The sequence below is a fragment of the Opisthocomus hoazin genome, chromosome Z (assembly GCF_030867145.1).
Source record: "Opisthocomus hoazin isolate bOpiHoa1 chromosome Z, bOpiHoa1.hap1, whole genome shotgun sequence".
Taxonomy (NCBI): Eukaryota; Metazoa; Chordata; class Aves; order Opisthocomiformes; family Opisthocomidae; genus Opisthocomus; species Opisthocomus hoazin.
In genome coordinates this window covers 59,038,523-59,110,611 of record NC_134454.1, presented here as the reverse complement: position 1 = coordinate 59,110,611, position 72,089 = coordinate 59,038,523, and the positions used below count along the sequence as shown (strand labels likewise).

The 72,089-nt window shown below is 44.7% G+C and overlaps 1 protein-coding gene across 1 annotated transcript; it reads right to left on the bottom strand.

Annotated features, from left to right (window-relative positions):
• Nucleotides 1–29,772: 29,772 nt before the first annotated feature.
• Nucleotides 29,773–70,042, bottom strand: RAD23B (RAD23 nucleotide excision repair protein B). Its single transcript, XM_075410547.1, has 10 exons — nt 69,783–70,042; nt 62,109–62,190; nt 59,392–59,471; nt 55,183–55,430; nt 51,675–51,730; nt 47,561–47,688; nt 35,079–35,202; nt 33,803–33,930; nt 33,232–33,408; nt 29,773–31,410 (listed from the first exon to the last, which is right to left on the bottom strand). The coding sequence occupies exons 1-10, from the start codon at nt 69,846–69,848 to the stop codon at nt 31,297–31,299; spliced, it is 1,203 nt and encodes a 400-aa protein (XP_075266662.1). The 5' UTR covers nt 69,849–70,042; the 3' UTR covers nt 29,773–31,296.
• Nucleotides 70,043–72,089: the final 2,047 nt, after the last annotated feature.

Here is a 72,089-nt window from a genome sequence, read left to right as displayed (position 1 = left end):
CCTTTTCTGCACCACTTCTTCAAACAACAAAATAAGGCAGTGACCACAGTGTCCTGTGCGTATCTTTGTGTCCCTCCCTCACTTTGCTCCAAGAAGGGACAAACAAGTTAACACCCTGGGAGAAGGAGCCCTGACCACTGCACAGTGGAGATACTTCTTCACTGAGATGAACAGGACAGTTTTCAGCTCACCAGGGCAGTGCAGATTAACTTCTGCAAGGGCTTCCCTCTGCTGAATCTCTTTCCTCCCACGCTCTTGGCTCTTCTTCCCTCCCTACAGCAGACAGGCATTTAATTTACTCATTTTGAGTAAGAGCTGCGAGTTTGGAGAAGGGAACACTACCACCTTCAGAGAGTTGGTGGTAGAGCATCTGGAAACGCACATGAGCTGTCTCCAAGCCCGACTGCAAGAGCTGAAATCAGAACACCCTAGGCTGCTGCTAGTTCTCCTTCTGAAACAGGGTGTCTTTCTTTAGCTAGCCCCATACCAACAGTAGCAGATCTCTCCTGACCATTCTATTCTAACTTCGGGATTTTTTTTTTAAAAAAAACAACTTTTTTTTTTTTTTTCCCCTGTTTACTTGTCTGTAGATCCGTTAATTCAGTTTGAAGGGTCTGGGATTTCCACAGGATATTTAGAGCCAGTCATAACAAAACCCAAGCTAAAGTAGCCCAGTAGAAGTCTCACCTCAGCAAAATCAGATTTCTCTCTGCGAACTCAATTTTCAAAGTGAACTTTCCTATTCTGCACAGCTATTTGTTACTTGTTTACAGCGGTAAACTCTTGCCTGCACGGTGGTGCTTTTGCACCAGGAGGTGCTGGTCCTTCGTGTTCCCTGTGAGAAAGGCAGTCCGGCTTGGTGAAGTATCATTTTACATGCTTTTTATTCAAGCTAACACTATAAAGAAAGAGCGGGAACTGTAGCTAATGTTACATCCCTTCAGGTGCCGGCAACCCCAAGCTGCCCAGCACCTAACGATCCAACCCACATGCAGCGTGCTGCGCAGATCCCGTCCACAGAAGGGTTATCCCAATTCTGTCATTTGAGACACGACAGGATTTTCTTACAAGAAAGCCACTCTATTCATCATTCCTACTGCCAAACGAAGGTGATGTTCAAACCAGAGCTTCTTGCTACCCTTTCAGATAAGGGCAAGGCCATGCAAGTGGTGCAACTGCCGGTACTGAGCGGGGGGAGCTCCCGCAGGGTCCCCCATCTCGGTGGACAGGGCTGAGGGACGCCAGCAGCACAGCAGAGCCTGGAGCCCACGCTGGACCTGCAGCCCCTCACAGCCCGGCGCAGGCTGTGGCTCCTCCAGTTAGCTGTTGTGTGGATCTCCAACGCCTCGGTGAACACCGGTCTCCTGGTCAGTGGCACAGGAGGTGCCACTAAAATCTTTTTTTGCACTGGGGCAGCAACTGCGGAGAAGCCTCAGCCTCAGCCACCAACTGTCACAATTACGCGGGGGGATTAATGAGGAGAAAGCATCCACATTTTGCTTTCTCTTGCTGGCTTAGCTAAAACACAGCCTTAGTGACAAGAGAGCTGCTGAGCTGGCACATCTGCTTCGGAGGCAACCAGAGTCACAGGTGGGTTACCTTACCTCCTGCTGGGGGAACCTCCACCCGGTTTGAAGGCAAAATGCACCTTATCACCAGAGCGTGATAACCTGCTGATGGGGTACCAAGGGGTCCGGGAGGGCAGGGAAGGCTCGGGCACCCCGCAGCTGGCGTTGAAGCAGCAGGCCAGCTAGAAACATGGCTGTTTCAGAGCATGGCTTGCTATTCCAGAAACATGGACCTGCCGGCCAAGAAAGGACGTACTGTAAGTATCGCCCAGTGATCCAAAAGCACTTCTAGAAAAGAGCTGTTAGGCTAATGCATAATATGCCCTAGAGCAGAGGTCTGGCACCAAATCATCACATCATGCCTGCTGCTGCAGAGATCTCCATCAGAAAACCACAGGAGGGCTGTGAATCAACGTAAATCAGTGCTCGTCCGCTGGCTGCAGTGGAGCGGCTCCAAGTCCTTTCGGTGCTGCGGGGCCGCACGCCAGAAGGGATGGCCTATTTTGGATGCTGCTGCGTATGTATAATTGGACACGCCTGATGCAGGCAGGCTCGCCAGGACCGTGGTGAGATTTGCAAATGCATTTGGTGAAAAGCATGCCAGGAAGAGCTGCTGAGCCTAAACGTCCTGGAATTTTCACCCCTTCTGGGAAACCCTTCTCTGGCGTGTGAAGCTGCCATCCAGCCAGCCACAGCCAGAGCACGGTGGGTGGCAAGCATCAGCACATCTCACACTCACTTCTTGAGAGAAGCTTCAAGAAGATCAAGCAAACAAAATTCCCAAATTTCATGCCACTCGAATAAACAGCTTTTATATTTTGGTGCAAGGAACAAATGCCCATCAACCTAGGGATAATTTTAGGTGCAGAAAGACAACTTCAGTTTCTCAGCTCCTGGACAAGACAGTCTGATACTTTTCACTACTGGCATGACTAGCTGAGAGTTGGGCTAGCAATCCAGGAGAGAGACATCTAGTAACCCATTGCCTTCCAGCTTCCTCCTCCTGCTTGTTCTAAGCAGGCAAAAAGCAACTATGCAGCACTGACTTATCCTTGTCATTTCCCCCTTGAGGGTGAGCCGGTTGTTCTTACTGCTTTCCTTTGAATGACGAGAAGAAGATTCACACCTTCTAAGAACAAAAAATGGCATTACAGACTCCTGTTCCGAACAGAGTCTCTGCTTTTGTGCAGTTTTCTTTCTATTTATACCAGCTGGAGTAGACTGCAAACACAAACGCTCTTGCCCCCTCTTAAAACAACAGAAACACTTTATACTCCTCTCTTGGAAATGTACAGGACACACCAGAGGTGAAATTTTTCTCTCCAGACCAGAGCCAAACTGAAACCAAAGCATCAGTGTGGAAGCCCTGCTTAGGATATTTGGGTTTGTATTGCCACACTTAGGAGGAGGATTGTGCTTCACACTGCATGTGATGTTTTTAATGCACGTTGTAAACCTTTGTTTTCACACAAACCTTCCCCTCCCTGAAGCAGTAACGAGCGCTGAGGCTGTAGCACATCCTGGTCTAGAGAACAAGCCTAAATGAAGAGTGGGTGAGGGAGCTGGGGCTGTTCAGTCTGGAGAAGAGGAGGCTGAGGGGGGACCTTATCGCTCTCTACAGCCACCTGAAAGGAGGTTGCAGTGAGGCAGGGGTTGGTCTCTCCTCCCAAGTAACTAGCGACAGGACGAGAGGCAATGGCCTCAAGTTGAACTAGAGAAGGTTTAGATTAGACATTAGGAAAAAGTTCTTTACTGAAAGAGTGGTCAGACATCGGAAAAGGCTGCCCAGGGATGTGGAGGAGTCCTCTTCCCTGGAGGTGTTCAAAAAACCTGTACATGTGGCACTTCGGGTTGTGGTTTAGTAGGAATGGTGGTGTTGGGTGGATGGTTGGACTTGATGACCTTAGAGGTCTTTTCCAACCTTCTATTCTATGATTCTATGGAAGCAAGTTGATGTGCTTCATAAGGCATCCACTGCAGCACGTGTCCGATACAGCAACAAATTTGGTGCTTTGAAAGAGACAAACCCAACCAAGCACCAAATGGACAGCCAGCCACCAGCTGCGAACCACCCGAAACGCTGCTGCGCTTCGTATCAGAAGCGGCAATGTGGCTCAAAGCCCCAGGAGAGCGGCTTTGGCATTAGCCTGGCACACACACTCACCTGCCTCCGTTGCACCCTGTGTAGGAGCACAGAGTCTGTGCTCACCCTGGCGCTTCCCATTTCTGTATAAATTAAGGTCTCCACCTTGCAGCATTGCTGCACTTCAGCCGCCGATGCCCAACTAAGCTTTGTTTGGCAGGATGCTCATGCCGCCGCCGCGGCAGCATATTCTGTTCCAAGTGCAAAATGGCTATGCGTGACAAGGACGGGAAAGATGGGACCCACTGCTCTAAGTTAGGCTGACTTTGTTCTGCTCTACAACCCTCCCCTGAAATTTTGAAGGATTACTCCTCAATGATCATGGTGAATGGCTGCAGCTGTTTGCTTTCCATGTACCTTACAAAAGCTTGGAATTCAACTTTTGGATCTGGATTTGATCCCGAATGTCTGCATTCTGGAATTTGATTCAACCAAGGTCCATATTTGGCTGTGAAACTAACCTCCCAGATGGCTCCTTTTTAGTAGGTGTTTGAGCGTGTTTCAGTGTGGTATTTAGCACATGGGAAAAGCACAACAAAACGAAACAGACCCACCATTTCATCATACTTATCTGAAATTTGTATCTGGGATCTATAAACAAAAAAGCTGAGTGTTTCACAATAAAACACGGTGTATGACCATGTGAGCTTGGGCTGCTAGTGCTGCCCGCATGGAAGAGCTGGCAGTCGGGTGCTAAACCGTCAGGAGCAGCAAAAATAACATATGTTGAGACTCAGTGATACACAGTGTGTGGGTACAGATAAACACGGGCAGATAACCATTAAGTGGTGAGCAGAGAGCCCTGCTGACTTACTCTTCTTCAGCTCTGTTCTGTTATTATTCACACACCGATTAAGTCCGCACACATACTAATCTCTGCTCAAGGAAGCCCAAGCAGACACCCTGTATTGAAAGGACGTTCCCTGTTTTAAGTCTTCATAGTGGTGGCACACCATGCTTTGCTTCTGATCCATCTTCTAAAAGCTGGGTGGAAGAGAAGAAGGACTCGTTTCCTATTTGCTTTTTAAAAACAACATTTTTTATTTATATAGAGTCAACTTTTAAATTGTCCAAGCTTGGATCACCTACCATTCCAGCTTGCTGGTGGACTGAAATGTCTCTGTAGAGGGAGCTTAGAGCACGTGCTGCACCAGGCTCATCACCTCTGTCCCCTGGACGTCAAGACCGTGCCGCAAGCCCCAGGGAAGGTTGCTTGGCCAGCAGGGCTGATAATACACGCTATTCCTCTTCCAGCTCAGCAGAGGTGCAGCATCTGGCTTATATGTTGTTTACCTTCAAACTTGCCTCTCTCAGTGGATTTGGAGAATGGTTGTGGCCTAATGCAAAGCTACTGTGAAGCCATCAGCCCTTGACATAGCCACAGTTAACACAGAGGTGGTGCCTACATCCTCTCTGAGGCCAAGGTGCAGGGATGAGCTTGTTCGTGACACCTGACTGTAGCAGAAGAAAATGGCCCAAGCTGATGTTTCCAAGTCTCAGCCCACTTTGAGTGTGCATTTCTGTGTAGAACCCTGTTTATTGGAAGAGACAATTTCACAGAGACTCGCATGAGCTTCCTACAAATACGGGACCCACCCATTGCCTGGAAAGCATGGGAAATCTTCAAGCAGGCATAATCACCAAAATACTCGGTATGGATGAGACAGGAAGCCATCAAGAGGCTGCAGAGCACAGAACAACACAAATGTGACAGTCAGATGAGCCTAAGCGTTCTTAGGAGAAGTCTAGGCTCTTTTTGCCAGTGCAGAACACAAAGCTGGAGAGACTCTCACAGACAGCACCTCACTAGTGGGCCAGACAGAAACTAAGCTCGTTTTCCCAGTGTATAACATCTGCTCCATGGTAGTGATGGAGTCATAGTGGAGCCACAGCAGCTCAGAATTGGCACAGGGTGTGGAAACTGGGGCCATGTGAACCTGAGGAAAGCCAAGTATGTCAGATTGCATAATGACAATTTGAAGGAAAGGCAACATAGCACTTCAGGGTTCTCACTGCCGTGATGGCAAGCTACAGCTATTTTATGTTACGTTTTTGGAAATACAAAACAAAAGGTGTTAAGGATGTCACTGAAATCTCCCAGCACTCCCATGTTTTGAGGCCAAATCACTGAATCTAGTTCTACAGACGGGACACCGAGGCAGAGAAAAGTAGTAATTAATTGCATAGAAAGGCAGTGATTGGAAAAGACAGCCCAGTGCACAAGAATAAATCAGCCCAAAAGCACATGTCATTCCCCGTGTGCTTTCCTCCACTGTGACCAACACCATCTGCTTCAAAAAAAAAAAAAAGGCATATGTTGCTATATTGAGACTTCTTTGAAACCCAACTTTGCTCATTTAGAGTCTTTGTGTATCTCTGCACTACAGCACCATGCAGAAATAATCCATTTTAAAATGAAGGGCATGCCACATCCTACCGTATTTAACATCTACCAGAGAAAGGCCTAAGAGGAACTAACAGGAGCTGAAAGCTGGAAGTGGACACATTCTAGGAACAAGGGCTACCCTTTTCACAGGAAGGATGGATGACACTGTAAACAGCAGCGGGGCAGCTGCAGAGCCACTGGCTCTCGGCGCTCTCACATTAGCTCAGGCTAGGAAGATGTGTACAAGTTAAAACTAGTTATTGATCTCAACATATTGGTAGCTGCGTAATAGCTGGTGAAAGCTATGATGAAAATCAGGGCCAGAAGACCTGCTGGTCCTCTGCTTCAAATTCAATGAAAATGTTATCCGCATTCAAAGCATATCCTCTCTCTTTCCTTACTTTTTCTGTTTACCTTTCAGTTGGATCCCTAATCTATGTAATGTTTTTTGTTTTTTGTTTTTTTTTTTTTGCAGCACATGTGCTCCAAGAAAAGGAAGCAGGCATGCCTTCAGATGGTCTGAGACTGGTGCACATGGTATACCACTGGTTGGAGCTGTGCGTGACATTGTTCCCTCAGGGGAAGCTCAGGGTAAGTTCTGCCCTCAGGAGTGCCAAGGTCCATTCCCATCAGAATTGCATGATTCTCATTACAGACTTTCTGAGATTTATCCCCCTCTTGGACTAAGCATGAAGAGTGTTCAGTGCCAGCACATCAGTGCACATCAGTGCAGAAGGTACAGAGAACCTCCACGGCAGCCCGTGGTGAGGATTCCCATGCCTGTCCCCAGAGCTACAGAGACGGCATGCGGCAACTTGGGCTAGCGTGGTAAGAGCCACATAGCAGAAAGCTAGAATGTCCAACACGGCTGTCCTGTGATCTGATTTGTGAAGTGGACAGTGAGAATGTGTTGCCTAACCGTGTGCTGCTTCATCACTGCTTTTAGCAGCGCGGCTGAGGAAAGCAGATTCTTCTGAGATTCCCACGAGCTCAGAGGCACAAGCATTGTCACTGGGTGGGCCGGGCTTACTGGTCTGGAGGAGGCAGGTGGGACTTCTGCATGCAGGGTAGCCATTTTAGAACCCCCTGAAGCACCTGTATTACCCATGGCACAGGGAAAACTCACTGATGTTTAGTTCACCTCCAACCCCAAGCACCGTAAAGTAAGATGTCCCCCCCAACCATCCCCATTTGTCAGTCTCTATTGGAGCGTGCATACTTAAAGTGATCCTGGTATATGAAGCTTAAGTGAAGTAGAATAGTCTATTGGCATTCAAACAACAGAATTATTTTTCCATTCTTTCTCATGGGGGACATCCTTTTGCCTCTCATGCACTTATGAAAAAACCTAATCCAGATCCTTCACACATCAGTAACGGCAGCTGCCACAAGGACCAACCTCTTGGATCATGCTCCCAGCTGTTAGGACCATGCAAAGGCACAGCTGGCTGCTGTGGTATTTCATTTTTATTTATTTTTGTCCTAAACAGGAATTTAGTCCTTTGGCTTTGTCCTTTAGCTCTGTTAACTCCTCAGTGTGAAAGCCCCTGGTGAACCCACAAAAAAAGACTTTTGCCAGTCAGGCATTGTCAGGGAAGTTGACTTTTCTCCACCACCCAAATAAACAGCAAACCAAGCTGACATGCCAACAGCAAATCAGTACAGAGAAAGACAACATTTTTGCTACTGCAGACTTTCCCATAAGATTTGTAAACAGAATCTGCCTTAGGTGACTGCTTAGGTGATGCATGAGACCATGAATGACAGGACATCCACTGAGGAAGCAACGAACCATGAGTGCGGCCGGCAACCTGTTCTGTAGATTTTGACACAGCAGCTTTGAAGACCTCTCTTTTTCCCTTCTGTTGCTTTTTCAGAAAGGTGCATGACACAGTTGAATGCCACAAGGAACAATTCCATGAGATGATGTCCATCCCAGAGACGCTGTTGATCAGCTGTGAGATGCACCACCGCTGAGAAAGATGCCATTAACCATACAACTTCGGCTGAAATTGAGGCAAGCGAAGAATGGTGGGGCTCTACTTCTGACTCAGCTGCAGACCTGCTGGAGGCATGGCAGGGGTGAGGTAACAACTCCTCTACAGAAGCCGCAATTAAGGATGTGAGCTGACTTGTGCAAACCCCATCGCCCTGTTCCCCTTGTAGCGCTGTGATTCACGGCTCGCAGCTGTGCACACTGGGGCCTGCCTTTCACCACCACTACGCACAGCTGCTGGCGTAAGGTCACCCAGCTTGAAATAAAACTTGGTCAGTCCAGTTGTTTGAGTGGGTGAAGAACCTGAGAGACGTAAACTTTGTCCCTTTCCCACAAGCTTCCTCCTGTACTGTTTTTTTTTTAAATCTTCCTGTTACATTAAAGCCTCAGCATAATTATAGACTCCAAAAAGCAGCGGCTTTATTCCCCGTTACCCCACCAGAGCAGTAGGGTCAGTAGTACAGTAACATTGCTGGGTACATCCTGGAAGGGCTGCTCCAGGAAAAATAGGAAGACGGGTACATATGTATTTGTAGTGACTCTTCATGCACGTGGAGCCCAGTGTCAGAGGTTGGACTACAGACCTCTAGAGGTCCCAACCCGTTTGCAGTGTTCTGAGATTTTTGTCAGGGACGCCAAGCAAGGCAACCTTTATATTACCATTGATCACACATGCCACAACTCCAAAGAAAGTCAGTGACAGAGTACTCAAGCTGGTGTGGGGGCAGAGGGACAGTATCTGTGATAGCACATAGAAAATAAAAGGTCAAGAAATGCACTTTTATGGCAAAATATGTAAAGCAATGCTCTTTGTTCAGCTGGTACAGCAAACCGGCTGTCCACTTGGTAACAGTCTCAACCCCAGTACACAAGAAGCCTGCCCCTCAGGAAACATTAAAAATGCCCTTGAATTTACACACAGGATGCGTGCCCCCCCCAAACACATGGCGTTAATGAGATTTATGCTGGCCTTTTCAACGGCCAGCATGTACAGACAGGCACATACAATTTGGAAATAAGCAGGCTGACAGCAGGCCATCAGTTCTGGACAAGCTCTGTCCCCACAGAGTCAAAGGCTGAAGAAGCTGCGCCTGTGGGGGAGAGCTTGGCCTAGCCTTAGCTTTAGCATGATCTAGCTAAACGCTGGAGCTTGCTGGAAGCACCGGGCTGTGGGGAGCACCGATGAGGAGATGCAGACAGGCCTTCCGGGAGGTGAGTTGGATGCTCTGGCACAGATTCAAGCAGAGGCTACACAGCCACCAAACGTCGCGTGCTGTGACTCTCTCCAAGCCAACATACCCACCTGCCTGGACAGTTTTCCTTCAACACTCCCTTTGGCCCCGCCATTAGCTGGCTTTCCTTTGTGTGACCATATTTGGTCTCCTGCATGCTCCTGTGATCACACAGGGGGCAGATGCTTTGGAAAGGCACAGAGGGAATGCAAGGGTAGTGAAATAAGTAGAGACTGAGATGGTAGACTTGCGTATGAGGACTGGAGTAAAGCTACCTCACTATGCTAAGCCTGGGTTGTAGTAAGACATTTCTTGAGCATTACCAGACATATGACCACTAAATACACCAAACACCACATCAGCACCAGTTATGGTACCAGAACTCAGATCTCCATTTCCTCAGTTTCATCTTTTGGATATTCAAAAAAAGGGTTCATTTATATTTGTACAGCTTTGACCAAATTCTTGGCTTTCTGTAACAAAGATACAGATGGGATAAAGTTTATTCAACTTCAAAGACATACTTCAATCACATATGTGCTCAGTGAAGCTCAAGGTCTTTGTACAGCAGTAATCTCAGTTAAGTGAGGAGGACTTCACAGCAGCTTTGACCCATGCCATACAGTTTCCTCACGTTCCTTCCAGTGCAGATCATGCTGCAGTGTCACAGCACACATACCTACACACATTGTTACATGGGAAGATACAAGCGTCCCAGAGCCATCCCTTTACCATTCTGGGCTACTGTCTCTAGGTTCTCCTCACTGCTGAGGGTGTTAAAGAGTCCCTACCAGCAAGTTAGCCTTGGACCAAAGATCAGACCGAGGAGGTGGGCTGAGCTGACATAAATGATTTTGCCTTCCTAAACCATATGCTGGACAAAGCTCACTCCTGCCCTGGCTGGTGAACAAGAAGCAAGTCAGGGACCTAAGGACACACTTCCTCAACACAGCTTGTGCTAGGGCAGCTGCCACCACTGTCCTCGCTGCATTACCCCGGTGTCCTGCCACCTCCTTGCTGCGGGTAGCAACGTGGATGGTGCAGAATCCTGAGCAGCACAGCGACCCACCCAGCACATGACACGGCAGAGAGAGGCAGAGCTGGTCTTCGTGGCAGGCTTCTGACCACGGGGACTTGCTCTGCTGGTAGACATGACGAGGGTGCCTGTTGAGAAAAAGATGTCCACCCCTCTTAGTCCATTTTCTGACACCTTTCATTACCTAGACCCCAAAGGAGTATGAGAGATTACTGTCACATCCCTCTCAGCTCAGCTGTTTCTGACACTCAGGTCCATGTTTCATGGAGCCATCCCAGGAGTAGAAACCCAAAGATGGCACCATGGGAATACCCACATTGAAGTGGTTTCCTACAACTTTTTACCCAATATTCTCATGTCCCTTTCTTTTTTGAGCGCCCAAGCACCCCTGGATGCTTTCCCTGTCTCCAGTCCCCTTTTGCCACGAAATCACCTACTTTTTTACACCCCTTTACCCCTCAGGTTAAGCAAACAGAAGCTGATTCACAACAAGCATGTTGATTCACTTGCCAGTGGGATAAAAGGCTGTTTCACTGGACTTTCCACCTCCTCATGTGAAAAATCAGTTATGATATGGAGTTCACATGCTCTGAGGCTGTTTGCTGCTGGGTCATCTGTGGTTAGCAAATGGGTTCACAAGTTATTCAGGGCTAATCCCTCAAAGACAGAGATGATCAGAGAGGGGCAAGCAGGGGGAATGCCTAACCCCTGATTTCCTTAGGAAACCAGTTTTAAAATAACTTTGCATCTAAGTAAGTACTTTGGTCTTCCAAAGCCCTAACCTCCTGGGAGAATTTGGCCCAAGGTGCTGCAAAATGCTGATCTCTGCAATCAGCCAGAAAGAAGATACCGGAAGTCCTGGGGTTTCACCACCTACCTTTGCCCTTAATTGTGTTTTTTACATCACCTATTCCTGAATACAGGGTCATTACAAGCAAAGGAAGTCAGCAGAAGGTGTTCAGTTACATTACTGAGACTAGTCCCTCCGCAGTTTAGCTAAGTGATGTGTGCCATGTTCAGCTACTTCACAGGACTCCAAAAGACACTCAGCATCTCAAATTTTTTCCCCCACAGTGGTGCTGGCAAGAGAAAATTACAGTTGGAGGAAACTGGGACACAAAGCAGCACAAAAGCAACCCAACGCACGCAGCAGCAGAGCCTTCAGTCTGTTTGCTCTGTGAATTTTAAATGTGGCAACACCAGCAGCATTAAGCAGGGTTTAACCCCTCTTGTGACCTCGCGCACACACATGCAGGCAGAGCCTACCGTGAGAGCCTGCAGGCTGCAGTCACCCAGTCAACCCCTTCAGCCACCCTCAGGACACACAGGGGAGCGCTTCACAACCACAGAGCCTCTCACAGATAATCCCACCCATTCCATACGTGCTACATGCACACATGCATGCCAATTCCCTTCCCACTGAAGCCAGCACAGCGCTTGAGCCATAAGGACTCTGAGCGAGCTGATGCAGTGCTGGCATGAGTGACCTCCAGCCAAACAGGCTGCGAGGGGGCGAGGGGGTGTGGATTAGCAACGGGATGCCCTTCTCCCCAGCTCAACTGTAGCTGATCCAAGGACATCTGCAGCAGAAGGGAGTGCCTGGTGCGGGAACGTCTGTGCTTGCAAGGAATTACAAACATTTTCTAATTCTGGAAGAATCTGCGAACAGCTGGCAAATACAGGGCCACCTTATTCCTGGTATTCTAGCTGCAGATGAACGCCTCCTTCAGGAAGCAAAATGACAATTGCTTCTGGGATATACTGACAGTCTAACTGGTGTAATTAATACCAGCCAGCACACCTTACGAAATAAGCATTTTATTTCAGTGAGATTACTGTGTTGACTTGATATACTTGAATTTTCCAAGGTGTTTTACCTTACGGTCTGTTGTAAGATCTTGCATTACGGAAGGTTAAGAGGAGAGACATGATACGAATAAACACTCTCTTCAGCTACAGGTCTTCCAGGTTCTGTGGTTGCTAATGAGATCATGAGAAATGTGTGGGTCTGTTTTACCAACACCCCCAGATGCAATCCTTGCTGCAATATTGTTTTGTTTGACTACCCGCTATCTAGACAATGATGCCAAGTCTTTGCATGCAAACTCAGTGGATGACTCAGATGCTACAGGCTAGCACAACCTAAGGAGGATGGGTCACCCTTACAGAATGATCTGAAATGACCGGTTACTGGTCACAAGACAACAAAAAACATATAGGTACCACCTCTGGGCACAGAGCATAAGTCATACCAACAAGGTGAGATGCTGTCCTCTGCTTCCTTATAGCTAATCCACATCTGTCCCCACTCCTAAGAGCTCAAAAGACAAAGATAAGCAAAGAGGGCTCGTGAGTAACAGGAGGGCTACTGAAAAAAGGTGCAGAGCGAGAATGGGAGCCACTATGACCGAGACACAGCTCAGCCCAGATGCTGGCACACGGAAAAGGCATGAGATGCTAGAGAGCAGCTCATGCTTGCCAACAAGGATAGCTGCTGAAGCAGCTAGCTGTTGAAACCAGGCAATTCTTAAGATATGGGCTGTAAGTCTGCATGTTGCCAGCTATCCATACTGGCCTATTTTACTCTGGAATTCTGAAAAACACCACAAATTTTCTTTCTCCCCTATACATCTCCCAATGTTTAAACACGTGGTTATTGCTTGAGCTCAGGTAGAGCAAGCACAGAGGACATTAACACCAGCCAGGACCCGGTGTTGAAAAGAAACATGCCCTCATTACACTTTGAGAAGTCAAAAAAAAACCCCTCTCTCTTTACAGATGTGAAGAAGAAATTACTTCCATACAGCAGGTCAGGCTGGCATGGACACAGCAAGCAGGCTGTTTGACCGCTACAATAAATTATGTGGCTGAGTCTTAGAAATCACAGCAAGGATCATGTGGCTGAGTCTCCGAAATCGAGTCCCTGAGACTCCACCTTCTGTGTTTGGCATAATTTAATCTCCCAAAAAGGGTAATACCTTTGTTCAGGCCAAAACTCTTGGCAGGAGAGCAGGAGGTATTTTATTGTAATGCTGACCAGTTTCCCTGGCTTCCAGCTCTGAAGATCTTTGTGACAGAGCCCGAGTGACAGGACAGTTGGGCATACCTGGGAATTCAGAAGAGCCCAGCAGCCCTAAGGATGTGCGTTTTCAAAAGCAATGCATGATTTCTAGGAAATTAAATACACAAGACCTCAGATTTTCTAGAAGTGTCCCTGGTACCTCCTGGTAAAGTCCATCCAAACAACTTTTTAAATGCACTGCTCCTTCCTGAAAATGTGGCCCTCTATGTTACTTACTGACTTCACTCCATGTCATGCAAAAGGCTGTCCCCTTTCCCTTTGTATGTTTTAAACTGTAGCCCCCAGCTATGGATTGCAAACTAATGTATCTAGGATGGCTCTTTTTTTGAAAACAGCTTTCAGACTTTCATAGGAAGCCGAATCCCCCCAAAAACCTCTATCCAGAAAACAGGTCACGGATGCTTAGATTTTTGTGGTCAGTGTAATTCATTATGCCATTTAGTCTGACCCCCTACACTGCACAGGCTACTGGGAATAAATCTCAGGCTGCCTGGAAATGTTTCACCAGTTCAGCTCTGCAACTCAAACAACTCACAGATTTCATTCTCTATTACAGTACTACATGGTTTTGTAACTATTTTGAGACCTTTATGGCCATTGGGCAATAAGCACCAAAGTTCATTCTTTTGAGGATTATACCTCACCCACACAACAAAATCAAAATAACACAGCTTTCCCCTTAAAAAGGATTCATCCCAGGCTCGGAAATAGCCTCTGTGCTAAAAAGGCGAAGGACTTACCCTGAAACGCACAGCCAATCAGCGGTGAAGGTAAGCATTGACATTTCCCAGCACTGAACCAACACCGTACCTTCTAAACTCAACAGTTCCTTGAATGCTGTGTGTTCACCAGTACGCTCGGATTAGCTTCAAACTCCAGTGATGCTGTAAAGGAGCCTTGCTCGTGACCTGGCAAAGGCTACAGCTGAGGGCCGCGAGTCCAGCAGCGCACGGAGATGTCTCATTTCACAAACCACAACAGCTCTGAGTGGGTGAGGATGGCCAGACCTGCCTCGCTAGGGAGAACCACGCAAGGAGTGAACCCTACCTCCCAGCTCCAGGGAGCAGACCCCGTGCTCTGCTCTTGCACTCGACATCCGACTTCAGCACCTGAAGCATGGGTGAATCCTGCCCTCCTCTGTGCACACGGCACAGGAGAGAGCAATTAAGACTATATTCACATGCATGCTTTGTTCTCTCAGCTTCTCAGCTCTCATGGCAGGGGGACAGGAACCTTTCAGATCAAAACTCTTTTCTGATCTTTCCTACTGAAAAGACTTGGTTATCTAGCATTAAGGCTCTGTTCTCCCTTCCCTCCCCTCTATTCCCTTGTCCATCAAACCCAAATGAGAAGCACGTGGAAAGGAAATCTTGTCACTGCTGTTTCCCACAGGTTTAGTATCATTTTGGTCTCAGCTCTGTAGAACAGCAATACTGCCCTCATCTTGCAGGGCTATTAAAACAGTAAACTGGTCAGCTAGCAGTCCTTGTGGGTGTCCGACTGGTAGTTTCCAAGGGTTTCCTTTGGGAACACTCAACTTTCCTCTTTCCGTGCAGTGCCACAACGGTATCACTTGAAAAAGGGCATAACAGCTTTTGCAGATGGCTTTACTAAGGCTCAGGAAGAACTAGTTGTCTACTATCAACTGAAAAAGGTCCTTTGAACTGCAGCGCTCCCACCATGTATGCTCTTTGTTGGCTCAAAACATTCCTGAGCTCATGGGCCACGAACTTTCCTTAACCAACAATGGCAGTTGCTATTTTTTAAATCTCCAATGCCTTCCCTAAGTTTCTGGAGCAAAGCTTGGTCATTGCCACACTTCAGAGATTATTCTAATGATCTCCTCCTACCTGTCAGCCCAGGTTTGAAGGATATACTTCCATGAACCTTTCAAGCAATTATTCAGCAACACTCTCACACAATAGCAATCATTAGCTGACCAGTCACATACTCACCTCAGAAAACACCAGTCCTTCTCTCTGTAATCTTAATGACTCAGTGCTACAAAGTGCCCTGACCACGTACTGGTGTAAAGGGACACATTTTCTATTAAAATAGTGCTGTTTACTATGAAGATGTGCAGTATCTTCGAACTTTTGCTCTGCTGCTTCTTGCATTCTTACCAACATGCTTTAGTCTGTCCTTCCTGTGGTTGTGACACACTCGGGAAGTGTTTATGTGTTTATATATAATTATTATTAGACTTTCAACACTGAGAGACTTCAAAGTTTCCAGGTGAAATGCTAGGTCTTCACATCTTGGGCCAGGCTTTAATGAGAGACTTGATTTTTGGAGGTATAACTAATTACTAGCACAACAAATTGCTATAGTGTGCGTATCTGAGCACCTCAGAGCAGCCATAAACCAGGCAAAATCTTCAAGGTAAGCTGAAAGCTGAAGGATTGAGCTATTTTATGTCAACAGGCAGTAGGACTTGGAGTAAGTGTTCTGCAGATCTCTCATCTCTCACATCCTTCTGTCTCCTGAAAGAAACAAGTCACTGGGCTGCTCTTTAGCTCTGAAAGCTTATTCATACTCACATAATGGTCACTCTGAGAGGTCTGAGCCTCGCAAATTAGTCTGTTCAGACTTCTCTTAAATCACGCAGCCAGCTCCCTGGAATGAAAAACCACTGGTAACTAAGGAAAGGGAGAGAAGCCTTCAAATGCTTAAACATGGCCACAGCCACCACCACCTACTGCAGAAGAAAGGCTTTTCCAACAGGGTTCCTCTCAGCTGTTTGCTGCTGACATTTCGCCTGAGAAGCCAGTGCACGGTGAAGCCCAAGGCTGAGTGGTGTCTGTATTTCAGAAGACGGTGCATTCAGAAGCAGATGTGGAACCGATGCTTCTTCAGCTCCTCTGCAACAGACTTTCCCCAGGAAAGCTATTTAATGCTGCGCCTTCTCAGCACAGTTATGGGCTTAAAGAAACAGGAACAAAGTGGTGGTTTCTGAAGCTTCTAAATGCCTTTAAAAAAATCACACCAGCCTGTCATTCACATCTTGAAGATCTGGCTTTTCATCTTGGCCACATGCTCAGTTAAAGACGGGGACATGCAGACGGGGACACTTCTTTCCCAGCCTCATCACGCAACAGAGAATAAGAGTACCAGAACAAGACAGAGTAATCTACTGCAGACTGAAGTGCTCAGACATGATGGGGACAAAGGCCAGAACAAGAAGAACAAAAAGCGACCCAGACCAACCAGTTTCTAGGAAGGAAAGACGAAAGACTCGCTCCGACTGATACTGAAATGAGCGGAAAGACTCTCATTGACTTTAATGGAAGTTAGATGAAGGACTTGTTTGTATTCACCTTTGTGAAGCAAGAAGCATGGATGCAAACCTGCAGGTAGGCCTGGGAAGTGTCAGAATCAGACATAAAGACGGGTCCACTGCAGATAGAGGAGGCAAGAACAGGATTTCTAATCTGGTTAAAAAGCAAAGTGCTACACCCTGAATAGAGCATACAGTTAGATACAAAACATCAGTGGGAAGTAATGGAAGCAACATCTGTCTCACGAATTCGGTGGAATTTACTGCATTTGGCATTCAGGACTAATTCGACTGAATTAGTCAACCTATAATGCCCCTTGGTTGGATCACATGTACCTACTCTTGGAGACGTATCTGTAAACCAAGTCACTTGAGTTTTCTGAATACAAAATGCACCAGTAAATACACTGCACAAACAACCAAGAGTGTTAAACAGGTTTGGTTAGCTGTCAGCCCACGGGACAATTTTATTGACCTCTCCTCTTTCTACTGCCCTGCCCCAGCCCCATGTAACTGGACTGGAGTACGACTGCAACAAAAACAGCATAGGCAGAGATAAGGCAGATCCCTATCAAATTTATCACCAGCGAGGCACGCTGCCCCTTGCAAACTTAGCTGTGTTATAGCCTGGCCTTCTCCAGGCACCTGCCCGGGACCGGAAAAATCCCCAACACATATAGAAGTTGGCTGTCCCAGAATGAGATGAGTAATACATCTGTCATGTCTTTGACTGATGACTGATCAGACTGCATGTTCTGGCAAGACCATCACCAGCCAGGAGTTAATTTCAGCCTTTCATTAGTACCCAGGAAGCAATGCACAGTTAAGTAATCTACTATTTGGAGAGGAGGAGAAGAAAAAAAAAAAATAAGAAAAAGAAAAAAGGAAAAATAAGAGACCTGTTTATTCGCAGGTATTAAGTTTACAGTAGGAATTTCCAGAGGATTTTAGTCTGGTTTTTGGAATGAAGCCCCAGAAGTTACACTAGAAGGCAGCAACCTAGAAGAAAGAGAATGAAACACAACAGTTCTGCATTTCATTTTGCTCATGTGAGTAACACCTTTGAAGTCTAAGCACCTACTTATAACAGGGCATGAATTTGCACTTTCTTAACATTATTTCAACTGTAAATCCAGTAACTACAAACATAAAGCCTCATATTTAACAAGACCACCCACCACTACAATCATACTGCTTGTACGAATAGTCACTAGAACCCCATTTCCAAATTAATTACAAAGTGTAGGCTTCTTCTGTTTTGAAGTAGGCCTTCAATGCCCCACATAACTAAAGCAGACTAATTTTTTCAATGTCGCTTTTTTGTCTCCTTCAATGTTGATGGTGTAAATCACTAAACGATCTCTCAGTGACATGCTGCCAGCTGAGACGAAGGGATATGAATCCCCTGACCAGTAAAACTATGACAATCTACATCAGCAGATTCTCCGGCTCTTGCAATATCCTTTGTTGCTCTATTGCAAAAAGAAAATTAATGGCTGTGTTTGTCAGCCCTCTGCACTCTAAACAGTATCTAATTCTTATTTACGCTTTGCTTTCCTTACAGCACTGGCTTTGGAAAGAGGCCTCGAAAAGAAGTGGAATTTCCAAGAGGGAACCTTGCAGTCTTTGTGTCAGTTCCTCCTGTGCTGCAAAGGGTCTGGAAAAAAAACCAGCATCATCTGAAACACGTGCAGCAGCCAGCATGCCATTGTGAAGAAGACTGGAACATTTGTATCATACTGTTTTTATGGGGTGCCAATAAAACCTGCAGAGGGGTTAATGGGAGACCTGGAAAAGTTAAGCAAGAATCCAAAATGTAATCATGCAATTCCATGCTTTAGCTTGAAGTTCACTGCATCTTTATCAGACACTTTAAAAATAATAAAGGCCTCTTAAAAAAATCCTACTTGGAAGAGCAGTTGGGAAAACTGGAGTAGCAATCTGAGACATCCATCAGCAAGTACAGGAATGGCTCAATAATGGCTTCTCATCCAAAGATTTTGGATGGGTTCAGGCATTCAATGTGGAGGAAAGCATCCAATATGGCACACAGGGAACTGATGGTGACAAGTTCATATGCCACTGAGAATTCAAGGTTCAGTTCTAGGGTTCAGAGTTTTAGCTAAGTTTCTGAAGAGAACCTTGTTTCCAAAGGAGTTGTATCAATGAGACAGATATATTCAAAGACAGCTCGACTCATTGATATAAGACACATCCATGTTCACACGACAAGCGCTACCAGCTGCTTCAGATGAGATCAGAGATGATGCAGGCTAACCTAGTTACAGGGGACCAGATTCAGCTACGTGTCAGTTGACCTGTCGTTTACAAGTGATCTCGTCCTTTACTCTAGTTACTAAAAACTGCCATAAGGCTACTTTCTAATTACACTTATTCTAAATTTTCTCTTGCCATGAATATTGAAAGTCACGAGTGCTGAGGTGATGACAAATGACCCAGCTGCCAAAAATTTAGTACGAGTGGTCCACTGTCAAAAGTTTTCCAGAGAACTGAAGCCTTTCTGAAGAAACCAAACCCTCATCAAAATCTCCATGAAGGCTGAGCTGTCATGTGGGCACTGAAAGCCCACCACTTTTTAAGAACCATAAAACTCAAACTTACATTCAAGCTGAGGTGTAATTCAAGTGCCTCAGAGAGCCCCACCTAGCTTGGTATCACAGAGGGAAATCCCCTCTGAGGTTGACCACTGCCATAAACAAGAACACCTACGGATCAGCTTGTTCCTCATGTGAGGAAGGTTTCCACAATGATTACAGAAGACTTGCAGGGACAAGAGGAGACCTAACATAATAGGGTCCTTTATGCTGTAGCATAATCTAGCCTTGGCCCAACTGATGTAAATCATACTTCCATGCTTTGTTAGGCACCACCATCTTTTTCATAAGACAAAACCAAGACACAACAGAGAGGTGATTTGGGTGTACCAGGGTTATTTTGGACACGAAGGTTGAGAAAAACTTCTTCCCTCATTACATCAGTGTGATTGTTTCAAAGGTGACCTCCAACATCAGGTCCAGGAGGGATGGAAAAAGTGACAGCAGTTAGAAGTGTTTTAGTTTGCTAATACAACCAAAGAGATGTACAGACAGCAGGCATCAAGCAAACAAACCACTGCTTTATAGTGTATATAAGTCTAAAAAGCAGACAAGACTATTTTCAGGCTCTCAGACTGGCACCAAGCAGCAGCCTAATTGTGTGCAAGATTCATTCCTATACTGTCAGAGTTTATCTGCAGTCCTTCACAGCACCAAGTACACTTTTCTCACACAAACAGAAGCAGTACCACTGCTTGTTTTCTCTGTCAGAAAACGCTGTATGATACTGTCTGGTCAGCAGATGGCTCTTGTTCGCACTGGATACCCACCCAGTGTGTGGCTTGTTTCTCTCCTTTGCTGTTGTCTTCTCGGTCTGCTCAGGCTCCAGTTAAGACAGACTGCCCAAGCAGGCACTCAGAATGCAGACCTTCATCCAGGAGCACAGCGGAATACTCTCATAGCCTAAGTATTTCTTTCCACATCCACTGTGGAAAGTTCTGTTCATTGGTTTGTCAAGGCACTTTCAAGCACTCAGGAATGAGCTCAAAAATTTATGGGCTTGAGACAGCTCGGACTGCATGCATTACAAAGACAGACAGGCTGGAGAAGCAAATGCTTACTTCTATCCCTCTATTTTCTCACAACTAGAAAAGTGCATGGTAATTTCAGGACTGATAATGAGGGGCTCCTTGAAAGTGAAACAGCAGACACTCACAGCACCTCATTTGGCACCGTCTCCTGCCTTGTCATTCCAGAACAGCAATTCTTCCTCCCACCCCCAATACGCTCTTAATTCTTCAGAGATTATCAGGTGACAAATCCTGAGAAGCTTCCACGTCGACATTCCTTTTCATATTGTCATTTTTCATTGAACAAAGTGCTTCAGTGGCATGAAGACCAAAGCTGTTCAACCTTAAAGGATGAGGAGACATTTAGCAAGCATCTCCCAAGAAGCAAATGCACTGCCTTCGGCGATGAAAGGAAGTTTTGACCTTCTGGCTCCTGAAAGTCTTGATAAACACGCTGTTTTACACCTTGTGGATTGACAGACTGATTCAGGATAACAAGAGCCTCATTTCTCATTGCAGACAGCTGGAACATGCACGTTCCAAAGCATAATAACCCGAGAAGACGACATGACAGCAGTAGTCACTGCACAATGGTTAGTGGTCAAAGACTGGTTTTGTTCTAAATTCTCAGCACCAGCTGTTACAAGAAGTAGAACAGATTTCCACCTCTTCCCAGCTTCCACCCAAAGAAATAATTTGTTGACAAAATTATTTCTGTTTAGAAATGTCACTGTGCTACTTACCCCTTAATCATCACTGTTACTAGCTGAACTCAAACATATCCCAACAAAGTAAACAAACCCATCCTGGCAATTCATCATGGCAGTCCCTCAGTCAGAGAGTATCAAAGGAAATGACATCTAGCTAGACAACAACGCAGAGCAGAAAACAGGAACAGCAAGCGCTGGCCTGTGCATCCGTTTTGTTCCACGCTTACCAGAATGGTCTGAAAACCCAACTCACGGGCACACTGTGAAACATTACCCTGTTTCCTCCAGGAGAACAATCTCGGCACATGATTTTTAAGCACTCCCTGTTACAACCTATGGGGACTCTGCTATGTGATTTCACAGAATCACAGAATGGTAGGGATTGGAAGAAACCTCTGTGGGTCATCTAGTCCAACCCTCCTGCCGAAGCAGGGTCACCTATAGCAGGCTGCACAGGACCTTCTGGCAGCTCACACAAGGGACTCACTGGTTTTGTCCTCCAGACAAGCCCTGGAGTCTAGGTCACTGAAAGCTGATTTATTTTATGATTTGTTCTACTCATTTCTTCCCAACCCAGACAGTGTGAACAAGATCGTTAACTTGATGATTGATCAAAAAATTGTAAGGGCTTTCTAGTAACATTTTCTAAAATTACTTCAGTCTACACTTCCAGAAAATTGATGTTCTTACTCATTTGGATGATCTGTTAAAAAACACCCAAAACAAAACACACAATTAAACTTTTTAGGAGGGCTTTTGCCTCTTGAAAAGAAGATCTTTCACAAACACTAACAGATGCTTTTAACTGGAAGAGATGTGAAAGTAAGCCCATTGTGGAAGCAACATTTTTGAAAATAAACTAATGGGCAGTTGTTTCCACACCAGGTAAAGGAGGCCAGATTATTTTACAGTGAATAATACAGAGATGCATAGGGCATTTATATTATATGCCATTCAGAAATCCTTTTTTCAATTTATGGAGATGTCACACATCATTGGATAAGAACTGGCGTCTAACTCTACCTGATTCTGCAACTTGTTTTCCTCACACATCAGAACCTAAGAAAGAAATAAAGTTAAACCTAATCTAACTTGTGCTGACATCACTGATGAATTCTTAAAGAACTGTCAGCCAAGCTTACTTTGTTAATTTCTACAGGTCTGCTTAAAATATGAAGAGTCACAGGATGAAGGTGGCAGAATTGAGTATTCAAATACTGCTTAGTAAGACTCTACACTTAAAAAACCCCAAAAAAACAACCAAAAAAAAAGGACAGGATATGGAAACCAAGGATAAGCCTTCACTGAAGTTAAGTCCCCACCAGAATGGTAAGGTGGCATGATGAAAGTGTTTAAATTTGAGGCACTGGATCAACCACGGACCTTGAGAGATGCTTAGCCCAACCTCCTGCTCAAAACAGTGTCAGCCATAGGATCATACCAGAATGCTGAGAGCTTCAAGCAACTTGGACTTGAAAACCTCCAAAGATGAAGACAGCACAACTGCTATGGGTAAACTGTTCCAACATTTCGTTTGAATCTTACTTCATTCTATTAAGAACAATGTCCTCCATTATTCAAATAAGATTAGACACAAGTGATCCTGAAACCTAAAATGATCCTGTGTGAACAGCACATCCATCTGCCAATCTGACCATATAGTTAAAGGTTGTTCATATGAAAAACTGATTCAAATTCCATCCCTTCGTGGTTCACACATGGTCGTCAAAACCACACAGCCCTTCCACTTCATCTAAAGAAGCAGCTTTTAACTGTTATAGGATATTATCCTTCAAGCAGAACATCAACGAGAACAAGATGACAGAAACTTTGTTAGTAGCCTTTACAGATATTTGCTGACAGCAGAGCACAGGCAATGCTCCAGGTTCTCAGGACTCATTTCCACAGTTGAATGTGCCATAGCTTTGTGATTCATGCCCTGTGATCTGCACAGCATCTGCAAGCAGGCCAACAAACTGCTGCCAAACAGAAATGGAACATCACAAATTAAGACATAACCAAAGAGAAAAAAGTGAGGAAAAAAAAAATTAACAAAAATGCCATCAATGTAGAGCTCAAGTTTTACACAATTGTAAATGAACGTTATTGTAGCAGCACAATATAGTCTCATTTGCTTTTGTTTTAGTCCAAGTGACTCAGAAACTCTACCTCTTTTAACCAAAGCCTGATTCCCTGTGCTCTCTTCCTTTCCACTGCTCCTGTCCAAACTTCAAGCCTACAGCTTTAAAGTGCTAACTTCTTATGGCAGTCACGTACAGCCACCTTTCCGTGCCTCCAGCGAACAAGTGGCCTGTGCACGAATGGTAAAATCAGCTTATTCAGAAAAGGTCAGATAATTGTTTTATGTACAGACCAGAAACATTAACTTGCTACATACAAACTCTCAAATTTGTTGACATGGGCATGATTGATATAGCCAAGCCTTCCAGACTTCTTGTATCACAGAAGCTCTGCCCGGGCACTGAACATTGGAAGCCAAAGAAAAAAACCTCAACCCTCACAATTTTTCCTCTTCCTGGCCCCAAGCATATAGGCAGAAAAAAAGAGAACATATCCAGAAACATCTAGATTATATGTATCTCTGCTCAGTGAAACTAATTTGGAATTTGGAGACATAATGCATTCCCCTTACCCCCAATATAATTTTCCAGAACAGCAGAATTACTTTTTATCTGAAACATATCCAAAAAACAGAAGAAGAAAAAAAAAACAAGTCACAGGCAGACAGCAAGCATGGAAAGTTTCCTTCCAGATCATTTAAAGTTGAAAAGTTAGAAAAAAAATAATCAGAGGATCTTAGAGTAGAGGATGTAAATCAGAGTTTCCATTAGCGAAGTTAGCTTTTTGAAAAGTCCCAGAACGGCAAATATTTCCAAAACCCTCATCCCACCTCCATTGTAATCATTACTTTTTCTGAGTATAATAGTTAGTCCTTTACGCTAGTTAAGCTGCTGAATCTGTCAAACAGGACCATACTCTAGTCTATTCCCTCAGACAAACTTAAATTACTGTGTTTCCCACCTCTATGACTTGACTCTCCAAAGTTATTTGCTCTCAGATTTACATATTCAGATTTGGGATAACAGACTCCGTTAAGAAGTAGCACACATTCTGGCATTACATGTTTACAGTCCGTTTGCATGACAAAAGTGATGCAATTTTGAGTAGAAATAACAACTTAAGTCCAACCCTGACACTGCAAGCTGCATATGCTTTCACCTATCTATCAAAACCCTCACATAAACAATAGAGAAGCTTCTCCCAGGTATCTACCCTCTCTAGCCACCTCATTTGGATGCTGTTGCACTCTCTAACCTAGGACTTAAAACTCTACAGGCCCAGGAAAGCTAAACAGACTGCTACAGTAACCTGGAAACATTTTACCTTCTCTTGCCCCAAATGCAAAATGAATCACTTTGTCCCTTTCTCCCCTCTTCTAACAGTTATCACAGTAAGCCAGCCACACAAGAAGCCTGGCCAGCTTTGTGTGACCTCTATTTACACTTCCGTAGCTGTTAATTTAATTTGACAGCTGAACTGTTAGTTCTTCATTTTCATCTCCCAAGTGTAGTTCAATCCACAACTACAAAATCTGAATGTTAACACAAAAACAAGCAACACTGTGGCTGGGGTCAGAGGTGAAGGGAGAGCAGGATTAAAACTCAGCAACCTATACTTCCATCTGATTAAGGCCACTGCATAATGATGACCCTGCTACTGTTTCTACTGAAGGAAAAAAATTGCAGCCCTTTTCAGGGCACTGGAGTGTCTACAAACACACAAGACTGGAGATTAGAAGAATCTAGTAAAAGGTCAGTACACAGAAAACTTCATTTCATTTGTGTCAGTGTTCCAAATTACTTGTTTTCTTCTTGCCATACAGCAAAACACCCATGAATAAGATACAAAAGAAGAGGGACGAAAGCAGTCTCCCAGACAAATGTAAAATAAACTAATTGTTCTATGCAGGCTATGAAGATGATATGGCAGCCAAACAGAGAGCATTTATTCATCTTGAATGAGTAATACGATGCCAAGCTTGCACTTTCTTCACCTACAAACCACAATCATGCAAATAACATCTTACCACTTAAGAGATAACTTATTATATAAGCACAGGCTTCATCACTTAGATATAAGGCATTCAAAAAGCACTATTAGGGCATGTTAAGGCTTACTAGTGCATAATGCAGCATTCTAAAGACACCACAAACTACAGCAGTGCAGCAGTGAAAAGAAACTGCAGCATCAGTGTCTTCAGTTTCAAAATCCAAATACACAGAAGATGACAGAATTCTGCCTATGCTCTAGAAGAAGTCCATTAGTCAAACCTATTTTTCTTGCCACACTAGCTTCCAACAAGGTATTTCTCTCTCATTAAAAACACCATTTTATCTCTGCCACCTGAAGGCATGAAAAACATACAGTACATCAAATGCATGACTTCAGTCTCATTTTGCATCAGTATGCTTCAGGAATGTGACCCCAAAAAAACACTAAGGTCTTATCACTTCATGAGTGACCTTCCCAGTTCTCCTCACCTGCATTCTCAGCTTTCAACTAGCCTCCCCTTTAAGTGGTGTAGGATATACAATTCACAAGTGACAAAGTTGACTCTTGCAAAGCAACTGATCCGTTCCACCGGCTCTGAAGCAAATCGAATTCTGAATTCAGAACATGAGGCTACCCTCATTCCTAGCAGCAGCTGATAAAACCACCATTAAATGCTATTTACATGCCTCTCCCACAGACAGTCATGTCAAACAGCTGTATTCAGCAATAACCGCTCTCCGTTCTGCTATCCTGCATGTGAGCAAAATCATCACTCTTGTTCACAGCAAACTGAGGTTCAGTGTTTTAGGGATGTCAATTTGCCACTGGATTTTGAACAGCGATCTAGGCACTGTATGCATACTGTAACCAGGTGTAGAAAATGGTCTTTTGTGTATTTTAGTTCTTTAATATCTGTGTACCAGTGAGCCAGTTACTTCAAATTCTGCAAAATGTGAAAAACCATACAGCTATGTATTCATTTAGCAACAATTTAGTTTCTTACTGCAGCTGAAAAAAAAATACCTCTCTCTTGACTTATAGCCATATTTCATATATCCTGGCAGCTTCTCATCTTAACCCTGCTGTTCTTCTGAGCCATTCCCAGTTTTTGTGGCAGCTTCCCACAGGTCACAGTTTACAATTTAAGACACTTACTCATGGGTCACAAATTACGTTCACGCTCAACAGGCATAATCCCATCAGAAATTGTTGTCCAAGTGAACTTTACAGCATTGCTCCATCGGTATGGTACATAATCCTGCCCTTTGTCAAACAGGAATTTGGTATTTTACAGGGAAGATACAAATAAAGCAAACGGCAATACTACTATGAAATGCACACTTTAGGTGGATCACTCGTTTCCTCACTTCAAACAACAAAAGTTCCTGAAGAGACTCAGAAAGCAGATCAGGGTAACGTGTAGCTAGAAATAAAACTCAAATTACTTTTTTTCTCCACCTTTAAGGAGAAGCACCTGATTGTGGTTAGACTACCCAAGACTACATGTTGTTTGTGAGATCTATACAAAGGTACAAACTGGTTTGTTTCTTTTTATTGCCCTCTTTGTTTTGCAGCCTCTTTATCACATCTCAGTTACAGCTGGTTTTAGAAGCAACACGCTAGACAAAGAGCTATTGGCTGAAAATGCTCCCAAAATTTGTCTTTGAAGTCCCCTTGAATATAAATGTTAATCTTGTTCCCAGCTTCTCTATCATCTAACTCTTCTTTATGTACACAAGCAGAGTCCCACCAAAAGTTTGCTCACTAGCTGACTCTCCTCCATTTGGTCCTGCCACACCACTCCACTCCTCTCAAACTTCAACACACTGTAAACTCTTTCAGGCATGGCCTTTCAGAAATGCTACTGCCTCTTCCAGGCGCAGGCTCCTCACTTCAGCCTAACCTCCCTACAGAGGAAATCTCTATCCCAAGGTACGCATCACTTGTCATTCGGTTTCATACCCTACCCAGAGCACTGACCATTTCCTTATTCAACATCTGAACTCGTTCCTACCTCTGAAACCTTGTTCTTCCATTCTCTAACAGGAGCTGACAGCACTCCCTTTGCAGCTTGTATACTTTCTCCAATACTGAAGAGAAAAAAAAAAATTGAAGATTTAGGATAAAGACAAGGAGGTGGATTAGGGAAGGAGCATGCTTAATCCAAATATATAATTAAAAATATGTACCTGAATTTACGAGATTTTGACCAATTCCACAGATACAGCCACCCAGGGACTTGGGACACACTGCTCCATTTTTTCATCTTTGGTTGCTGCACATTTAGAGTCAAATGCTTCACATTACAAGCACAGCAGCGAATCCTTCCCCTGGAATGGCAAACAGAGCTGCCTGCTGGAGTACCTGGTTACTCCTAGTCTATCACATCTAAAATCACTATCTCAGAGAACAAGAATTTCAATCACTATTTCAGAGAACAAGAATTTCAAGTATGTTGCTCCTTGCCCTCTGCAGCACACAGCATTCGCATTAATGTGTTGAGCCATATCAAAATACAAAGGGATCTATTTCGAAAGCAAAGGAAACTTTGCATTCTAGGACTCTAAGCACAATTGCATAGGTATACACAACACAAAACCTTCAATTCGGTGCTAGTTTTAACACTAGGCTTTCAGCAAACCAAAGCATACAGCAGACACAGTTTTGTAAGAGTTCACTGAGGAAACTGACAAAGCAAAGGGATGAAGTGGGAATAAGTATCTTCAGAGTCTACTACTATTTTTCCAGACTACTACTATTACCAAAGAATATGCATGTGTCTTTATTCATTTCCTTACAGCCTGGACAGGAAATGCCACAGATGTTAGTCTCTTCATAAAACGTGCTTTCATTAGAACTGGAGTTAAACTGGGTGTTTTTAATATTTATTTTTCTTGCCTAGCCAATAAGTATTTCCACTATCAGGAAGAAGGAAAGTCGTCGTGTGTCAACAAGATCCAAGAAGGTTAATGTCCTTTTTTTACTCGCAGGTGATCTACTCTGTAAGGAACCTTACTGTTTCCATTGAATTATATAGTATTTTCAAGTGCCGAAACTCCAGGTTAATTTTGTGCACAGACAGAGCTGGACTTCAAAGAAATCAGAAAAAAAATTTGAATTTTAACATGCCTGCCTCCAAATATCTGTAAAACCATCTGAAATATCCGACGAAACCACAGCTGACAGATCTGCTTACATTATTTTGAGGACTTGGCTTTGTGCCTCCCAGTTTCATTCATTCATGTGTATTCTTGAAGTAAAGCTCAATCCGACACTTCAAATTCAGAGCCATAGTTTGATTTCATTCGTGATTATCTCACATTGCTAAAACGTTCTCTTAGTGTGGTAAGAACAAAGCATATCACCAATCCAGTCTCTTGGGTTTCAGCTAGATTCATAAGAGGATTCTGGACAAGGTTAATAAACCATAGCATTAAAATGCAGATGTACAGAGGACATAAGAATAGACAACTACAGAATTAAGATGACTTCAGAACAATTTTTTAAATTCCATTTAAAAGTGCTTTCATAGCATAGCTTTTCACTAAGCAGATCTTCAGAATTTCCACCACAAAGGTAAGGACTCCACTACCAAAACTTCGGAAGAAATACTTGAATGTCTTAGCTACTGTTCACAAAACCCTGAGGAGACCGCTCCCTAAATCCCTAAGAGATTGGCAGCAATAAAGCTGAAAAGCACTCTGTGTGGACAATTCTTGGTAGTACTTGGTAGAAAATGAGGCACAGTACACTTAGGTAACTTACATAACTTGTTCAGGTCACACTTACCTTCTCAACACCATATGATTTCCACATATTCTTCAGCAACTACAAAGAGATACATGATTCTCCCTGGCAAGTATCCCACTATTGCACGGATACCAGTTTTTGCTAGCATATGAGGTCAGGCACCTGTTGTTCATCAGAAGTCACATAACAAGTGTCCCACTGCTGAAAAATGGGAACAGAATTACTAGTAAGGTTTCAACCACAGCAGCTATAAACCTCTCAATCAGCATACAAAGTTACAAATGACCAAACTTTTTTTACAAAGAACAAGCTCACCAGTCTTTAATTCAAATACATTTATAATAAGTAAACATTTCAGAATCAAAACTGGAAGGAGTAGACTGAAATTCCCACAGAAATTCTTGCTTTACTTTCCATTGTCCTAGAGAGGGAATGGTTATTTCTGGTATCAGTTTCATCAGTACAGAAGACTCCCACAAACTAGAAGCTTTTGTCTTAGTTAGGTGTTAGCTATGTAGTAAAGTACATTCAAGAAGTCCCGGTATTAATTTGGCATTTTTCAAGTACCTAGCAGCTGGTCCTTTTACAGATAACAAGTAGCCCCTTTTTGCCTGCACAGTGTTAAATCAAAACCCACCTCTTCCAGTCCATAAATATACTGAGAGTACTATTTAGCTCAAGTCTACTGGATGACTCGGGTATGAACGTTAACTTCACTAAAATGAAAGCATTATGAAAGACTTATTTTCTAACTAGCGATATCACACCTCCTACTGATAGATTTCGGTCGCGCTACCACTTAGACATTACACAGCTGTGAAATTTTAAAAGAATAAAATTTGAATAATTGAAGTACTCACTACCTGGAAAAACATCACAGATGTCTACGGATAGAAAGGAAAAGTAAAGAGCTTTAATACATTTCACTATTTGGTGCAAATAATTATTTAACAGACTACAGCCAACCAATGAATAAACAAAACACAAAATACAAACATTTCAGTCTTTCTCGCTCTCTTTTCTCAAGACACTTGACTTGTAGTTTGAGCTTAAGCAGCAGTTAAATAGTTAATCCACTGATTGACAACCTAAGCAGAAAATAATTTTTGAGCTGCACCACTAAATCATTAACATTATTTGCGGTACAACAGCTCAGTGCTGTACCACCAATACTATTTTAATGTTTACTGCAGAGATAAATTTGTAATCCAGGCCACTGGAGTACAACAGCAAAAACTCAAAACATCCCCAAGCTGTGTGCAGGATATCTTGCACATAATAGCTTTAGATTAAATTAAAATGGGTTTTCATTGGTAGCATTGCAATGACGGGCAAAACTGCGTCAAAAGGAAGATTGTTACATTCTATGATGACTAAACAAAATAAATGACAAGTAGGTACCAAGAAGTAAGCTCCAAACTTCCAAACAGAAATAGCTTGATCATTACAATCTACTCAAACAAACAGAATGCCAGTATCTTCAGATGCTTACAGCTGTACTGCAAAAGCTGCTTCAATAAAGGTAGGAAGGTGAAATTTGATTTGAAAAAGTCTCACTGTAGCAAATAAAAATGAAGCTTGTGTTTTGTTTGCTGGCAGAAAAAGAATATTCAATTCACAAGAGCGCATATAACAAAACCAAACATGCAACTTACTGCTTTTGAAACTTACACTGCAACGTAATATCTAAGTGAACAGTAACTAGATATCATTTTTCCCAAAAAGATGTAAATGGGATAATAAATTTACCTGCATGTATATAGCTTCTCAGATCATTCGAGGGGGGCAAAGGAAGGGGTGCTCTTTCTCAATAATCAAGACACTTTTAACTGAAATGGCTTTTCATTTGAAGAAAAAAAAGCCAATGTTGTTTTAATCCAGCATTGAACTAAGTACTGTGTTTCCTGCACTACTGAAACACATATGAAAAAGCAAAAGAACTACCCATATTTGGCATTCATGTTTACATTTGCTCAGATCTCTTAGACTTCATAAAGCTGCTATCCAGTGCTGCCATGAAATACAGATTATGGAATCCAGATAGCACAGGCTACTTCCAATACCACTGCTAAGTACAAAGGAAAATGAAGCAGGGCATTACACTACATTGCTGGAACTAGTACAGTAAGAGTGAAAACCTAGAAAAAGTTAACCTACAGTTTATAGAAGAAACTAATTATCTGCAGAAGCTGATTTTTGGTTGTATATTATTTTACACTGTGTCATTTTCTGTGTCTGCTAATTTACAGCAGACGCACTTGCTGTTTGCTTTGCTTTGTTTCCTGTATTGCCTTCTCCCCTACTCCCCATATGCCATACACCAAGTATTATGAATATAACCCCAAATATCCCAGACAATCCAGTGAACAGAGTTAGTGTAATGAACTGGTGTCAGGTGTGAAATTAAAAAATGTCTCTCAGTCTTCATCAAAGTTCTGTTGTAGAAGAAAGTTGGCAGCCAAGTTTTCATTCTTCTCACAAGCAAAATACGCCTGTATCACAAGTCCTTCAGGAAATCCTAATGCCTTTAGCTGCAGAAAAGAAACAGATTTAGAAAGCACATTTTGTATATTAAGCTTCTTTGTATACCCAGCATCTTGAGATGCCACTTAAGCAATTGCTGCCTTCTTGAAACAAACATTGCTGCCTAGCTCAATGCTGCCTTTAGTGAGCAAAGAATAAGGTGTTGCCTCTGTCTTTAGTAAACAGAATTCTCACTTGAAAAAGTGATTTGAATGACTCTAGCAAAGCACCATAAAACACATCAGTTTTCTTTCACTGCCACAGTAAGTCACTAAACAGAGGTGGGTCACAGTCATGTTACGAAGTAATGGTAGATTGCACTGCTGCATAAACAAAGCTTCAAAACAATGCCCATTTTAAACTATTAATTATACAAAGCTCAGTATTTTTGACTAAAGCTGCCTGGAACAAAAGCTCCCAGCCTGTGATCGCTAGTAGGTAGCCCAACACATCACATTGTCATAATTTCAATTGTTCCAACTGGACTTCCACTTTTTAAAAAATTGACTACACATTACAGCCATAAGAAGTAAGTTGAGAACAATCTTTTTCAGAAGTCAAGGAACTAATTAATGTCTGGGACACAATGACAACAGTGGAAGATAATACTAGAGAAGAGCTTATTACTGTGCCAAGGGAAATGGGTTTAGCCTGCACTTAAAAATATTCAGCAAACCATTTTTTGTTTTAGCCAAAGGCAAGTACATAGAACTACCTGGAAGTTTTCTTAAAATCCTCACAGCACCTGCAAGGCATTTTATATATGGGACAGATCAAATGCCTGTGAGAAACTATGCCCTATTATCCCTTATCAACCATTCTTAGATTTAATTCCACGCTTACAAACAGCGTGAATATATCAGCTGTACTACTAAGACACCTAAGTGCTGAGGTGTGTCTTTCACGGCAAGGGGAAGAAGCATACAGGTCTCTGTTCGGTTTCAGAACAGGCTGTAGAGGTAATGCTCTACTACATAAAATGGTTTTAAAAGGAAATGCAGCAGACTAGAGGACGATCTGTGAAGAAGTACATGGACAAATGGCTTATTAGACTAATTTTATTAATTGTCAATTTCCTTGAGAATTGACACCTATATTAAAATAATTTTTTTCCTGATGATCCTTACATAAACTTTTGCTTTGCCAGTTGAAAATCAGTGTCTTTGATATACAAAACTGCTACCACAGTATGACATAAGTCTTTGCAATTTGTTCTATGCAAATCCATTTTTAGTCAGTGTTACCCACAGTATTTATGAATGTAATATACCACCCCCAAGTATATTTTTATAGACACGTTCACCCATATTTTTAGGAAACTGTAATTAACTAATTCTCATGGGTAGACAAATAACTGTGATAAGTAGCAACTTCAACTAATCTACTTAACTGTGAGAACTCTTACTATCCAAGTACTCTGCAAACAGTGCTTATGCAGACACACCTTTTACCTGGAAACCTATCACAGCACGATCTAGAACAGTACTGTCTGAGGCTTTTGCAAGAGGAATTACTGACCGAGTTCCCACTCCTGAGAGAAACCCATTCAATTAATTATTACAGACAGCCTCTGATCACTTAAAAGGCCCTGCATCTTCTCAGTAAGACAGATTCAAGAAATTTTAGACTCAATTGCTATTAAGCAAGAAAAAATGTGATCTGAAACAAGACTACAACTGCTATGAAATATCAAATTCAAAGTATCAAAAATTACACAGAACTACTGAGCATAAACAAAGCAAGTTTAAGTTAAGGCATGTCTTAAGCAGGCACCAGAGTCAACACCCTCCAGCAACAGTCAAGCAACACTTCAGAGAAGAAAGGCTCACCCTTTCTATAGCTTCTTTTTCCTGCGGTGTTACTTGAATGTAGTTCATATGACCATTTCCAGCTTCTGCTACTCCTCCAGTGCTGGCACCATCATCATTGCCACTTAAACCTTGGCGGGACTCTAGAACTGGCTCATTCAACATATGAATAAAATGTTCCTGGTGTTGGCTTATTTGCTGTGATGCATGGGAGAATAAAATAAATAAATATATTGAAATAAAGCATGTTTAAGCCCTCCAACAGGCAAGTCAGAATATTTATTTTCACTGAATTAAGTCGTCAAAAGCATGAGTGAAAAGTGATTAAATCTAACAATAAGAAATGCAATTTCATGTTTCAGTTCAATTGCAGTGACCCTTCCCTCTTCCTGATGCCCTCTGCATCTCTTACATACTCGGACTCATTTCTAATGTCATAGAAAATATGTTCTGTACAGCAACAACTGCTGAAAAGCCAACAATACAACACTGTAACTGCTATTAACACGCTATCCCAGTTAACATCAACCTATCCCTTTCTTGTACAGCTAAATCAAAATTACCAGCATTATTTTGTTGTTTTAAGATTCACCTGCAGTAGCTGAGGGTTCTCCCGTCCAATCTGCTGTAGCAATGCTGGTAACAGGGAAGGATTCTGCTGAATAATTTGTCTCATCTGCTGGAACTGAGGCTGATTTCGTAAAAACTCAAGTGGATGTCCTAAAAATCAGCAAGAAAACATACTTTTTAAAAAGCTACCAAGATTCTTAATAAAATACATACCTACACTGTAAATGTATACAAACAGGACATGAAAGTGGAAAATACACCCCTCACTGAGGAACAGAAGAGCTTGCTTCCTCACACTAACTTACTTCGGCTTTAAGCAAGAGTTCTTTATACTAAGGTTAAACAATGCATTTTCTTTTCACCCAGATTCCTCTTAAGATCCAACAGCCCTCTGTCCTTGACCTCCAGCACTTTTCTCTTTATTTCTCATCTCCAGGCAACCTCACTCAGAAACAACTACCCAGCTGGTCTTCTTTCTATGCCTGCAACAGAGTTCTCTACCTCTTGCAATACACCAGTTCTGCCCTTCTCAAGTGAGTCGTGCCTTCCCATACATCCTACACTAGGTACTGCCTTCAATGCAGCAGTGTCTAAAGCGCTCTAAAATATCCCATTCCACCCATTCTCTCTTTATGGATGATGTTGTGTATGTCTGTCACTACTACCTGTATGTTTAACACTCTGGACTCTATCAAGGCTTACATCCTGAACACCATCTCTGCCACAGCCTAAGACAGACCTTTCCTACTCCTTGATTATGCTTCCTTTATGTATTTATCTTCCTTCAAGACACCTTCCTTCAGCAGGCACCAATCACACTGTCCATGTGCTGCACTGCTGAGTGAGGAGTCCTAGGTCATGGATAAGTCTCTTAGGTGCTACACTTCATGGCCTTATTGCAGGTTTCTCCCTAGATACTTGACCTTCCAAGTGGTAAATGCATTAGTATAGTCACAGTTGACAGCGCACATTTAGCCACAGAAGTAGGAAGCCAGTGTTTAAGTGACAGAAAACACAACCCACCCCCCACTTGCAGTCTTACATTGAAATCCAGAATACTGAATCAAAGTAATTGTGCAATTTCACAGTATTTTTTAGAAACTTCATGCATTATTTCAGCTATATCCACATACGACAAGCTATTTGTTCCAAGCAAGTACCACTTGGAGTTGCCATGTTACAGCTCTTACCCAATTTGTTTTGATCAGCTCATAAGACCAGGAACTTAAAATTCACTGGAGCAGAGAATGCTTTAGTGCATGCTTTTATCACATCCTCTCAAACATAACATTTCTTACCTCCTAATGAACTAGTAGTTGTAGGTATAGTTGCTACTGCTGCTGCCACTGCTGAAGACTGAGAGGCACCAGTGCTTGCTGTTTGAGGGGTTTCAGCCACAGCCTGATTATCTCCAGGTATCCCCTAAAGCCATAGTTCACACAATTACCTACAGAATGCTAAAATACTCCATGCATTATTTAGTTTTCAAAATGAAGGAAAAAACATTAATGCTTTCACTGCAAACACAAAGCAAGATGCTGTCACAGGTATGCATTTACAACTGGAAGAGAATACTGTGAAAAGAACAATTTATTTTTTGACAGGAAAAATATGTGGTTTGTATAGTGAGGTAGTAACGCATGCACTGCATCAGCTTAAAACAGATTTTACTCCATAAACAAATACTTGCTTTGACTCCTGTTCCAAGATATCTGATAAAAGTGAAAAAGTCAAACTAAACATACTGTTACAATATGTTAGTGTTACACAAACAAAGTTAACTAACAGCAATAGAATTGTAGTACACAATGTCAACATTGAGATTACAGATGCCACACAATCTGGCAAGAAATTAAGAAGAGATATAAGAACACGGCTCTTTGGACCTCTTTCCTCAACACAACAGTGTGACAACTGTCATTTCTTGTATCTTAAGTGTGAAAAAGCTTATATGTTAAAAATAAAACAGTTAACTTGCATTTTGTTTATTTTCCATACGCAACAACTTTATGGAGGAATGAATTGCTCAGGAGGGTGAAACTGACAAAGCTAAAAAAAAAAATCAGTTACAGTAAATTAGAGTGCGGGTTATACAATCAAGACAGACCTTGCTCTATTTCCTTTCTCCTGCATGGCAATTCTTCAAACATGCCACCCTAACCATGCTTTTCCCACTGTCACTCAACTCCTGCACCAAATTTTTCCTTTCCATAGTCCTCCCAGAACCCCAGAAACCTAGGCACATTGGCACAGAACAGACACCAAGAAAGATTCCTGTATGACTACAAGCCCCAGTGGTACAGTCAAAGGAAGCTTCCCGACAGGAACCCAACAGAGGCAGACTCCACAGAGCAGTAAACATCCTGCTACACCCAGAGCAACAGTGGGAGGAGAGATGTTAAATCCAACCCCAAAGGGGCAAGACTACACAGAATCCTCTATCTCACAACACTTAGCTTCCAGGGCATCACAAAATTCCATTTTTTTTACAGTCTTCCAGCATATTCAACCCAGGTAAGTCAGTGAAGGCAGCAGCACTAGTCTACCTGAATATTTCAGATGCCTCAAATAAAGGCGGCACCCTTCAGTTCATGGACCACAAAGCATAAGCAACAGGATGGATGGAAATAATCACAGAAATTTAGTGTAACCAGGCAATGAAGATGTTTGGCAAACCTAACACAGAAATCACTGGTAGGTAATGTAGATTAAAAATCCTGCTATAACACATTCTTCATATGATATGTTCATCACCATAGCTGAACAAAAAGGACAAAAACATAGCTAATCGAAAGGCCACATCTACAAAGGGAGAACTGGACAGTACTTCAGGAAAAACCTTGCCTTATTTGTGAGGTAAGAAGCACATCAAGGTATAAATCACCTAATCATCAAATCCGTGTTTGCCACTCAGAGGAACAAATGCAAGTTTTCCCTGTCAAACACTTCATTAGTATTATATGGCTTGGTCAGCTTGCTGAACATCCTGCCCTCCACAGAGAGGGAAGAAAATGCCATTCATGACATAACTGAGGTAACTCTCTCTTACGAGTGCCTTTCAGAGCATTGCTTAAATACCTTTTCCCATCAAATCAGTCATTTCTGGGAATCTAAGTATAATGGAGGAACTGGGGTTAATCTTATGAAATTACTGGTTGATTTGACCTATTCACAGGCATATGTTGTTATTGCAATCTGTGCCCAGATAAAAGAGCACATGCTTGTTTAAACCTTAAGTTTGCTCTTGAATGGAAGCTGTATGGAAACTAGTCCAACCAAATTTACTTAGAGATGATCTGTCATCTTGAACATCATCTTTATGCTTAACTACAAGGTTGAAGTATCACTCTCCAAATAGCTGAGACTACGTACAAGTGTAATCAGACAAGACTAATGAGATGTACGTACCTTGCTCACACAGCTATCCAACAGATTAAAGCACGACAGCAACTGACATACAATTAATTCTGAATGTAAACATTTCTTGGCCAGCAAAAAGGCCATTTTTGCCTTATGGTCAATCGAACAATTGTTCACTGTTTAGTTTAGCACCAGAGGAGTTTTCAGCTGACACTGTTCTCCACAGAATAATAATCACATCAGGCTCAGCCAAGGAACATACACATTTAGAACAGGATCGTTCCAGTTGGAAGGGACCTACAATGACTTCCTCATTTCAGCTGGGACAGAGTTAATTTTCCTCACAGTAGCTGCTGTGTTAATAATACACTGTGTAATAATACACTGATGTTTTCAGTTGTTGTTAAGAAATCAAGGAGTTTTTTTCAGTTTCTCACATTCAGCTAATGAGCAGGCATGCAGGGGCTGGGAGGAGGAGGGAGAGTAGCCAGGCAGCTAGCCCAAGCTGGCCAATGGAAATATGCCATACCATAGACATTGTGCTCAGTTTATAAACAAGGGTTGGTCGGGGGTAGGAACTCTATCTTTCTCATGAGTTCGTCAAGTTCAGTGAAATCCCTGAGCTCTGGGAAATCCGCAAGCTCTGCAATTGCTGCTCAGGAACTGGCTACACAACCAGTCATTGCGCGGTAAGAAAAAGAGTATTGCGTGTAGCTGCTGTGTATTTGGATATTCTTTAGTAGTAGTCCTTTTTCTGTTGTTTTATTAAACAGTTCTTATCTCAACCCATGAATTCTGCTTCTTTCCCCACTCTTTTCCCCATCCCACTGGGCATGGGGGAGGAATGAGCCAGTGGCTGCATGATCTTCGCTGCCGACGAGCAGCTGTCTGGTGCTCAGCTGCTGGGTTAAACCACAACAACAGTCATCTAGTCCAACTGCCTGACCGCTCCTCAGCTGACCAAAAGTTCAAGCCTGTTACTAAGGGCATTGTTCAAATGCCTCTGAAACACTGATAGGCATCAGGCATCAACCATCTCTCTAGGGAGCCTGTTCAGTATTTGACCACCCTCTTGGTAAAGAAATGTTTCCTAAAAATTTCCAAACTAAGAGGCATTAGCCAATGGTCTGGTTGCTGGAGTGTCCCGGGTTTGGCCAGGACAGGGTTAATTTTCACTGGACTCCAGGAAGGGCACAGCCGGGGGGGCTGACCCCACCTGGCCAAACAGAGCCGGGTATTCCATACCATGTGCTTTCCATACCATGTGCCATCACGCTGGGTTGGGGGGGGGGGAAACGGGGCGGAGGGAACTCACTCGCTGCTCGGGAGCGGAGCGCACGGCCGTGGCGCGGTCTAGTCCGGGAGAGCGGTTCTGTTCTGCAGGCTCTGTTCTGCTGGTTTGTTTTGTGTATTCCCCTTTTCTGTGTCGTTGTTGTTCCTGTTTCCCTCTGTTTGCTGTTCTGTTAAACTGCCCTTATCCCGACCCACCAGTTTCTGCCTGTTTCTTTCCATTCTCCTCTGCATCCCGGCGAGGGGAGGGGCGGCCGCGTGGTGCTTTTGTTGCCAGCCGCAGCCAAACCATAACATGGAGGAAAGACAGCATTTCTTCCTAATTAAGGGTTAGAAAATCCTTGGGTTGAAAAGACATCTGTATCTTAACGCCCCCAAAGATGAGTCTGAGGCACAGAAAACGAAACAGCCATTTGGAATCGAGACCTCCTTTTATGATCACAGGTCAAGGATTTACACCTAGATCCTCAGCGTCGAAGCCATGAAAACTGAACAGCTTGTCATCTGAACCATGGACAACAAGTGGAATCTTCAGGGCTCTTTTAAGGAACAGCTATGCTTTAAGCATAGATACTTTCTTGACATTTTCTTTCCAACGCTTTACAGGTACCTTTGGTGTACTGATTCTTTAAACCAGGACAGTGGTATACCCTTACAGCTCTCAACATCCTAATCCTACCCTGCAGATCATATAAAAGCTAACAGTGATGATGGTTTGGAGGCAGGTAAAGTACGGAGTCAAAGAACTGTGTCATCAATGGACCAGTATCACCTAAAGAGAAGCTTTTTTGATGCAGCAGTATGATAAGGAACATGTTTATACCCCAGCAGATCAAGAACAGTTAGAATGACCACTTGAAGCAACAGATTCTTCTAGAAGGAAAACTGAAGTCTGCTAGCTAATACGGTCTCTAAGCACAACACTGTTCCTCTTCACTCCCTTTTCCAGTAGGAAGGAGAGGAAGAACAAAGAAAAGATATTCTCAGTAAAGCACAACAGGAAACAGAATGGAGCAGCTTACATAACAGAAGGATCCATTTTTAACACAGGACCTACTGAAGGAGTAGAAATGAACTGCTCCGACCAGTCAGACTTCATCTGTTTGGCAGATGTGCCATGTGTTGAACTCCATTGTAGGGATGCTCTATTTCTACTCAGGACTTCCTGAACAGAAACAAGCTAGAGCAGGAAAACACCAAACAGAGTGTGCAACAACTGCACACTGTACATGACTGGCACCTGCACAGCAAGCCCAACACAGGAGGTATTTGATTTACGGCATATGTACATATTAAATGCACAGTAAAATCAACATATTTAAGGCATGAAAAACAAATGTTTGAGATTCCAGACATTTGAGATTCCAGAGTTATGGCAGATAGATGGGAGCTACTGATTTCACCCTTAGGGCAAGACAGTATTTATCACATTTCATTGGCCTAATACCAGGAGAACTGAACGTCTTATATTTATGTACTTAGAACATCTGTCATCTGTTTAAAAACTGCAGGTTATAGAGTCTTGGGATTAATAGTGTAAGTAGCAAGCACACCAATGACTTGTAGTTGTAACTACTGAAGCAAAATTTCATTAACAAAAGGAAAGTTTTGTAACAGGAGGTAAAGATGACAGTTTTCTTATCAATCCATCAGAAATTCAATCTGCATATATTTTGCAAGGACTGGTTCACGATACCCGCCTTCAAGATTTTAATAAAGCACAGATCTGGAAAAAGGGAAAACCAAATCAGGGAAAAAATAATATGCTAGAATGAAAACTCAATGCACTGGAAATACTGATTCAGCAACACGCTCCCAGACAGGTTGTCTGTTGGTTACAGTTCACATGTCAGATTAAGGTATACAATGAGAAGTAAAAAAAAAAAAAAAGCCCCTAAAACAATTCACAAGATTTCCATTAACATGAAGCTACCCTTCTATTTGCTCTCATGTCAGTGAAGTTTATTTCACCCTCCAAACCATACCTTCTCCAAAACACTGCTTAAATTAACATAACAGTTAAATTAAGCACACTTTAAGAACATTGTGCATTATTAGTAAAAAACAATGAACTGGAACTCAAAAAAATGCCTTTGTGATAGATATTAATACTAAAATACAGCTGATGCTGTCACTAAGCTGTGACACAAAATCATTCCTTGAGCCAGCCATGGGCAGTTGAAACTGTCACTGTAGCTGGGTATACTTTACATATATATCCATGCATATCCACAAAGAATAAAAGCAAAGAAGTGACACAGGTAGCTAGGGATGACTTCATATTTCCTGTATGTCCTGGGTTTGGCCAGAACAGGGTTAATTTTCACCGGACTCCAGGAAGGGGCACAGCCGGGGGGTGGGGGCTGACCCCACCTGGCCAAACAGAGCCCAGTATTCCATACCATGTGACGTCACGCTGGGTTCCGGTGGGGGGGGCGGCGCGGCGGGAACGGACTCGCGGCTTGGGCGGGCGCAGCGCCGGTCCGGTTTCGGGAGAGCGGCTGTTGTACGGTTCGTGGTTGTGTTTTCTCCTTATTTGTATCGTTGTTGTTCCTGTTTTCCCTCTGTTTGCTGTTCTGTTAAACTGCCCTTATCCCGACCCACCAGTTTTCTGCCTGTTTCTTTCCATTCTCCTCCGCACGCCGGCGGGGGGAGGGGCGGCCGCGTGGCGATTTTGTTGCCGGCGGCAGCCGAAACCGAAACATTTAATTGGCGCCCAACGTGGGGCGGGGATAACGGCAGGGCTGAGCAGCGGGTGTTAAAACTGCTTTCTTACATTTTGTTAAATTTTGTTATACGCATTTTTCTGTGTTAAAATAGTCGCCGGTAAAAATGTTTCTGACTTTGATCAAATATCTCTGCTACGTAAATCCTTACTTGCTGTATGTGTTTGCCGCCGTGCTGTTTGTTACCTCGGGAAAGAAGATCAGGATGATGATTTTGCTGTACTGTACGATATCGACTTATGATATGATAACATCACTGTGCATGAAATTAGTCTTTTATTTGCATGCGGCACTGCGGTCATTTCCGTACCTCGGATCCTATGTCTTAGATTTTGTTAATAATCAAACCCAGTCTGTGGGGAAAACCGAAGGGGATACCTTCCCCCACTCTTTCGCCCCCCCCCCCTCTCTCCCTCAGGCTGGTCCTAACTGCTTTTGAGAATTTCGAGTACCCGTGGGATGCTCAGGGCAGCACTCTCCTTTTGTTATGCCTCCTGAATGGGTTGCAGGTTTTGTTTAGGGTTAAGCAAGTCGTTAAGAACATCGTGCAGAGACCTGCCCCGGGGCTGGATAGCTGTGAGTGGCTGGGTGTGTGGGACAGCATGGGCAGATGTCTAGAGCAGTGGGCACCTGCGGTGTGTTTTAAACTCACCCCTGAACAAATACAGAATCCGGACAATCTGGTAAAATATCTGAAAAAAGTGTGCTGCCACCCTGGGAATTCCAGAGAGACACAGATCACCACAATGTGCTGGGGTCTGGCCCACGCCTACCGAGCCCTGTTCAACACTGTTCAGTGCCTTAAAGGGGAAAGGGGGGGAAGCGAAGCGGCAGGCGCTGCAACTGGCGCTGCCCCCCCAGCCGGCCCTGCAGCCCCTCCAGCCCAGCAGGCAGTCCCAGCCCCCCCCCCGACAGGCACCACCGCTGCTGCAGCCACAGCTGCAGGGTCTGCCTCGGTTTCCCCAGCGGACACAGCAGCTGCTCCAGCCCCAGCTCCAGCCACAGACACAGTGACTGAGCCCAATGACCAACCTGTGCAGGTAGCAGTCGCCCCCGTAAAACTAAAGAAAGATGCAAAGAGAGCAGATCGCTCCAGGAGGGATGACGATGAGCCAGGGTCATCACGGGAGATAGAGACAGAGATCATCACCCGGTCCCTGTCCCTGGGCGAGCTGCGAGACATGCGGAAAGATTTCAGCCGCCATCCAGGAGAGCACATTGCCACCTGGCTGCTGCGGTGCTGGGATAACGGGGCCAGCAGCTTGGAGTTAGAGGGCAAGGAAGCCAAGCAGCTGGGATCCCTGGCCAGGGATGGGGGCATTGACAAGGCCATTGGGAAAAAAGGAACAAGTCCTCAGCCTCTGGAGGAGACTTCTGTCAGGTGTGAGGGAGAGGTATCCCTTCAGTGACGATTTTGTATGCTATCCTGGCAAGTGGACCAATATGGAAAGGGGTATTCAGTACTTGAGGGAATTGGCTGTGCGGGAGCTGGTTTACTGTGACACAGACGATGAGCAGGTACCTACAGACCCAGATGAACTCCAGTGCTCACAATCCATGTGGAGGAAGTTTGTGCGGAGTGCACCCTCCTCGCATGCCAACTCACTGGCAGTTGTAAACTGGAAAGGTAAAGACACACCAACAGTGGACGAGGTGGCTGTCAGACTCCGCCAATATGAGGAAAGTCTCTCTTCCTCCCTTGTCTCAGCTGTGGAGAAACTGGCCCGGGAGGTGCGGCAAATCAAAGAGAACATGTCCTACTCGCCACCTGTACGGGCCAGTGTCTCAGCTATTAGGGGCAAGCGTTTCCCTGCTCAGGAGAGGGAATACAGAGGCTATACACCCCGAGGCACCCTGTGGTTTTACCTGCGTGACCACGGAGAGGACATGAGGAAGTGGGATGGAAAACCCACCTCAAGTCTAGAGGCACGAGTACGTGAGTTGCGAGGTAAAACAATCACAAAAGGGGACTCTGTTAGGAAAAATGCCGCTCCAGTTTCCAAAAGCCAGCTCTCCAGACCAGGTAGACAGTTCGACCTTGATTCCGATCCTCTGGAGGGGACCTCCAAGTCATTTTTACAGCAGGTGAGCAGCAATTTCTCTGACGAGGATTAGAGGGGCCCTGCCTCCAGCCAGGTGGAGGAAAGGGACAACCGTGTCTATTGGACGGTGTGGATTCGGTGGCCTGGCACGTCAGATCCACAAGAGTATAAAGCTCTAGTGGACACTGGTGCACAGTGTACTTTAATGCCATCAGAGTTCAAAGGGTCAGAGTCCATTTGCATTTCTGGAGTGACAGGGGGGTCCCAAGAGCTGAGTCTACTGGAGGCTGAAGTGAGCCTCACTGGGCAGGACTGGCAGAAGCACCCCATTGTAACTGGCCCCGAGGCTCCGTGCATCCTTGGGATAGACTATCTTAGGAGAGGCTATTTCAAGGACCCAAAGGGGTATCGGTGGGCTTTTGGCATAGCTGCTGTGGAGACGGAAGAAATTAAACAGCTGTCCATTTTGCCTGGTCTCTCGGAGGATCCTTCCGTTGTGGGGTTGCTGAGGGTTGAAGAACAACAGGTACCCATCGCGACCACAACGGTGCACCGGCGACAGTATCGTACCAACCGAGACTCCCTTCTCCCCATTCATCAGCTGATCCGCCAGCTGGAGAGTCAAGGAGTGATCACCAAAACTCGCTCACCCTTTAATAGTCCCATATGGCCAGTGAGAAAATCTACTGGAGAGTGGAGACTGACAATAGACTACCGTGGCCTGAATGAAGTCACACCACCACTGAGTGCTGCCGTGCCAGACATGCTAGAACTTCAATATCAGCTGGAGTCAAAGGCAGCCAAGTGGTACGCTACAATTGACATCGCTAATGCATTCTTCTCCATCCCTTTGGCAGCAGAGTGCAGGCCACAGTTTGCTTTCACCTGGAGGGGCATCCAGTACACCTGGAATCGACTGCCCCAGGGGTGGAAACACAGTCCCACCATTTGCCATGGACTAATCCAGACTGCACTGGAAAAGGGTGAAGCCCCAGAACATCTGCAGTACATCGATGACATCATTATATGGGGCGACACAGCGGAGGAGGTTTTCGAGAAAGGGGAGAAAATAGTTCAGATCCTTCTGAAAGCCGGTTTCGCCATTAAGCGAAGTAAAGGGACCTGCGCAAGAGATCCAGTTTTTGGGAATAAAATGGCAGGATGGGCGCCGTCAAATCCCAATGGATGTCATCAACAAAATAGCAGCTATGTCTCCACCAACCAGCAAAAAGGAAGCACAGGCCTTCCTGGGTGTTGTGGGTTTTTGGAGGATGCACATCCCAAATTATAGCCAGATTGTAAGTCCTCTGTACCACGTGACCCGGAAGAAGAATGATTTTGAATGGGGCCCTGAGCAACGACAGGCATTTGAACAGATTAAACGGGAGATAGTTCATGCCGTAGCCCTTGGTCCAGTCCGGTCAGGGCAAGATGTTAAAAACGTGCTCTACACCGCAGCCGGGGAGAATGGCCCAACCTGGAGTCTCTGGCAGAAAGCACCAGGGGAGACTCGAGGTCGACCCCTGGGGTTCTGGAGCCGGGGATACAAAGGATCCGAGGCCCGCTATACTCCCACTGAAAAAGAGATTCTGGCAGCATATGAAGGCGTTCGAGCTGCTTCAGAAGTGGTCGGCACTGAAGCACAGCTCCTCCTAGCACCACGATTGCCGGTCCTGGGCTGGATGTTCAAAGAGAGGGTCCCCTCTACGCATCATGCCACCGATGCTACGTGGAGTAAGTGGGTCGCTCTGATCACCCAGCGTGCTCGAATGGGAAACCCCAGTCGCCCAGGAATTCTGGAGGTAATCATGGACTGGCCAGAAGGCAAAGATTTTGGAGCATCGCCAGAGGAGGAGGTGACACGTGCTGAAGAGGCCCCACTGTATAACCAGCTGCCAGAAGATAAGAAACAGTATGCCCTGTTCACGGATGGGTCCTGTCGCATTGTGGGGAAGCAGCGGAGGTGGAAGGCTGCTGTATGGAGCCCTACACGACAAGTCGCGGAAACTGCCGAGGGAGAAGGTGAGTCCAGCCAGTTTGCAGAGGTGAAAGCCATCCAGCTGGCTTTAGACATTGCCAGTCGAGAGAAGTGGCCAGTGCTCTATCTTTACACTGACTCTTGGATGGTGGCCAATGCCTTGTGGGGGTGGCTGCAGCAATGGAAGAAGAACAACTGGCAGCGCAGAGGCAAACCTATCTGGGCTGCCCCATTGTGGCAAGATATTGCTGCCCGGCTAGAGCAGTTGGCTGTAAAAGTCCGTCACGTGGACGCCCACGTCCCTAAGAGTCGGGCCACTGAAGAACATCAAAACAACCACCAGGTAGATCAGGCTGCTAAGACTGAAGTGGCTCAGGTGGATCTGGACTGGCAACATAAGGGTGAACTCTTTATAGCTCGGTGGGCCCATGACACCTCGGGCCACCAAGGAAGAGACGCGACATACAGATGGGCTCGTGACCGAGGGGTGGACTTGACCATGGACACTATTGCACAGGTTATCCATGAATGTGAGACATGCGCTGCAATCAAGCAAGCTAAGCGGGTAAAGCCTCAGTGGTATGGAGGACGATGGCTAAAATATAAATATGGGGAGGCTTGGCAGATTGACTACATCACACTGCCACAAACCCGCCAAGGCAAGCGCTATGTGCTCACAATGGTGGAGGCCACCACCGGATGGCTGGAAACCTACCCTGTGCCCCATGCCACCGCCCGGAATACCATCCTGGGCCTGGAAAAACAAGTCCTGTGGCGACATGGCACTCCCGAAAGAATCGAGTCGGACAATGGGACTCACTTTCGCAACAGCCTCATAGACACCTGGGCCAAAGAACACGGTATTGAGTGGGTGTATCACATCCCCTACCATGCACCAGCCTCTGGAAAGATTGAACGTTACAATGGGCTGCTAAAAACCACTTTGAGGGCAATGGGGGGTGGGACTTTCAAAAATTGGGATACCCATTTAGCAAAGGCCACCTGGTTGGTTAACACCAGAGGGTCCACCAACCGGGCTGGTCCTGCCCAGTCAAAACCTCAGCGCCCAGTAGAAGGGGATAAAGTCCCTGTAGTGCACATGCGGAACATGTTAGGGAAGACGGTTTGGGTCAGTCCTGCCTCGGGCAAAGGCAAGCCCGTCCGCGGGATTGCTTTTGCTCAAGGACCTGGGTGTACCTGGTGGGTAATGCGGAAGGATGGGGAAGTCCGATGTGTACCTCATGGGGATTTAATTTTGGGCGAGAATAGTCCATAAATAAATTGTATAAAGTTAGTTGTTAAATAACCCTGTCACTGTCTGTTATCACTGTTATAATTGTTATATTTTGTACCAGTAGTAGCATAGTAAGAATCGTCCAGATTAAAGAAGGATGGACTTTTTCGATGAAAACCTAGCAGAGCACAGCGATGATGGAACTGGACCTGGTTTTCAACAACTGGCATCCAGCAACTTCATCAAGATCAACATCTCCTGCAGACTGTGGGCACGGGCCACACCAGATACATCAGCCGTGAGCTCCGGATGCAGCAAGTGACCACCCATCACCACACATCACCTCCCCTGCCACGGAAGACCATAACGACAGATGGAGCCTGAAGTCATGGATTAAATGAACTCAATGGACACTTTAGAGTGATGATCCATAGACTAAAGGAATGATATCTGGAGACAGGAGAAGTGGTGGTGATCAACCGGACAGTGGGGGACCTGGGCATGACGTAGATGGTATGGAATAAGGGGTGGATAATGTCCTGGGTTTGGCCAGAACAGGGTTAATTTTCACCGGACTCCAGGAAGGGGCACAGCCGGGGGGTGGGGGCTGACCCCACCTGGCCAAACAGAGCCCAGTATTCCATACCATGTGACGTCACGCTGGGTTCCGGTGAGGGGGGCGGCGCGGCGGGAACGGACTCGCGGCTTGGGCGGGCGCAGCGCCGGTCCGGTTTCGGGAGAGCGGCTGTTGTACGGTTCGTGGTTGTGTTTTCTCCTTATTTGTATCGTTGTTGTTCCTGTTTTCCCTCTGTTTGCTGTTCTGTTAAACTGCCCTTATCCCGACCCACCAGTTTTCTGCCTGTTTCTTTCCATTCTCCTCCGCACGCCGGCGGGGGGAGGGGCGGCCGCGTGGCGATTTTGTTGCCGGCGGCAGCCGAAACCGAAACACTGTAACACATCAAAACCAAATCTCAGCCTTCCAGATGTTCTACTTAGAGATACTGTTCATCTATGAACATGTATTACTTCCACTGACTGGATAAAAAATAATAAAAGTAATCAAATAACAAGTAAATCAAAAGTTAAAATTCTTTAGTGAGGACGAAATAAAAAGTGAAAGAACAGAATGTAGGTAAAATAAACTGCTCACCATTAAAAGGTATTCCACTGCTCTGTCAGGATTGTTGAAGCTGGCTCTCAGCGCCGCAATTACTTGTTCTCGTTCATAGCCCATTGACATGATCTCAGTCACCATATTCTCATAGGACTGACCTGTCACTAGAAGTAACATGATGACCATTTTAAGGGAATAAGGCATAAAAGTACAGAAAAATTCCAACATATAAATTCCATTTCTACCCAAATTTGAGGCGTTCATTGAAGAGTAAAGAATAGCTCATATTAAACTTGCCGTGGTTCTGTTGCTTTAACTCTAAATATATTCTGGTGGTTTCATTATGCATTTGACTGGAATAGTAGAGGGTAATGAACACAATAAAAAATTCTACTGAACAAAGCAGCACTTGTGACACTTCTGTACTCACAACTGAAGTAATATTCCCTCTCTATGCCTTCATCTAAAGTCAAGGGCATCCCCACACTTAATATTCAATTCCTGATGTAATCAAGAAAAGTCTCCTGCAGTGTAGGTTTGGAAATTCAGCTTTCTAGGCAGAAATTTGCCTGTCAAACTGTTAGCCATTGAAGTTTTTCCAAATGAAGACTTTACACTACGCTATGGTTAGAGAGATGACAAATAGCGATGACCAAGTTACAACTGTACTTTGCTACATGCTGGGGATGATAACCAAAGTCATTTAATCACTTAACATGGACCAACTCAATCTGGCAGAACACTTGAAGTTATATCTAGGAAAGTCACTCAAGACCTCATTGAGGGTTCAGGAGAACAAGTTCTCTCATTTAATTCACATATATTTGACTAGACTTCCATCACATCAAATCCCCCACCTCTTACAGCATAAATGGAATAAAACTGGCCCACACCTGCAGCTATCAAGACAAAAGAGTGCACACACTATATATGCAGCAATTTAAGGACAACTGATCACTACACTAATGGTATTGTGGGGAAAATTGTTATCTCTTTTCATAATCCAATTTATTTCTCTTCCTTAAAGCAGGTTTAACAATCCAAAAAAATAAGTATTCTACTATAAATCGTAACAGAGCAACATAGAATCATAGAAAGTTTAGAGTTGGAAGGGACCCCTAGAGGTCATCTAGTCCATCCCCGCCACAGCAAGCAGGGACACCACTAACTAGATCAGGTTGCTCAGAGCCCTGTCCAACCTGGTCTTGAATGTTTCCAGGGATGGGGCCTCCACTACCTCTCTGGGCAACCCGTTCCAGCGTTTCACATCTTAAAGACTATCTTCCCATGCAAAAACAGAAAAAAAAAACCCCAAACCCAGGCATTAAAATAGCATTTCCTTCCTTCGATAAAGGTATTCCTGATCTCAGTGGAACCCTACTACTGACTCTAACACCAGCAAGCTGGTTAGTGGCAGGAGAGTTACTTCATTAACAGTCACCATAAAACACAATAGATTTAAAATTGTAGAGGAAAAAATACTGCTACAGCTACTCTGTTAAGACAAGCAAGTCACACTTAAAAGAACCAAAGAAAATATGAAATTTATTTTCCCTTAGGGAGAAGGTATTTAACTAAAGCCAACATTAACATAACCACATTGCTTGATTTTTAAAGAATGCTTCTAAATAATCAGGCGATGTATGACCGAGGGCAATATACTCCAGAACAAATAAAAAACAGGCCCAGCCCAAGGACACTTTTGCATTATGCATAAAGATAAATAATCAATTTACAACCCTTGACTAATTTGACTATTTGTTGTTCAGACTTCAAAATAATAGTACCAACCTGAGTTTAAGGAATGGTAAGTTTGTGTCTTCATATACAGCTACAAGATCAATCATTTTACATCTACCTTCATTTTTTCAAAGACACAAAAAACCCCCATCACCTAAACTTCGCTCTAAACATATGTATTTCTGTACATATCTTCAGAAAAACAAAAAATCTAAGCCAACAATTGTCCAAACATGGTGATTTCACTAGTTTACCTTTACTATTGCTAACAAACTAATCCAGGTAAACAGAAGACAGAACAGCTTTTGATCCAATTAGTTACTACTTAAGCATTTCTGTAGTGCTTTTTCAGTGTGAGCTAGGTAGAGACTACAACAGTATGAGAGATTTGGTACAGAAAAAGAAGATACAAGAAGGTCGACTTGCTCTAGACAGATTGCTACATCAGCCATAATCAATAGCCAAAGAAGGAAACGATTACTGAGAATGTAGGCACATCTACTCCATATACTGTCTACTTACACGAATTGTAAAAGACCAAGAATAGTAATCCAGGAACTGCACACCAGAAATGTCATGATACAGAGTCAGGCCTATCTCTACATAGTGCTACTGTGAATGCTTATGAGGTCAATGCTGAACTGATTCTGCTCTTTGCTTTTGTCTTTCAAATAACATTTTAAAGATAGATTAACTTTCAAATCCAGTTCATCACATTCCCTACAAGAATTGTTGTCCCATCCCCTAAAGAAAGCTTAGGCTGCTCCAGTGAATGATACGGTTGCACAGGGCACTCTATGTAGGACATAAAGCCATGTCAGTTTTCAGTCAGCATACCTAACTGAAAACAAAAGCAATTCAGTAGAAACCAATCCCCATTTTTAAAGGGAAGTAAATTATCTTCAGACAGCGTAATTGAGAAGTCACAGAAAGAAGATGCCTAGGATCCTACCTAGGATGTAAAAGCATACTACGTGAATTTGTGCAAGCAAATTCCTTTTAAGACAGTTTCTGAAGAAAAAGAATCACAGACTTCATGACTACTGCCTTTGAAAATTTTTTTGGCATATAACCCTTGCAGTATTGCTTATCCAGGAAATTACACTTAATGCCTGTTACTTCCAAACTGTTAGGGACACAGGGGTTTACTGTATCAGATACCAATCAAAGAACTTTTACATAAAATGGATAACGAGCTGATGCTCTCCTGCTACATTGAAAGGAGGTGGTTTTTTTCAGTTCTGAAGATAAGTGAATAAAGACCACTACTTTAATTCAACTTCTTGGTCATCATTGTTAACCTGAGTATTTGTGATGTCCACACCTTGGCCACTAAGGTACAATGAATGGTTAATGAAACTTTCAACATCTTTGGCAGCAGTAATCACTTCAAAAACGTAACAGAACTTGGCCGGTTTTCTCCTACAGCATCTATCAGATATTTCAGCTCATACATTTCTTTAGACTTAAACAGTATGTCATAACATAATACCTAAGCTGCAGTTAGACAGAACTAAACCTGGTGGCTCCCACCAATACCAGTAAAACATTACTGCTGCTCCTAAATCAGCTTGGGCTACTTAATCACACTTGCCTCCAATATATACATACACTCCTGCACAAAAATGTATGAGAAACTCTTTAATTAGTTTAATGTTTTGTACCAAGTTGCAACTTAATGTTTGCAGAGATAAGACAAAATAAAAAATCCAGCTTCCCCTTATTTCTGTGCCATAATTTGCTACACTTTATTCCCCTCCAAAAAATTTAAGTAGGAGTAAGGAGTTGTGGGTTTGCCTATCAATTTCCTAGCCACCAGAATCAGCATAAATGAGGGGCAGAACTTTCTATTGGTTTTACCCTGTTTATTCCACTGAGAAACAAAGACATTTAAACTGTCACAAGAAAAGTGAATTGACTGTAAGTATATAGAGGCATTCACTCCTCAACCCAGAGAGCAGCAGATTTGGTGAATTTAGCTAGTCTAAATGTGTCAAAAGACAATACTGTCAAAGCTGGAACCAGTGAATAATAAATCAGCCATATTATCACAACTGCACACTGGGAAGCAAAGGTGAAAAGAAACGCATATACATATTTACATCCAACCTTCCACCCAAGCCACTTGAAACTGAATAGTTAGAAGAGAAATTATGGCAAATGGGGGAAAAACCCCCAGAAACAATAAGGATCTTCCTTTAACACAATAAAAATAAATGAAGTGAAATATTCTTCAGTAAAGAAGTTCTTGATGCTGGTTCTAAGATACCAACTTCAGGTCTTAGAGAAGAGTACTTTGATTATAACTTTAACCATGACAGATACAGAAGAGAATGCCAATATCTGCTAATCCGTCATTTGTTTCTGCTGCACCAAAATAACGTCTACATTAAAAAAACACTCCACTTACCAAGTGCACTTATAGCATCCTCAAAAAGATTTGATCGAGATGTATCACCTGTTGTACTGTAAGATGAAGACAAGTGCAATGGTAATTACAAAACTTTGGAAAACTTCCTGTTTTTCAAAAAAAGCAGCAGCAGCTGTAACTCTAATAGCCCCTTTTGTATATAGAAAACCAACAAAGCTTTCCAAAGTGCTCTCTTGATCTTATACTGACACCAGATTTTACAAACTTACAATGCTACCGTTTTTAACACTTGCAGGTCAACCTTCCCCCCTACCCCCCAAAAGTTTGGCTCTTGCCCATCTGCTTAGGGATTAGCCATCTGCGTGCTTGGATTCTGAAAAGCACACAGCAGTCTCACTGACTACTTCTCCATAGTCACCAGTTTGACCTCGATGAGGACCCAAGGAGGTCAGCGGCAAGCACTTACTAAAATCTCAGTATCCTACTCTCCTAGTAATAAAAACTGCTAACATTTGCAATTGCTCCATCACAAGTTACTAATGCTATTAAATTACAGGATTAAAGGCTCGCCTCCATGAACACCAACGAATACAGAGGCACAACATCAGGCAGAGGAACCCCAGTTAACTCCAGTCAGAGCCAAGGGTGCCCCTTTCCTGGCTCCTCCCAGGCCCTTGGTCTCGGGGTGACATCTCCGACGGGTCAACAGGAGAGGCTCTCCAGGTGTCCTTACAGACCAAGGGTATTACTGCCTACAGGGTGGTGCAACTCACCATGGGGTGCCACGAAAAAGCCTTTTGGGATTGTGCAAGACTTATTATGGGATATCTAGGGGCAGAATCAAAGGCAGGGAAATGGAAGCATCAAGGCACCCCACAAGATGAAAAGTGTGGGTGAAGAGAGTGAAAAAAGCAGAGAAAGGGCCAGACACATGTAAACAGCACTTGCCTGGCCATGCCCTGCACCTGATCACCAGTCCATCTTGCCTCCTAATTAAATTCCTTTTCTAACTATTTTTCATGCTGGGGGGTCTCTCTATGCTACATGTATGCTACATGTATGTACATGTCTGTATGGCAGTCTAAGTGCCCACAACTGGGCAGGGAACCACGAGTCAGAGGGATAAACCCATCTGCAGAGTCAGCAACTGCAGACACCAGACACTGTGGAAGTCTCAGTGCCAGCAACTGAAGAAGGGACCACAGGGGTCCATGCGGCTGCGATGTTGGCAACTGGAGAGACTACAGTGCATGCATATTCTATGATGCATACATTGGCATGTGCAATCCCCAGCAAGCATCAAGCTTGACTACAGTGAGCAAGGTAAGAGGCTTGAGAGCCGGGTATTGAATGGCTCTAAGTCAGAGGCAGCTGCTGGAGAGACTGGGAGGTCTGAAAGAGAAGCTGTTGGTAAGACTGTAATGTCTGGGTGTCAGCTCCTGGTAAGGTCATAGGTCTCAACCAGCCAGTGGAGAAATCTGTCTGTGTGTCCATGAACGAGGCAACTGGGTGACCAGGGGATCTAGGGACTACCTACCAGGTTCAGTGCATGTTTGCAGCCAGTTCCTGGATGGATCCGCCAAGTGTGCATGTACGCATGTATGCATATGTATCAGCAACTGGAGCATGGATGCAGGGCTCAGGCAGTTGCATGGTCCAGGTACCAAAACCTTGTGAGACTGGGGAAATCTAGGGGCCAGCTAACGGAATGGACTGTCTAAGGCCAGCTACTGGAGAAATTCGTATTGTTTGTTTGTATGTTTGTACACAGGTATTTTGCACTAGTGGGCTTTGCCCTGAGCAGCGAGAGGGGAACAGGATGTGCTTGCCAGTGCTGTATGGTTGCTTGAGTGCTGTTTTTTTCTGCCTGTGTTGACATATGTGGCCAGCCATATATATAGGTATATACATACTGTGTGTATATACTGGGAATATATGTTCAGTCTTGATACTTGATAGACCTTGGGACACAGAGCTGCAGCAGCCTTGCATCTATCAGGCTACCAGAGTCCACAACTCTTTTCAGCAAGTGAAAGATCATCAGATTAGTCTGAATCAGTTTTTAGAAGACAGCATTAAAAATCTGACATTTACAGACGATGCATTTTTTTATGTGAGAAAAAATTTTTTCCAATGCCTCACTGGTATCTACCACTACATTTACAACTGAAAAAGATCAAAGGTGAAACACAACACCAGCTTGCCTGGCCATGGCTCAATCAATCTTCACCAGCCTTAGTAATTTAACTTCTAATGCAAATCAGAAACAAGTAGTACTCACTGAAACCAAGGCAGGTGATAATTACAGTGTATTTGTTAAATTATTCTCTTGCTTCCTGTTAAGTAGGTACATTGAGGCAATTTTACAACACTGAAATCTGTACATGGAAAAGCTGGAAAGCACTGTTTCAATATCAAAGATTTAGGCTAATCTTTGAACGTACTGCACAAACTGAGCAGCAAAAAACACCACCCGTTAACATAATAAAATTGTAACTTATTCAACTGACAAATGACGCTTCATTTGTATTCCATTTTAAAAAGATGTCCCATTTCTCAGAACTGCAAAATTAAATCACCAGTTAGGGTATTTAGTGCAAGAAATTTGTGATGATATTTTAAACATATTAGGCAATTGCATTTTTTGTTTCCTTATCATCAGATCAGTACTTGATGGTGTTTAAATGCAACCACTTCAAAAATTAATGTCTTGTGTACCAGTATTCACATAAACAACACACAAATAATTGAAAACCAGGGCATGAAAAATGAAGACTTGATGCTATGCAGCACTTCAAGGGCCATTTAATTGCAGTTAACAACATTTTTATCCTATGCAATACTCAAGTAACTTCAAGTGAGCAAAAAAAGGCCACAGTATACAACTGGGATGAAACCTCTAGTTTCCATTTGGTCTTCTTAAATGTACAGAACTGAGGTTAACTCCCACAACAATCTGCAGATGGGCCAAGAAGCATTCAGAACAAATAAGCTTGTAACTTTAAAACATTACACGACTAACAGCAACACTACATCCTGAACTTTGGGGAAAAAAAAATTCTTTCCAGAAATTAAGAGACTTCTAGAGCAATAAAGAACTTATGGTTTAAATCTAACGAACACAATTCAAAACAGCATCAGAGGTCTATGAACAGGACAGGACACATCCCTCTGAAGTCTTCAAGAGCTTCGTGAACAGTAGATCCCCACACAGGTGAATATCCTCAGTCTGAAAAGAAACTTGTGCCACAGTAACTCTGAAATGCCTAACGGGAGCACAAGTCCTGTGTCATTTAACTCTCCACTCCACAGGTTTAGTCCCAAGACTTCACTTCCCACAGGATAAGGTGTAAGTGGGGAGGGGCACTTCTTACGATCAGTAACATTATAGTTGAGCCAGAGACTGAAGTTACAGTTAAGAAAGAACAAAAATTACGTAGAACAGAGAAAATGATTGGACTAACACTGTAATGGAAAATTCAACTTAAAATGAACACTAGAAGCAAAGAAATGGACAGGGAAGCTATTTTTGGAGTCTCACTCATACCTGTCAGTTGATGATGGGCTGACAGCAGCTGGTGCCTCTGGTGGTTTTTCTGCTGGCTTCTCTTCTTCAGGAGCACTCACAGGAGCAGATTCACAAGTAACTGTGTCTGGTGCTGGTGGTGGAGGGACAGCAGCTGGCACAGGGGCAGCAGCAGGGATTGGTGCCATGACTGGTGTGGGAGCTGCAGTTGTCGAGCTAACAGTGGTAGTAGCATTTGACTGCTGTGTTGCTCCAGCTGCTGTTTTGGGCTATAGGAGGACAACAGAAATCAGACACAGCACAAAGCTCCTAAACCCATGCTTTCTATAGTCAACACACTGATTAAGTTCTGTTAAGACCATTTGTGTTTGATGCTGCTGCCTCAACAACAGACATAATGTTAAAACATTACAAGACATTAAATCTATAATGCCTTTTATTGTGTTTAAACAGGCAACGGATAATGTCACTAAAGTACTTATTTAGACACCTAACCAGTCACATAATTTGAGTATGAACGGAAATGCAAAGATATGATCTAAATATTTATAGACTGCAATACTCTAAACGTGAAAACAAGCCTGTGTTTTACAAAAGCGCATTTTCCAGAAGAAATTAAAACAGTTGTCAAAGGACATCCGACAAGCATAACAAGCATAAGGTTTTCTCACCACTCAAACTTCGAAAAAAGTGATAAAGACCAAAATCACATCTCATTATCAATGCTATTTGCTGGAAAATGAGATGCCAATAAATTTAAACTTCACCTGCAATAAGTTTTACTTTACGCAACCAACATTTCACATACTTGAGTTCTGTAGTGAGCACCAAAAATCCAGCAGAATCAACAGCTATCAAATCCACAGCAACAAATTCTGAGTTGGTAATATCTGCCTATAATTGTGATCTAATCTTCACATCTCTATTTAAAACATTAATCTTGCTTGGATGCAGTATTAATCCCATTATATAGAAATTACACTTATCAGAATGCCTGTAACTTCCAGCTAAGGTATGGAATTGTGTTTTTGAAGGCGTACCACTGTAATCCTCTACCTATGAATATCTTTCAGGATTGACAAGGCTGACCTCCCCATCTGCCTTACAAAAAGAAATAGCTGATCTTTAACAAAATACAACTACTTCTTTAAGGTGAAACACTTTCAGACAGTGTTTGCTTAAACTGGGAAAAATCTATTTCCTCCTTTTGTCTGAAAGGAAGGGAGAGGTTGAGAATGAACAGCTTCCAGTACAACAGGCACAATCAAGAACATTTTAAGAACTTTCAAAGAAAAACACTGAAACACATCTGAGCATAAGACAAAGTTAGCAGTTGTGCTTACGTGACAGAGCAAGTCTTATGCAGAAAAGAATCAGGGAAAAAGAACTGAGTTTAAAGATTTGGCAAAAGGACTGTAACACTGAAGAACTGACCAATGCCAAAACACAGGTCCTTTAATATAAGAAGGTATTGCATTTAGCAGTTCTTCACGGAGGTCTGTGTTCCTTCTGATATAAACAAAATGAAAGCTGTACTCTGAAATCCCACATACACCTGTTGTACTGATAAATGCCTCTTCTCCAGGCAAACCACAGACTAGAATGCTTGTTTGTTCAGGAAGACAGCAATAAGAGTTACGTTCACACAGAGACTCTAATGAGTCAATACCAGACAGCAGTGAAGGGCAACTGAATGTAGGTTTTCTTTGTCAGAAGGAGGGCCTCTAACTCCAAATTAACTTCATATCTCAAGACAGAGATGAAGGCAGTTTTATTCCGATCCACAAGTCTGGAATGCCTAGAAAATCAGTGGCTTGATTCCCGGAAGCAACCTGGTGACTGGTTAAGAGATACTTCAAATACATGTCACAGTCATTCCCTTTAATTTGCCATTGCAATCACTCAAAATTCACAGATCTGTTGACTGGCATATTTATCCTTTCTCTACTGGTTTAAGCTGTTGAGCTTGACAAAAGAAACAGCCATGAGTTTCGAAAAGCAACACGGCAAGACTTGAAGAGTTCTGTACAGAGGATTTGGTAACAAACTATCTGGGTTCCCTTCTTCCTTTTAACAGTATCACTGGAAAAATAACAGAGACGCATGAAAGAAGAAACAGTAAAATCAGCCACTGGAAAACTTTTTCTTTGATATAAACAGAACAGCAACGACAATGAGGGATGCGACGAGGAAGGCCAAGGCTCACCTGGAATTGAAGCTGGCAAGGGATGTCAAAAACAACAAGAAGGGCTTCTTCAACTACATCAGCAGCAAAAGGAAGGCTAGGGACAACGTGGGGCCGCTGCTGAATGAGGCGGGTGTCCTGGTGACGGAGGATGCGGAGAAGGCAGAGCTAATGAATGCCTTCTTTGCTTCAGTCTTCAGTGCTAAGACTGGCCCTCAGGAATCCCAGGCCCCGGAGGTAAGAGAAGAAGTCTACAAAGAGGACGACTTTCCCTTGGTCGAGGAGGACTGTGTGAGGGATCGCTTAAGTGATCTGGATGTCCACAAATCCATGGGCCCCGATGGAATGCACCCACGAGTGCTGAGGGAGCTGGCGGATGTCATTGCTGAGCCACTCTCCATCATCTTTGAGAGGTCCTGGAGGACAGGAGAGGTGCCCGAGGACTGGAGAATGGCCAATGTCACTCCAATCTTCAAAAAGGGCAAGAAGGAGGACCCAGGGAACTACAGGCCGGTCAGCCTCACGTCCATCCCGGGAAAGGTGATGGAGCAGCTTATCCTGGAGGCCATCATGAAGCAAGTGGAAGAAAAGAAGGTTATCAGGAGTAGTCAGCATGGATTCACCAAGGGGAAATCATGCCTGACCAATCTGATAGCTTTCTACAATGACATGACTGGCTGGGTAGACGAAGGGAGAGCCGTGGATGTTGTCTATCTTGACTTCAGCAAGGCTTTTGACACAGTCTCCCATGATATCCTCCTATAAAGCTGAGGAAGTGTGGGCTGGATGAGTGGTCGGTGAAGTGGATAGAGAACTGGCTGAATGGCCGAGCTCAGAGGGTTGTCATCAGCGGTGCTGAGTCTAGTTGGAGGCTGGTAACAAGTGGTGTCCCCCAGGGGTCAGTACTGGGCCCAGTCTTGTTTAACTTCATCAACGACCTGGATGAAGAGTTAGAATGTACCCTCAGCAAGTTTGCTGATGACACCAAACTGGGAGGTGTGGTAGATACACCAGAAGGCTGTGCTGCCATTCAGCATGACCTGGATAGGCTGGAAAGCTGGGCAGAGAGGAACCTGATGAGGTTCAACAAAGGCAAATGCAGGGTCCTGCACCTGGGGAGGAACAACCTCATGCACCAGTACAGGCTTGGGGTGGACCTGCTGGAGAGCAGCTCTGCGGAGAGGGACCTGGGCGTCCCGGTGGACGACAGGTTAACCATGAGCCAGCAGTGTGCTCTGGCTGCCAAGAAAGCCAATGGGATCCTGGGGTGCATCAAGAAGAGTGTGGCCAGCAGGACGAGGGAGGTTCTCCTTCCCCTCTACACTGCCCTGGTGAGGCCTCATCTAGAGTACTGTGTCCAGTTCTGGGCTCCCCAATTCAAGAAAGATGAAGAGCTACTGGAGAGAGTCCAGCGGAGGGCTACGAGGATGATGAGGGGACTGGAACATCTCCCCTACGAGGAGAGGCTGAGGGAGCTGGGCTTGTTCAGCCTGAAGAAGAGAAGGCTGCGAGGGGACCTTACAAATGCTTACAAGTATCTGAACGGTGGGTGTCAGGAGGATGGGGCCAGACTCTTTTCAGTGGTGCCCAGTGACAGGACAAGGGGCAATGGGCACAAACTGAGGCACACGAAGTTCCGTCTGAACATGAGGAAGAACTTCTTCCCTCTGAGGGTGACGGAGCCCTGGAACAGGCTGCCAAGGGAGGTTGTGGAGTCTCCTTCTCTGGAGATACTCAAGACCCGCCTGGACAAGGTCCTGTGCAGCTTGCTGTAGGTGACCCTGTTTCAGCAGGAGGGTTGGACCAGATGACCCACAGAGGTCCCTTCCAACCCCTACTATTCCGTGATTCTGTGATAGGCAAACTAGGATTGTGAAGCAATATTTCATAACTATTCACACAAGCATTTACTTTTATGCTTGATCAGAACTTTCACATGATCAAATTCCACTGGTTCTAAGGGCAGGCATATACAACCACTCATCACACTGAAAGAAAATAATGAAATGAACACCATTTCCATTTCAAAAATAAAGACTACTCACTTTTGTCACCATAACCACCACAAAGTTCTTCTCATCTATTTTGTATTCTTTAAGAGCAGTATCATCATTGAGGATTTTACCTGGCAAATTAAACAGATACAAATCAAGAAATTATTTAACAGATCATTAGATGATCTTGGGATTCCCTCATATAAACACAGTTCAAAAAAAACATAAAAATACATTTAATGCAGATTTATAAACCTTAATAACTCTACAAAAAGTGTTTAGGCTGTTAAGCTTTGGCAGTAGACCTACAAGCAATTTTCCTCCTATGATGTCCACAGTACTAGTTAGCTTCAAGGCCATTGCCGTAAGTGTTGAAGATGCTTCAAATCACTTAAAACAGAAGCATTAAATCTAGAGAAAGATTTATTGGACCTTTAGAACAGATACAAGTAATGCGGAAGAAAGGCTTTAGCCTTTAGCTTACACACTCTAGACACAGCAAGAAAATTCCTTCCTGCTTATGTGGTAAACTATCTACAGTTCCCTGCCACAGACTAAGTTTATCTGCATTAGATAAGTTTGTGACCTTGCGACTTTAACCATCTGTTCTTCAAAGAAGGCTAAAGCATTAGAAAAAGCTAGAAACTTTCCATATCCTGCTACTTTGACAGAAGGATGGGAAAAAAAAAAGATCAGACAAAACCAGAAACATTTGTTTGTTATACTGTGGTAAAGCAAATTTGTCTCATGTCTACAAGAACTCATAAACACATTAAACCACATACATTTTTTTAGGATAACCTGATTTAGAGGCAGTACCACAAATCAGAAAATGAAGTCTGAATTTCAGTGAGTTTTATAGCACATACTTCTACTACAGAATTTTCAGGAAATATTTTATTATTTTAATTGATTCATTTTCTGAAGACGTGTCAAGGACCACTTCCCTATTTCAAGAGGAAAATACATATTTTCATAACCATTCTCAGTGCTGTTAGAATACACCACTTAACTGTAACTAGCAGGACATATCCTTATCCTAATGATTGCAAGAAAATCAGGCAATGCATACGCATTATGGCACTTGGAACACAAACGAGGTGGCACTGTCCTAACTCTGTTGTTTCCACCAGTCCTTCAAGTCAAATGCTCAAGAACATACTATATGTACTGTAGTAGCTGTAACACCTGTAGCAGATGGTGCATCATCTGACTCAGAACCTACACAGGTTTACTTACAGTTTTCTGGTTTATAGGCACTTTGAGGAAGGAGCTTACACCATGTATATATGCAGACAACCTATCTTCTCACGACACATCACTCTCAGGGTTTCTAGACTTTACCCTAGTACAGATGACAACACAACATATCTACCTCACTGCTGATTACTGTAACCTTTTTTCAAAAAATTTGCAAGCATTTTTAATAACAAATGGTTTACTTTTAATCAGGTTCAGTTTGGATATCACTTGCCTTAGAATTTAGAAAATTCTAAAGCTCATTTTAACCAAAGTAAAAAGGTCATCAATACACCCTTGTTGTATCTCTTGTCCAATAAAAAAATGCAATCAATTTTTGGTCTTCTAACTCTTCTTTCCTACATTTCCTACTGCTTGTGAAGGGTTATACACTGATGCAGGTAAAATCTGGCTTCTGAAAATACTCATCACATCACACGATCTTACAGAACCCTTGATTTTTTTTAATCACAGAAACATATTTAAGAGTGTCATGCAATTATACATATCGCACAAGGCCTTCTGCCTTGTTCCTATTTCTTTATTATCCATGCGACTTTTACCTTCATGTTTTTGATGTGCATTCCCTTCACTGAATTACAAGGGACATAAAACTTGATAGGAAATAGTCTTGAGGAGTCTGTACAAACACAGAGACTCCCAAATTCTCTTCCATTAGCATCCTTCTGTTGTGATCAGAGGCTTTAGCTTATTAGAAATGGAAAACCAATACTGTTTACAAAGCAACACACTGAAGAAGTAAAAAGACCACCAAAGTTTCTTTCCAGCATGGTTTGAGAGGAAAAATCACTATAGTGGTATTGGAATAGAACTTCTTAAGTTCTGACACGAAGTGAGAAAAAAAAAATGGATCTGTGTATTGGCACCAGAATGGACCAGTCAGGTAGAAATCAGTAAAAAAATGTCAAAAAAAATCCAAACTGTATTAGAAAAAAAAAGTAACTTCATGCCTTTACTTCACATTAGCCTGCTTTTTGCTGGCACATAATACATGTTTCTAATCACAGAGGTTAAAAGTATTGAAAGTACTGTTGTATAGCAAGGATTTGGTGGTGGGTTTCTTTTGCTAACACGAACGAGACAATCTGATTTTTAATTCTGAGGTAGGTACAGGAACACTTTAGCTATACACAGCATAAACTGAACACAAGACAAAAGTTAACCCAGAACATGAGATGAGATTTGCTTAAATTCTGCTTTCTTATAACAAAAGCTGTTTCTACTTCACCTAGCATACCCCACCAAGGACAAAAGCTGTTAGCATATCATGCTGTAAGAGCAAACATAATAGAAACACGTGTATTAATATCTGAAAAATTCTTATTCAAAATTCAGAGTTTCCTTTGACAACAAGGTTCGTTTTTGGTTTGGTTTTGTTTGGGTTTTTTTTCACCTATTTGCATATCAGTACTTTTAATCTTTAGAACACTCAAGATTCACATTAAAGACAAAGAACAACATAAAAAATAACGCAGATTCAGATACAGTATCTTCAGAATATCTATTACCTGCATAAATTAGCTTTTGGCCAGCTACTGGAAAAGCATCTTTCCCCCTTTCTGATTCAATCTTCTCTTTCAGTGCCTTCACCTAAAGCAGAGAAACAGTTATAATGAAAATAAAAGAACTTTCACAATACAGACCTAATTAAGTACACTTTGCTCTAAGTTTTAAATACTAAAAAGTAGTTTTCAGTCATATCTTCATTATGTCAAGTACATCAGTCTTCCAAAAACATGATCGTAACCACTTGCAGAGCAACGTGTTCCCTTCCCAAATAATCTGTCGCGCTTCATGATATTAGGTAAGTGCTTTCTCCATGAGACGCCTTTAAGAATGAGCTTAAAACACAGTGAAAAATACAGAAATTTGGGCAAAAAATGATTTTGTCTACTGACCCATTTCCCCTCCCTGTTCCTTCTCTGAATGCAGGGGGTACACATGCCGTACACAGCTGACGGTTTTCTTCATCATTTTGACTCTTCAGGGAATGCCTAGTTTTTTGATAAGGTCACCATGACATTTGATTTAACTCACTGGAATGACCTGAAGTCTTGATATGCAAAGACTTGTGCAAACTGTCCAGTTGTTCATTTCATGTAAGTAGTTTTCAACTCCTTCCCTTCTCCCATAATTTTGGGAGCTTTGCATAGCAATTTTAAGCCTAACCATGAAAGCGTTTTGCCTTATTTACCTGCTCACGTAGACCACTGACATACAGTCCACACTTTGAGAGTACCACACACAGCAGCTCAAATGACACTGTGTATCACATATCAGATGTACCAGAATGCCTGTATTCTCCAGAAAGACTGCGTAACGCTTCCCCGAAGAGATTAAGGATTGTTCCTGTAGAAGCATTTCTGTACTGATATATTTCAAATCATGTTTTAAGACAAACTGTCTCTATAAAAACATTCATTCTTCTTGCTTCCTGACAGAAGCTTCCAATATATGTAAAACAAATACGACCAATGTGTTATGAGCTTCTTACTACAAACTAACTCCATCTTCTAAAGTTTTTCTCTGAATATTCATAAGCTTTTTTTCATGCAACACTGCAATTGAGGTGCAAAAGGAGTTGGTTTCCTACTCTGGTGTAGTCCTATAGAGGGAAGTCATATCTTGCGTTCTGTATCCTTGTGTGGCTAGTGATTTCATCACCTACATCAGGTATAAGCTTAGAGGTTTGATTCTGCGGGCCACCTTTGCGGCTTTGGGTCACGAAGCCTGAAAAAACAAACACTCCTTTTTATGTATACTGCTGGCAGTTCCCCAGCAGGTCTTGCTGACAAACTCCCTGAAGAGCTGGAAGTTTGCTTTCCTGAAATTCAGGGTCCCAACTTTAACTCTTCACCTGACCCATACCCCTCACGACTGCAAACTCCACCCGTGCATGACCACCACAGCTCAGGCTGCCTCCCATCTTGACGTCACCAATTCGCTCACTTGGCTTGGTGACTATCAGGTCCAGTATCGCATCCCCTCTGGTAGGGCTGTCTATTACCTGGCTTAAGCATTTATTCTCAGTGCACTCCACGAGTTTCCTGGATTGCCCAGCTCTCAATGCTACTTCTCCAGAAGATGTCGGGGTGGTTGACGTCCCCCAGCAGGACCAGAGCCTGCAAGTGTGATGCATCCTGTAGCTGGAGTACGAAGGCTTCATCAACAAACTCCCCTTGATCGGGTGGCCTGTAGTAGACACCAACCACAAGGCTCCCTTTGTTGCTTTCATCGTTAATTCTTAACCATAAGCTTTCAACCTGCTTGTGGCTATTCTTCAGAGACAGCTCTCCATACCTTATCCATTCCTTGACAGAGAGGGCAACCCCTTCACCCCTCCTTCCTCACCTGTCCCTTCTGAACAGCCTGTATCCATTGATAGCCACACTCCAGTCATGGTATTTGTCTCATCAAGTTCCAGTAATAGCAACTACCTTTCTAGCAGCACTGTAGCTTCCAGCTCCTCTTGTTTGCTGCCCCGTGCTGCTTAGTGTAAAGGCACTTCAGCTGGGCTGTCAGATGTCTTACCTTCTTAGAGGAACACCCCTTAGTTCCTTTGAGGTATTTCACTGGTCTTCCCTGTTGGCCCCTATTATCTCAGGAGCCCTTGGCTCATCTCCGTAAGACTTCAAGTGTGCTGCAGTGCAGCCAGCACATCTCAAAGCTGGTCACTGTTTAAACATCACTTCCTCTATGCTCAGGATCAGAGCATCCCCCTGAGAAAGAAATCGAGCAAAGGAGGCAGGAGACCCACATGGATGAGCAAGGAGCTTCTAGCAGAGCTCAGGTGGAAGAGAAAGGTCCATGGAATGTGGAAAGAGGGACAGGCCACTTGGGAAGAATACAGGAATGTGGTCAGAGCATGCAGGGATGCAACGAGGAAGGCTAAGGTCCACCTGGAATTAAATCTCGCAAGGGATGACAAAGACAACAAGAAGGGCTTCTTCAAGTACATCAGCAGCAAACAAAAGACTAGGGAAAATGTGGGGCCGCTGCTGAATGAGGTGGTTGTCCTGGTGACAGAGGATGCACAGAAGGCAGAGTTACTGAGGGAAGAGAGGAAGTCTGCAGAAAGGATGACCTTCCCTTGGTCGAGGAGGATTGTGTGAGGGATCATTTAAGCAATCTGGATGCCCACAAATCCACGGGCGCCGATGGAATGCACCCACGAGTACTGAGGGAGCTGGCGGACATCATTGCTGAGTGACTCTCCATCATCTTTGAAAGGTCCTGGAGGACAGGAGAGGTGCCCAAGGACTGGAGAAAGGCCAATGTCACTCCAGTCTTCAAAAAGGGCAAGAAGGAAGACCCAGGGAACTACAGGCCGGTCAGTCTTACCTCCATCCCAGGAAAGGTGATGAAACAACTCATTCTCGAGGTCATCATCAAGCAAGTGGAGGAAAAGAAGGTTATCAGGAGTAGTCAATTCACCAAGGGGAAATCATGCTTGACCAACGTGATAGCTGTCTACGATGGCATGACTGGCTGGGCAGATGAGGGGAGAGCAGTGGATGTTGCCTACCTTGACTTCAGCAAGGCTTTCGACACAGTCTCCCGTAACGTTCTCATAGGGAAGCTCAGGAAGTGTGGGCTGGATGAGTGGTCTCAGGTGGATTGAGAACTGGCTGAATGGCAAAGCTCAGAGGGTTGTCATCAGCAGCGCTGAGTCCAGTTGGAGGCCTGTAACTAGTGGTGTCCCCCAGGAGTCAGTACTTGGCCCAGTCTTATTCAACTTCTTCATCAACGACCCGGATGAAGAGTCAGAGTGTCCCCTCAGCAAGTCTGCTGATGACACAAAACTGGGAGGAGTGGTAGATACACCAGAAGGCTGCGCTGCCATTCAGCGAGACCTGGACAGGCTGGGGAGTTGGGCAGAGAGGAACCTGATGAGGTTCAACAAGGGCAAATGCAGGGTCCTGCACCTGGTGAGGAACAACCCCATGCACCAGTACAGGCTTGGGGCGGACCTGCTGGAGAGCAGCTCTGCGGAGAGGGACCTGGGTGTCCTGGTGGACGACAGGCTGACTATGAGCCAGCAGTGTGCCCTGGTTGCCAAGAAAGCCAATGGTGCACTAGGAGGAGTGTGGCCAGTAGGTCAAGGGAGGTTCTCCTTCCCCTCTACTCTGCCCTGGTGAGGCCCCATCTGGAGTACTGTGTCCAGTTCTGGGCTCCCCACTTCAAGAAAGATGAGGAGCTACTGGAGAGAGTCCAGCGGAGGGCTACGAGGATGGTGAGGGGACTGGAGCATCTCTTCTATGAGGAAAGGCTGAGGGAGCTGGGCTTGTTCAGCCTGAAGAAGAAAAGGCTGCGAGGGGACCTAATAAATGCTTACAAATATCTGAAGGGTGGGTGTCAGGAGGATGGGGCCAGACTCTTTTCAGTGGTGCCCAGCGACAGGACAAGGGGCAATGGACACAAACTGAAGCAGAGGAAGTTCCAACTAAATATGAGGAACAGCTTCTTCCCTCTGAGGGTGACGGAGCACTGGAACAGGCTGCCCAGGGAGGTTGTGGAGTCTCCTTCTCTGAAGACATTCAAGACTCGCCTGGACAAGGTCCTGTGCAGCCTGCTGTAGGTGACCCTGCTTCGGCAGGGGGGTTGGACTAGATGTCCCACAGAGGTCCCTTCCAACCCCTACCATTCTGTGATTCTGTGATTCCTTTTTTAACAGATGCTTTAGTACAGCTCTCAACACACCGAATAGATACAAACAGATGTAAAAATCTTGTGGGTTCACAAATAGCATTCACTTTCGTATGTGTTCATAGATCATACTCTATCCGCTCAGACTGCAACAGTCTGCACTAATTCAGAAATTTATCACTGCACTCTCTGAAGAGAATTAAAGCAGCTTGTCACTTTATCATAGGCACCCCCCTGTACGTATTAAAAATACCTCCCTTATCTGTACCACCTCACTGCTGTTACAAAGCCAAACTTTTTTTATACCCCCTACAAATCAGGAAATACAAATTCTTTGCGATGACATGGTATTTTGAAAAAATGAAAGTAGTATCCCTTTTTCCCTGTAGTATACCTGTTCTATCTGGAAAAATGAAATACACACCAAACCTCACTTTTTCCTCATTATATACCTTTTGGATCCTGTTTCTTTTTTGCTGGAGTGCACTTGCCACACATTTAATACAGCTCCAGTTAGTATCTAGCCTAAACTTCCAAACTTAAAAACAAGGAGCTTCCAGCACCAAAGGGGCATAACCTTAGCATCCAAAAATCCCCATATACGTGTTTAACAACAAAACATGAACATATTCATGATACACCAGAACACACAGAAATTCAAACTTCCACAACTAAGTGTCCTGTTGACATGGCATTAAATAAGCCAGCATTTCCCGGGTGTTCAAACATTGTTGCAAAACAGTGAAACATGTAAAGCCGGTATTACATGACACAGAGACTGCTGTCAAAAGACTACTGACATCCTGAATATTCCTTGCGCTTCTCTGTATTTTGACAGTCAGGTTTTTAGGTTAACAGCACAGGAAAGCTGAAAAGCAAACATGACAGACAGACTTTCAACTGGTATTTCACTTTCAAAGAAAGGTAAGAATGTTCGATGAGACTTTTTGAAAGCCTATTTCATGTATACATAGTGATAACTACTACAGAAGTGTAGATTTAGAAGCCTACATCATCACCACTGTCACCTCAGACAAGAGACATGGCTACACAGGCCTGCATCAGTTTCAGACAGGGCTTATCATTATCTCCTAACACAACGCTTAATGTTTTTACTCTCACTGACAGTCAACACACACAACAAGCAGCTTGTGTAGATAAATGCACGCTTTCATTTATCCTGGTTAGGTCTGAATGCTCAAGTGCTGCCTGAACTGTCCTGCTTACAACAGGTAAATCCACCCCTCTACACAGCACGATGAGTACAACACTGATTCCCATGCACTCCAGAGGTTTTCTGCCCCAAAACTTCACAAGAACACCCATCTCTGCAAAAATTACTCCATTTGACAATAAGCCTTCTCAAATAATAGGGCCTGAGGCTAAATTTTTTCGATTTTTTTTAGTCAGTCAAAATATTTGACAGTCTTCGTCTAGCACTTTCACAAACAAGAACACTCCATGCTTCAAGTCCGATCTTATTCAGCCAAAACACTGGGGGCCAATCAATGCTTTACAACACAAATAAACCAAAACTAAAGTCACATTATCAAAACCATGGTTTGAACTTTAAAATTCAACTGTCTGATTAAGCAGGAAAAAAAAAAAAAAACAACAAACCAGATGCTTGTGTAAAAGCTCTAACAAGCATAACTAGTTATTAAGAAGTGCGTTGCTTCAGATTCTCACTGGAAGGTTTGTTTAAATATTCCTCGCTACTAATTACAGTTTTCAGTTACAGGCTATTGTTAGAATACTACCTTGTTACTCTTGTTAGAATACTACCTTCCACTGTAACATCAAGTCTCTTCAGATTAATTTTGCACTGAGAAGAAAGGGAGAAATTGCTAGAACCAGAATCCAATTTTAGAGCAACAAGTTTCGTGGGCCTATTGCAACTAGACGATTTTTGGCCTTGTCACAGCATAGGGCACGCCTCCAAGTAAACAAGCCTACCTCTAGCAGAGAGACACAGACACATAGTTCAAAGACTAAAAATAATGTTTCCTGAACTCTGCAAAACATACACATTTGTTTCAAGTTCTCACAAAACTAATCTAAGAACCCAGTGTACTTGGCTAAAATCAGTAATTTTTTAAACTTCGACTGAGAACTTTCAAACATACACTTAACAAGTAAAGACTAATGTTTTAAATCCCTGTAGGTTTCTAGCACATTCTTCAGCTAGACCACTGCCACCTCCCTTTGCCACACTACTCAACCAAATGAACTTACCCCAGCTTTACCTGTTGGCCTTTATTTTTCTTAAGATGGAGGTGGAACACAGTAACCCAACAGGCTTTACAGAAATATACCCAGTCCCAGAGTTTCCAGAGTTTCACAGCCCAGACATCAGGGCCAGTCCCCACCATGAAACACTGCTGCAGACAAACCTTCAGACATTAAACTCCTCAAATCTTTCAAAATAAGGCCGTAGCGATGTCTGGGCTTGGCTGTCAGAGGCAACCATTCATGATCAGGCAAGTGACGAGGCAACTTCCAACCCCACAAACTCACTTACGGCCTTTCCTCTCATCTCAGAACGCCCTATTTCCTTGAGGATTTTTCAGCAGACTCCTACGCACCACTAGAAAATACTCACCCGCAACTCAAACATGTACTCTTCCCCCCACCCAGTGTTATAAGTAGACAGAGTCACCACAACCTGCCAGCATGGGAGACCCCTGTAAACCTCACCACGCACCCAAACACCCGCTCCGCAAGAGACACCAGCATTCACCCTACAGCGATCAGGACAACCTCACACGCACGCCCTCACCTCGTCAGCCCAGACCTCCCCGACCGCGGCTCACGCCGCCGCACGCGGCGGAGCCCCCCGCCTCGCCCACACGCAGCACACCGGGCGCCGGCCTGAGCGCACGGGCAGCCACCTCCGGGCCCAGAGCTCCTCTCCAGCCGCGCTCCCGCGGAGCGGAGCCCGACGCCGCCTTTCCCGGCGGGGATCCGCGGAGAGCAAGCACCGCACCTTCCTCCCGCGGCCCTGCCGTCCCCACCAGCAGCTCCCCGCCCGCTCCCACCGCGGCCCGGACGCCGCAGCGGAGACCCCCGCCTGCGGTCACGACTGCTCCCGGCGGGAGAAACCTCGCCTTCCTCCCGCCCTCCCGCTCCTCTCCTCCCGCCTCCGACCGCGGCTCTGCTCCCGCCCGCCTCCCGGCCCTTCCCCTCCGCCCGCCCGAGGGGGGACCGGCCACAGCAGGCCCCCTCCGCCGGCCGCCGAAAGCCGCTCTCACCCACCCGCAGGCCACCCCGCGCCCCCCGCAGCCGGGCCCGCACCGCCCCCCGCAGACTCCGCTCTGGAGCTCGGCCCCCCGCATCCTCCCAGTTCCTCGGGGCCGAGCGGGGCCGAGCACCGCATCGCCCCCGCGCAGCCCTGGGCCTGCACGGAGCCGCCGGCGACTCCTCCCTCGGGCGCCGGGGCCCGTCCTCCCCCTCTCCGCGGGGCCCGAGCGCGGGAGCGGGCGCGGCGCAGCGCGGCCCTCCCGCCGCCTCCCCCCCCCCCCCCCGCGGGCCCGCACCGTCTCCTCGGGGTCGATGGCGATGCGGAAGGTCTGCTGCTGCAGCGTCTTCAAGGTGATCTGCATGGCGGCGCCGCCGGGCCGCCCGTCGCGGCCGCGCTCCGGCCCCCGCGTCCCCCGCCGCGGAGCGGGACAGACGGGGAGCAGGAGGAGGAGGAGGAGGAGGAGGTCGAGGCGAGGGAGGAAGAGCAGGGGGCGGAGGAGGTGCGGCAACGGCTCGCCCCGCCGAGAGAGGGGGGCGGGGCGGGAGCACGGGCGCATGCGCGCACGCTCCCCCGGCCCGACCGGGTGGCGCCCACCGGCCCGGCCTCACCGCGCAGGCGCGGGATGGGGGGCGGGGCACTGGCAGCGGGCGCCGGCCTCACCGCGCAGGGGCGGAGGGGCCGTGAGCAGAGCGGGCCCGACGGCGGGGGGGTGCCTGAGGGGGAGGCGGGGCGGCGACTGCGTGCGTCCGCCCGCCGCGGGGCCGCCTGGGGGGGTGGGTGTGTTGGTGTGCACGTAGCGGTGCTGCGGGCGGGGCGGAGGGGGCCCGGGGGGCGCGGACCGCGCCTGCGGGGTGGCCGTGCGTGCGTTCATCTGTCTGTCTGTCGGTGCGGCGGGTGCGCGGTGGCGGGGAGCTGGGCTCGTTCAGCGTCCCCTCGCTGGCAGCTGTGGTGGTGCGAGGCGGCCGTGCCTGAGGCGCTGAGGCGCGTCGAAGGGCGCGGGTTGCTGCCTCGGCGCGCCTGTGCGCAGCGGGCGGGGACGTGTCCTGCCCAGTCTCCCCGCGGCAGTGCTGGAAGGCGGCGGCCCTCTTCAGCGCGGGCGCTGGTCGCTAGCGGCGGCGTCGGGTGCGTGGACACCCCAGCTGACACCGGAGGAAAGAAGCTTACTGGTCACCATGGCAAGTCTCCAGTACACCGTGGCGAAAGAACTGTCTCCAGAAGTTGATCGTGACGTACTGTTACACCTAGGTCAAGCTTCTGGGAGACCAAATGCCCTTTCAAAATCCTGACGAGCCTCACAGTGCGCCTGTCGTGATAGTTCAGTTCTCAGCCGTGGTTGTCCCAAGCTTTAGAACTAACATCTACAGGTTCCTCGTCTGCTTTTACTAAAGTCGGTACCATCTCTTCTGCATTGTCGTTTCCACCTCGCTCCGACCACGGGCATGCAGATGGGGAGCCCGGGAGGTTGCTTGCTTGAGAAACGTCTTTTAACACATCGTTACAGTAAGCTTGGCTTCATAACCATTTCTTACCGGCAGCGCAGCGTAGCGCGGGCCAGCAGGCTGCACTGCGATACACAGGGAGGGCGGGAGACAGCTCCCCTGCAGCCGTGTACGGACCTGTGCGTGTGTTGCACACGCAGCCGGTGCTGCTGCCTCTGCCATCCTACACCTCGGACTCTGACACGCGGCTGCGAGACTGCCAAACCCCCCCCACGGCTTGCGCAACCACAGAGAAACTGCTGACTGCTGCTTGTAGGAATCCCGCGCTCTTGGCGGCACGGAATGACTTGCTTGCATGGTGTGCAGAGACGTTCATAAAAAAAAAAATGAAAATGGCGCAATATACCGCTTGCTATATTTTTGCATGGATGGTGACGGCTTCAAAAGTGCCGCTGTTTCTCTTTCGCTGTAACCTGACACCAGATCTAATTCTGTCCTTTGCAGATAAAATAGAAGGAATTTTTTTGAACTTGTCATTCAGCAGCCCAGCGCGTGTGAGCACTGAGCTTCACAGGCAAATGGAAGCACCTGGTGGAGAGGGGCTGTGTCGGTTTCACTGCTCTTTCCTACTAAGAATATGTTAAATGTAAACTACTCAGATTCTGATTTTTGCGCTTGCTGGTTGTGATATGAAACAATCCAGACCAGTCTGTGGTGGGGAGAGGGTTTGTTCACGTGGCAGCTGTTTGGCTGTGGCGGGAATGCTTGTGACAGCCTCAGCACAACTGGGAACCGACTCCAAGGGCTGTGAACTGCTGCAGATCTGGCGCCTGTGACCTCCTGGGTCTCTCTCGGTAAAGTTACACGTCGTAGCAGGAGAATCTGACAGCTGAGACAGTCAACAGGTCTGATACAAGCCTGCTTCTGTGCAGCGAGCGTGCAAGGACCTGATTGTCTCAGCGGCTGGTGGCCCAGTGAAGGCAGTTTTGCTGTGATTGGTAACAGAGCTCAGTCCTTCTGGTAATTTGTGAGGCCAGAGGAACAGGGTCTGTTTGGCCAGTTGAGCGGCGTGTTGTGAGAACTTCCTTTGTGAAAAGAAGCTTTCTAACGGTGCCTCATGTTATGCTGTACAGCAGTTGAAGCCTAAGGTAACAGCAAAGGCC

Coding starts and splice junctions, on each gene's coding strand:
- RAD23B (XM_075410547.1), bottom strand. CDS start 69,848: ATGCAGATCACCTTGAAGACGCTGCAGCAGCAGACCTTCCGCATCGCC. Junction 62,191..69,782: donor CCATCGACCCCGAGGAGACG/GTGCGGGCCCGC, acceptor TCTCTGCTTTAG/GTGAAGGCACTGAAAGAGAA. Junction 31,411..33,231: donor AAAAAGAAGCTATAGAAAGG/GTGAGCCTTTCT, acceptor TCTTTTCTGCAG/CTAAAGGCATTAGGATTTCC.